Source organism: Nicotiana tabacum, chromosome 8 (assembly GCF_000715075.1).
Source record: "Nicotiana tabacum cultivar K326 chromosome 8, ASM71507v2, whole genome shotgun sequence".
NCBI lineage: Eukaryota > Viridiplantae > Streptophyta > Magnoliopsida > Solanales > Solanaceae > Nicotiana > Nicotiana tabacum.
The window spans coordinates 204,461,564-204,533,652 of NC_134087.1; the positions used below are offsets into that span (position 1 = coordinate 204,461,564).

The 72,089-nt window shown below is 35.7% G+C and overlaps 4 protein-coding genes and 1 non-coding gene across 5 annotated transcripts; 4 read left to right on the forward strand and 1 right to left on the reverse strand.

Annotated features, from left to right (window-relative positions):
- Nucleotides 1-9,606: 9,606 nt before the first annotated feature.
- LOC107801198 (uncharacterized) lies at nucleotides 9,607-13,708 on the forward strand. The gene is made up of 7 exons (XM_016624482.2): nucleotides 9,607-9,945; nucleotides 11,324-11,434; nucleotides 11,559-11,657; nucleotides 11,749-11,859; nucleotides 11,940-12,243; nucleotides 12,538-12,677; nucleotides 12,762-13,708. The coding sequence occupies exons 1-7, from the start codon at nucleotides 9,808-9,810 to the stop codon at nucleotides 13,311-13,313; spliced, it is 1,455 nt and encodes a 484-aa protein (XP_016479968.1). The 5' UTR covers nucleotides 9,607-9,807; the 3' UTR covers nucleotides 13,314-13,708.
- A 942-nt stretch (nucleotides 13,709-14,650) lies between these two features.
- On the forward strand, nucleotides 14,651-22,313 carry LOC107801197 (uncharacterized). Its single transcript, XM_016624481.2, has 5 exons — nucleotides 14,651-15,112; nucleotides 15,733-15,770; nucleotides 20,387-20,663; nucleotides 20,984-21,267; nucleotides 21,794-22,313. The coding sequence occupies exons 1-5, from the start codon at nucleotides 14,783-14,785 to the stop codon at nucleotides 22,227-22,229; spliced, it is 1,365 nt and encodes a 454-aa protein (XP_016479967.1). The 5' UTR covers nucleotides 14,651-14,782; the 3' UTR covers nucleotides 22,230-22,313.
- A 3,897-nt stretch (nucleotides 22,314-26,210) lies between these two features.
- Nucleotides 26,211-26,292, forward strand: TRNAS-GCU (transfer RNA serine (anticodon GCU)). The gene has a single exon. It is a non-coding gene; the product is annotated as a tRNA-Ser (tRNA).
- Nucleotides 26,293-33,799: 7,507 nt separating this feature from the next.
- On the forward strand, nucleotides 33,800-35,103 carry LOC107801196 (uncharacterized). The gene is made up of 2 exons (XM_016624479.2): nucleotides 33,800-34,168; nucleotides 34,483-35,103. The coding sequence occupies exons 1-2, from the start codon at nucleotides 33,868-33,870 to the stop codon at nucleotides 35,037-35,039; spliced, it is 858 nt and encodes a 285-aa protein (XP_016479965.1). The 5' UTR covers nucleotides 33,800-33,867; the 3' UTR covers nucleotides 35,040-35,103.
- A 26,068-nt stretch (nucleotides 35,104-61,171) lies between these two features.
- On the reverse strand, nucleotides 61,172-63,535 carry LOC107801199 (heat stress transcription factor C-1-like). Its single transcript, XM_016624483.2, has 2 exons — nucleotides 63,043-63,535; nucleotides 61,172-62,219 (listed from the first exon to the last, which is right to left on the reverse strand). The coding sequence occupies exons 1-2, from the start codon at nucleotides 63,250-63,252 to the stop codon at nucleotides 61,464-61,466; spliced, it is 966 nt and encodes a 321-aa protein (XP_016479969.1). The 5' UTR covers nucleotides 63,253-63,535; the 3' UTR covers nucleotides 61,172-61,463.
- Between the last annotated feature and the right edge of the window lie 8,554 nt (nucleotides 63,536-72,089).

The window sequence follows — 72,089 nt, forward strand, 5'->3', positions numbered from 1 at the left end:
TGACTGAGTTCAAGTATAAAGTCAAAGCAGTGAGAAAATAGTAATAAAATCCCTGAAGGGTTCAAATAGTTGGCACTAGGCCCAAATATGGCATTCAGCCCAAGTAATGATGATAGCAAATAGTTTCCAATCAAATACGCGGTAAAATCATCAATCAGGATGGACGAAGTCACAATCCCCAATAGTGCACGACCCCACGCTCGTCATCAAGAGTGTGCCTCACCTCAATATAGCACTACGATGTGCAATCCGGGGTTTCAGACCCTCAGAACATCATTTACAATCATTACTCACCTCGAATTGGCTAAATCTCTAGCTCGCGACGTCTTTGCCCCTCGAATCGGCCTCCACGCACGTCGAATCTATCCAAAATCAGAACGAGTACGTCAACATATGCTAAGGGAACAAAATCCAAGCGAAAACAATCAACAAAGGGCACAAATCCTGAAATTACCAAAACCCGACCCCCGGGCCCACGTCTCGAAATTCAGAAATTTTTACATCAATAGATTCCTTATCTCCCCACGAGTTCATACATATCAAAAGTTCTCAAATCCGACCCCAAATGGTCCTTCAAATCCACAATTAAAAGCCTAAGTTCTCAAGCCCTAGTTTCCCCAATTTTAACCTTTGATTTCCATAATTTCTAGCTCTAAATCCATGAAATAATAGCATAGGAACGAGTTTTAGGTCCAAATTCCTTACCTCAATGAAGTTCTCTTGAAATCCCCCTCTCAAATCGCCCAAAAAGCTCCAAAGCTGAAGTCAAAAATGGTGAAATATCCCAAAATTCGCGAAGAACCCATTTTTATACTTTCTGCCTAGTTGTTCCGCATCTGCGAAACCATTGCTGCTTCTGCGATACTGCATATGCGGTCTCTCTTCCGCTTCTGCGGAAATCACTTAACGGGCCCTTCCGCATCTGTGATCCAATCTCCGTACCTGCGACTCCGCAGGTGCGGTCCAACTACCGCATCTGCGGCTCATGGCTCTTTCTCTCAAATCCGCTTCTTTGGCTTCCCTTCCGCACGTGCGGCGCCGCACCTGCGGTCCCCAAACCGTAGGTGTGAAAACACCAGAAGCAGAAAAATCTCAGCAACTGCCATAACCTTTCAACTTCTTCGACGACCACCCGAAATCATCCCGAGGCCCGGGACCTCAACCAAAAGCACAAACATAACCAAATACCTTATTCAAACTTGTTCCAATCATCAAAACGCCTCAAACAACATCAAATATACCAAATCACATCGCATTCAAGCCTAAGTTTCTAAAATATTCCGAAATACGCTTTTGATCAAAAACCCAACCAAACCACGTCCGAATGACCTGAAATTTTAGACGCACATCCCAAATGACACAACGAAGCTACTGCAACTCTCGGAATTCTATTCCGACCCCTATATCAAAATCTCGCCTATCAACCGGAAATCGCCACAACATCAACTTCGCCAATTCAAGCCTAATTCTACTCCGAACCTCCAAAACCCGTTCCGATCACACTCCTAAGTCATGAATCACCTCCCGAAGCTAACCGAACCATCGGAACTCACATCTGAGTCCTCTAACACATAAGTCAACATCTGGTTGATTTTTCCAACTCAAACTCCCTTAAAAGAGACTAAGTGTCTCAAACCTTACCAAAATCGTTCCTGACTTGATCCGACTAACCCGATACCATAAAATACGGATAACGAAGCATAAAGAAGCAGAAATGGGGAAAACGGAGCGGTACCTCATGAGACGACTGGCCGGGTCGTCACAGGTTTGGTTTGGTTTTTCGGTTTGGTGCGGTTTTCCGGTTCGGTTTGAACACCCCTAGCGCTAGGTAAACCATCAGCTTAATTAGACAACATATTTAAGGCTTATTTTCAACCTTTCCCACCCCCACCTACCCACTCCACCCCACCCCAACCCCCGCCTCGCCCCAATCCTACCCTCGCCCTCCAGCCCCACCCTAAATAAAAATATTATTAATAGTACTTTTTTTTCATGTTATAGATAAAAAAAATTTTCATTTCAACAAATGATTATATTCTTTTCATGATATAAGAAGTATTTTTTTTCATATTTTAACAAAAAGTACTTTCTTTTCATGATGTGGAAAATGTATTTTTTTTCATTTCAACAAAATGAGTGTTTCCTTTTCATGATGTAGAAAAAGTATTTTCTTTCATTTCAACAACAAAAAAGTATTTTCTTTTTATGTTGTAGGATAAATATTTTTTTTCATTTCAACAAAATGAATATTTTCTTTTCATGATGTAGAAAAAGTATTTTCTTTTATTTCAATAAAATAATTACTTTACTTTTATGTTATAGAAAGAGTGCTTTCTTTTTCAACCAAAAAAAGAGTATTTTCTTTATAGTTATGAAGCATAAATTTCAATCTTTTTTTGCGTAAAAAAATAAAGTAGCACATTAGTTCCTTTGGTTTTGTGTGAATTTTTAGAAAAATAATTAAATTGTTGGAGAAAATAGAGTCCTGAAAACGTTGGGTATTTGGGGGGGGGGGGGGGGGGAAGGAAACATGGAGACTTGGGGGAAGAGGTGAGGAGAGTAGTATAAAAAAAATATTTTCTACTCTCTAACCAAACACTAAAAAATATTTTTCGTAAAAAGTTTTTCACTCACCAACCAACAAGGGAAAAAAAGTGATAAAACCGCTCATTTTCCATGAAAATATTTTCTAGATTTTCGTTCATACCAAACACACCCTTATATATATGAAATTTTTGCCGAACTTTTTGGGTGCCGGTGACTCTGATTATAAAGTCCACCTCTAGTGGTGGTGGACCGTGTCGGAAGCTTTTACACTATCTAAGTTATTTAAAATCAACTATACATACTTAACTCTATGTATGTTATGTCAATTAATAATCCAAAAAATCATGATAATTCACTATAACGAGCTAAAGCATATTGATAACATAATATACGCTGTCTATGCATAAAATTTAAATCAATTTCTCCTTTCCCCATAATATATCAGTCTCGTACTCTCTATCTCTCTCTCTTATCCATATTTAATCCAAAAAAATGTTTGATAGCGTTGAATGTGATAAAAAATGAACCGATATCGTTTGAACTATCATATCAATGATTATTATGTAATAAAGAATGAAATTACATAAATGTATTCCCGAAAACGACAAGAAAAGTCATTGATTAAATAATTATATCACAAAAATTAAATTAACTTCGTAATATAATACTAATAAGGTCGATAAGGTAGGCTGAAGTCACATGAAAAATTGGGGTTAGTTGTTAATCATAATACGTGCCATGAAATTCGCTTGCTAAAATGCAACATTGATACAACATGACAACCTCTCAACAACGGCCAACAAAAAAATAAAAATAAATTCATCTTATCCACCTTTAAAAATCTTTTACGCAATGAATTTCTTTGCCAATCATGAAAATTAATAATAAATTACACTCGCTCGAATTATAAGAGACTTTTTTTTTGGGAGCGTTTCACCGGTGTCTGCCGTCTAGTATTCATATTAGTGCCTGGACTAATTCGAATTCACACAGCATAAGGTTTATTGAAGAGGGAAACGCTCCCTACTAAATTTTTTTTCTATTTTCAGAACACAAATCAGGGACCTTTGATTAATGATGAAAAATATCATATTTATCCAATCATATTCTGGTGGTATAAAAGACTAACAAATTAGTGATGCTGCTACCAAATAAAAACTACTTATAAAAAATCGTAACTTTCATTAGGAAATTTAAGTAAAATTAAACAAAAAAATAAATGAACAAATCATTTTTGAGCTGAAATACTACAAGACAAATGAAAAACTTTGGTCTTTCTTGTCGGATGACTCCGTTTTGCACCTCACCTTACGTTTGACCTCCATTCTTTACATATTTTTATATTTTTCTTGGTGAGTGCACCTAATAATTAGAGAGTGGAAGTTAATTCCTAAATATAAATTAAGTGTGATTTTATTTTGAGTTTTTCATTCCTTATATATGTAATAGTATAAGTGTATATTGTCGAAACCGAGTTCGTATATTGTATGATAAGTCAAGACTGAAACGTGACATGTTAAAACTCGATCTCGAGTTATATCGAACCAAAGCGCGAAGTTAAATCGTTGAACTCGTGACTTCGGGACTGAATAAGATAGAGGGAACTTTGTTGAGCCAAATAACGGGAGGCCGAAATATCCGCGATCGGTTGGAGATCACGGCGTAAATCTCGGCACGTATCAAGAAGAGACCGATTAATTAACAAATCATGAGATTTTTTATCTTTTATAAAATTTTATCAAGAGTAGGACGCGCCTTACTGTATAAAAGGAGGCTTGATTATTTGTGAACGACATTGGAATACGCACCAAAAAGCAATACATTATTATTTTTTGTTCTCATCTTGTTATTTTGTTCTAATATCAGTTGAGGCATTTCTTGGCTCGAGGGTGATCAAATTCCAAGGCTAAGGCTGTCTAATTTATGTGATTTGCATTTGTTTTCTTATCATTAATTTCAATATTAATTTATTTTCTTAATTTGTATCAAGTTATATTACATATCCTTAAAATCGCGTATAACTTCAATTGTTATCAGATTTTGAGGGTAAACAATAAGAGGCCAGAATAATAGGCTATGTACTCAACTCAAAGCGTAAAATTCACGCACAAAAACAAAGCTAAAAGAAAATGTTTTCAACTCGAGAATATTTTCTCAGGAATCGTCACGTTATCGTGATTAAAATAATAATTTTCTATTTAGTTATTAATTATTAACTAATACTGATATACATTTTATGCAAAAATCTATCCCATATAAGATGTGCAACTATAATTTTGGGATAACGTACCTTGAATATTAATTTTTTTTCATATTTAATTTTTCTGTTTCCTCCTCATCTAACCAATTTGTTTTTTTCTAGTAACCTATAGCTACGAAATTGGCCATAAAAGATTAATCTATTTATTTATCATTGTAAAGAAATAGTAAGATTATTAAAGTGGAGCAATCATAGTTTGGTCAAAATCTTGTCATTATGTATTGTCCACACCTATTAGCGTGATTGCAGGAACTATGATAAGAAAGAATCTAAGAGCCCGTTTTGGACATAAAGAAATTTTTTCTTTTTTTTTTTTCCAAATGTTTTTAACTTTTTCCGAAATCAGCTTTGGTTCATAAATTTTTTACCTGAAGACGTATTTTGAAAATTTTCGAAAATTTGAAAAACTCAAAAAAACTGTTTTTCAAAATTTTCACTCAAATCACTCACAAAACTTCAAAAATAACCCAAAATTTTATTCATGTCCAAACACAACTCTAAATTTCAAATACCATTTTCCCTTCCTACATGATACCTATTGACCTATTAATCTTTCTTTAATTAACGACTTAATCTACCTTAAAAAGGAGATTTCATAAGTTAAATATGTAAATTATTATTGTAATTTAACTAGCTATCACATGTTATTACTGTATTTTATAGGTTGTTGTATCAGCTTAAATATGCATAATTATCTATTATTGTAAGTCAACTTAATCTAATAGCGTAAGAAAATAGGTTGCCATATCGGCTTAATATGCAAAGCTAATGTTGTAAACACTAAAATTATTCGTCTCAAACTTTAATTCCTAAAAGATATCTCTCTGTTAAATTTTTTCGTGACACTATTACTGTTTGAGGAGACAAAGCGAGTATTCTTAATTTTTTATTTTGAAAATATAAATTTTATTTTAATTTGTTTTAAAATCTATATTCACATTCACACCAAAAATTAATTATTTCGAGCATTGTACCTTAGACCATACTATGGGCGGATGCAACCCGTAACAACAGTTTGTTTGGATGGTTGTTACCCATTTTATTGTATTGTATTGTTACGTTAAATACGATGTTTATTTTGATTGTTACTTAAATTTTATTGTATCGTATTGTTACGTTAAATACGATGCTTATTTTGATTGTTACTTAAATTTTATTGTATCGTATTGTTAAATTCGTCGTTGCGTAACGACGAAATGTGTCACTTTATATAACGACCGATTTGGTGTGGTCGCGTCGTTACCTTGTCTTTATCTCTCAATCTCACCCTTTATTATTAAATAATTTTATTTTATCATTTACCATACCTTTTTATATAATAATTTTACCCTGTATCATAATTTTTTTTATAATATTGCAAGTTTATTCTTCATATTGATGGTGCATGTTATCATGAAACGATGACAAACAACACAATCTATCCAAACATTTTATTTATCAAACGATACATTACAATATAATACAGTACGATACAATACATTATGAAATGATACGTAAAAACCATCCAAACAAGTTGTAAGTACCTATATATATATGTGTGTGTGTGAAAATTCACCAAAGTTTTAGTAAATATCATATTTGAATTCATAATTTTGAAAGTACAAATATGTATAATTTTAAAATATTTAAAGATCGGACCTATTAAATTTAATTTTGGAAAAATACCAACTATGTCCATTTATAAGTAGCTTATTACAAAAATTGATCAATTCATAAAATATTATGAATATTAACCATTTAGCTATTTGTAGCCAAAAAAAGCTCAAATTGCTTTCTTTTGGGTGAGTGTTACCAGAATAGATTGGGTACATCTTAAGGAGCTTGAATCTAAGTTTTAGGATGATTTGGTGGAGTTTGATGTGGTTTGAATTGAAAATTCGAAGTAGAAGATGAACATGAAAAAAATGATAGGTGTATTACACTGTGTATCATATTTGTATCAAATGTGTATCATATGTATATCCATGTATACCTGTGCGGGAGATACATGCGTGATACATGTGTGGCAGAAGAATTTTTTGAACTCGATTTTAACTACGAATTTTTATACCAAATCAATTAAAACCACCTCCAATCTTTCTCAAATTTTGTATATTGACCCATATATATGTTTTCAATGAATCTCAACTATACCCATTGGTAGACGACCCTTTTTTTGCTTAGATTTTTGGAATCTTGTATATATGTATTTTTTGTATTTTATCACTTTATTTGCTACCTCATCCATGAGATTTTCTTTCCGTCTTGTATCTAATATTGCTAATCATGCTTGAAAATATGGAAGGAGATCCTTGTGTGTGATTCTTAGAGGAAAAAAAAAAACTTATTTCTTTAGGTTTTCAATTTATATATATATTTAGTTAGTTTTGGTAAGTCTATGATTAATGGTTAGATGTTGATAAGTTGAGACTTTTTGGGGATATTTCTATAAGATTCCCTTATAATTTTTAGGAATTTTTACTTTCTATAGCAAAGGTTAATACCTTATTTATTTTAAATAAATACCATTTAAAAAAAATTATATTCTATAGATACCTTTTAATGTTTATAGCAAAATATCTACTTTTGGTTACCTCCTACCTCTAAGCCACTAAATACGCTATTCAATTACGCCATTTTTTTTCTCTCTCTAATTTGATACATGTCATTCTCTTTCCCCATTCCCTGAAAATTTGTCTGGAATACCTATATCGAAGACTTCTCCGATTCTACAAAATACAACATCACCTCTGAATTCTGACCATGACGACATAATTGCGGGCAACATCGACCACTTCAGGAAGACCCATGCCTAGAATAATTTAGGCGTCTGTTGCCGCTGGAAGCTTAAAGAATCGAAGTTTTATTATGGCAATAATTTGCTGAATCCAAACATGGTTGCCGGGAAGCTAAGGGCTAACCACGACAGTTGGATTGTTGTTCACCACTTTCGAGGCAAGCAAAACTATCAGTTTTTTTACTGTACAGAGTGCGTGGAACATTGAGATTCAGGGTTTATGCTTAACGGCGGACTCGCCGAAAATTAGGGTTTATTCTTGAACAAAGACGACGGAGTTTGGGGGTGAGCAACTTGATTTTCTGTTAATATATTTCAACGTATTTTAACATATCACACAGTATTTTTATGTATTTCATTGTATTCATTTTCTTTTTCTTTTCATTGTAATTCAATGTATCTCGTTGTATTCCATCTATTTCATTGTATTCACTGTCTTTTATTTCATCGTATTTCAATGTATCACGCTGTATTTTATGTATTTCATTGTATTCACTGTTTCGCTATATGCCATGAATGTATTCATATATTTTTTTTAATTAATATAATTTATGTATTCAGATATATTATATAATTTCTCTGAAGACTGCTATGTTTATGGGGTATTTTTCGGTTGAGAATCTTTTTTATACAAGGAAATACAAATTTTGTGTGTTATAATTGAGTTTATTGAGTTATATTAGGAGTCTATTATATTAATTGATTCACTTTCCGTTTAAGAATAGTGTAATCTCCTGTTTCACGCCGTGGATACAGTTGAATACAATAGTCTGTCCAGCTGTAATCCCATGTTTCACGCCATGAATACAGTCGAATACAACAACTGATTAGCTGGACTTCCCCGATTCACACCTATTTTTGCTATTGTATTCATGAATACAATAGCTTAAATACGTCTAATACATATTATAAAAATAAAAAACGTATCTACAATCCGTAATATAACAATTGATATCTATAAATAGCTAATTACCACTAAAAAATAGTGCTTTATGAAATTTTTTAAATCCGCACCTAATCCTTACCACATTAGATGGAGCTGAGGGAATTCCATATCCATTGGGCCTTGAGAAATTGGCTTCTTAATCGAAGCCCAGGGAAGTTTGTGATGGACCTAGTGGTTTGTCGTTGAAAAGCTTTGTTTTTTCCCCCACTTTTAGCCTGTGCCAGAAATTATTTATATTCGGTAACCAAAAATATGTATAAAATTTGCATAATTTTTGCATATAATATACATATTATATATATATATATATATATATATATTCATTCAAAAAACATACAAAAAAATATATTTTTCGGCTATTATTTTGACAATAGCTACGCAATGTCATTTTTCCAAAAGCTTTTGGATAAGCAACAGCTCAACCCAAGCCACAATAAAAGGAAGTAGATAATTTTTTCACATATCTTTTAAATATTAGTTAATCATAAAGTGTGGTCTATAGTACTTCTATGCAATTTTGAGATATAAATTTTACCTTTTATAGATTAAAGAAGTGTTATACAATCCAAATGATATATTAGATTAGGTTTTAACTTATATACTTCAAAATTGCTCATTATTTTTGACTTAGTTAGTATGCAAAATTAAAATATACTTCCTCTAATTCTATGCACTTGCTATTTTATTCTTCTCCACATTCTTTAAGAAATATTAACTATAACAAGCGATATTTGACTAAACTGTCATTGTTCTTTGATCTTTCAATTTTTGTATTTTTTTCTAAAACATGTTTAACACTATTAGGAAAAATTATTTTTCTTATATTTTAAACAAATAAATATTTTTAAGCAATTATATTTAGTTGAGTAGATTTTTGATAGAGAGAAATTTATTGTTTAAAGTGAAATTTTATTGTGTGAATTTGGATTAGTCGGGACGCCATAAAAAGGGAGAAAAGAATTGTATAATAGTTAATGAAATAGAAAAAGACCATAAAATTGGAAGGTGCAGTGCTATTGGTCTGCAGCTGTAAAGCCATCAAATTAGGATAAAAAAATCCAGCGGCCAATGCTACGCGCCCCGAGTCCGTGTACGAAATGCGGACACTTCCACTCCATTTCATTTTCCGCGCAGCATGACTCACACATGACTTGTTTGACGAAATTCCCCTGAGACTGAAAGGCTGATATCCCTTTTCTATTCCACCGACGTCTTGCTTCCTTTGTTTTTCTTTCGCCAGAGGGAGGAAAATTACGACAGGAAATAATTAAAGAAAAGATGCAGCGGCCGCGGGATCAACGGTCAAGATCCTCAAGGCCCACAACCATTCATGGCTTAGCACAATCTGGAAATGTTGTTGCCTTTCGAAAGATGCTCAATGACAACCCTTCTCTTCTCAATGAACGCAACCCTATTGTACGATCTCTCTCTCGTTCTCTGTCTTTATATATTATTAACATTTGTAGTTTTTATACTCGTGCAAGAAGTGCTATAAAGGGGTACCGTAACATTTGTAGGTTTTTTATTATTATCTATGTAAACACGTTTGGATTAAAAAAATGTGTGTAAGGAACCGCTTAAATATATGATAATGCAGTCCTGAATACTGTGTTTTCTGAGGAATTCCAATGCATAACGAGCAGGGGACGATGTAGGCTTTAAGACCGAACCCAGTAGCTTTAGCAAAAAATGTATGTGTTAAGAAATCCACTAAATATATACAATCATTGAATTCAGGAATTCACAAAATTCAAATTCTTAATTCGCCTATGATAGCGAGAGTATGTTTTAGGAACCCACTGAGGTATGCTTTATATATGTAATTGGAGCTCCAACTCTGAGCTTTTTGGGGCAAGATTAATAGTGACAAACATGAACAAAAAGAGGTTAAATATAATACTTAAGCCAAAAAACATTTGAATAATAAGAATATTCTTATGCATCTTCCACTTTTATTGGTTATTAAGAAAAGAGGAAGATGCTTAAAGATATCCTTATCATTCTAATATTGTTCTGGTAAAATCTGTTTGTTAAGATATGACTCTTGGGCCTAACTCAATCGTAAAAGTTAGCTCATGAGGGGAGGATTGCCCAATATCATATAAGGAGACCACAAACCATTTCCTCAACCAATGTGGGACTTGACATTTTTTAAGTTTTTAAGTTCGATTATGGCTTATGATTGCCCCAAACCTGATTATGTCTATTCATTTATACAGCCATAGTCAAACTCAGTTGCCTTGTTATACATCTAGAGTATTGGTCATTGGATTTAAAAAAGTTCTTTTCTTTTTCTTTTATGTTCTGTTGAATTCAAATCGTGCATGCTAACACATAATAGTACAGTTGCTTTGGTGAATGGGTGGGGTGAAGGTTCACTAAATGGTTTTTTGGTTGCCAGTTTAATAGAGTTAATTGTACTATGCTAGTGTAGTTTGTGACCTCAGGTACGCGATATCATGTTCAAAAGCTGATGTATAGCTTTTTGTTTGGAGTTATTTCGTGCACTTTGTTGTTTCATGATGTTAATGTTTTACTTAGATATGGAGTTAAATTTGAGGCTAATATAAGTAGTTGCTGGGGTTACAATGTCTTTGATCTTTCTTGCTTTTATGTTTCCTTAGGAATTTTCTAGAGGGAGGGAATTAAACGGGGTACTGATGGTTTTATAAAAGTTTCAAAGTGAGTTGGCTACTAATCATGTTTTCCTGGTCACAGCCTTGTGGAAGCTAGATTAGAAGATTGCTTGTGAAAAGTATAGTCTTTATATGGTTTGTTACTTATATGGATGCAGATGGTGCATACACCTCTTCATGTCGCTGCTGGTTACAACAATGTTGAAATACTTAAGTTTTTGCTTGGTTGGTCGGGCCTAGAAAAGGTCGAGCTAGAAGCCAGGAACATGGTACGTGAAGGAATCTATCAATTACATACAGTTGCATTTTTTTTTTGGAGCTGACTGGACTTTGTCTCTTGTAACTTCTTGCTTTCTTTTCTGCCTTCTGGTGTTAATATTTTGTGCATTGCAGTATGGAGAGACGCCATTGCACATGGCAGCCAAGAATGGGTGTAACGAAGCAACGAAAGTGCTTCTTGCTCATGGTGCTATTGTTGAAGCCAGAGCCAATGTATGTATATTTACTGCTACAATTGTGATTGGACCTGGGACATGTGCTTCTCAATTTGTTTTGATTTTCATTTTCATATGGCTTTTTGCAGAATGGGATGACTCCTTTGCACCTTGCTGTTTGGCACTCACTGCGAGCCGAAGACTATTCAACAGTAAAGACATTGTTGGAGTATGACGCGGATTGTAGTGCTGAAGACAATGTACTGTAGACTCCATTTATTCAAATTAAGTTCATGTTCCTTTTCTTGTCATTGCTTATTGAATAATATGTGAAGTGCAGGAGGGCATGGCTCCTATAAATCATCTCTCTCATGGCCCTGGAAATGAAAAATTGCGCGAGCTTCTCCACCATTATCTTGAAGAACAAAGAAAACGTAAAGCCATTGAAGCATGCAGCCAGACCAAAGCTAAAATGGATGAACTTGAACATGAATTATCTACAATAGTGGGATTGGACGAACTTAAACTGCAGCTCCGCAAATGGGCAAAGGGGATGCTCTTGGATGAGAGGCGTAAGGCCCTAGGGCTTAAAGTTGGTGCAAGAAGACCGCCCCATATGGCTTTCCTTGGAAACCCTGGAACAGGTAATCAAGTCTATATAATTTACAAAGAAAAATATGTTCCAATACGCACAGCACAATGTTTTACCCATTCTACTTAAAGGAAATGGTGTCAAACTGTTAAAAGGAAGTAAAAAAAAAACTCATCGAAAGAAAGCACATACCTTGTAGCTCGTGGTTATGTTAGTGATGCTGTTGAATGCAGGATGTGTTTTAGTTTCTCTTTACCCATTGATAGTTGCCTAGCCAACTTATGTGTTTGATATATATTTCTTCTAGATTGATTTCATATATTTTCGTGATGGTATACTATTACAGGAAAAACTATGGTTGCTCGCATTCTTGGAAAATTACTTCATATGGTGGGGATTCTTCCCACTGACAAGGTGACAGAGGTGCAGAGAACAGATCTGGTTGGTGAATTTGTTGGTCATACAGGACCAAAGACAAGGAGAAAGGTAAGATTTTTGTGAGTGAAGTTTTTCCATATCTTCCCATAAATATTTGGCTTCGAGGTGACCAAGTCTAGGGAAACTCTGCAGATCCAAGAAGCTGAAGGGGGGATTCTTTTCGTTGATGAAGCCTATCGATTAATACCTATGCAGAAATCAGATGATAAGGACTATGGTTTGGAAGCACTAGAGGAGATAATGTCAGTCATGGATAGTGGAAAAATTGTAGTAATCTTTGCAGGTTACAGTGAACCAATGAAGCGTGTGATCACTTCTAACGAAGGTTTCTGTAGACGAGTGACAAAATTTTTCCATTTTGACAACTTTAGCTCTGAAGACCTTGCCAAGATTCTTCATCTTAAGATGACCAATCAAGCTGATAGTAGCTTGCTATACGGATTTAAGTTGCATCCTTCATGTACTGTTGATGCTGTTGCATCACTTATCAAGGAAGAGATCACTGAAAAGCAGCGCAAGGAGATGAATGGAGGTCTAGTGGATCCAATGCTAGTTAATGCAAGAGAAAATTTGGATCTCAGACTCAGTTTTGACTGTATAGACTCAGGCCAACTATTAACAATTACTTTGGAGGACTTAAAAGCTGGTCTTCAATTGTTGTCGCAAACAGGAGTTGCAGCTTAGTTCTGACTTCTTTCCGAGCCAAATAGAGCGAAGAACCAACGAGTTGCCATAGAAGTTAATCAAGTTATATGTTACTTTGTGGGAAAAAAGTTATAGAGATTGCCATATATTGGTGACGTCGACCTTGGAATGGATTATAGCTAGAGGTAGATTAGCTCAGGCCTGCAGGTCTGTTCTCCGTGGATTACTTCCTCATGAATTTTGTTTTCGCATATTGCAACCTTGTATTAGTTAGTTCATTAAATTTGTTAAATATCCATTGAAATTCTTCAGTGTACTTAGGAAATTCTTTATGTACTGTTGTTATAAGTTGCTAGGCTGTTGCAGCCTTACAGGTTGACAAAAAATGTTGTACTGAACTACTAAATAATCATCCTTATATTGTTCAGTGACTATATGTATTATTGTATTATCAGGGTTCCATCTTGTCTGATACTGCTAGTGATACACACTGATACGTTTTATTTACTTTTAAGAATTGTCCATAAAATTCGACCAAAAAAAAAAAGAATTGTCGCTAAAATAACATCTCAAATAAAAAAATATAGTATGAGCTTAATAAATCTTAGCTTGTGAAAATGAAATAACAAAGAGATTGAAACACTTAATAATATATTTGATAAGAAAGTGACCATACATATAATAATCAAGTATTTAAATGTAAAAAATGTATTCTCTATAATTGTTAAATATTATGTTTCAAGCAAGGATATAATGCTCTTAGCCGAGAGGGTCTATCAGAAACACTTTCTCTGCCCTTCCAGGGTAGGGGTAAGACTGCGTACATCCTATCGTCCTCAGACAGTGGCGAAGCCAGGAAATTCAATAAGGGTGTTCAAATTTTGAACAATCTTTGCCAGTGGGCTATGCAAGGGTGTTCAAAGTCTGTTTTTCATCAATAACAAGTAATATTTTACCTTATATGCAGTATAATTTTTTGGCGAATGATGGTTAGTTGACCACCCTTGCCCCTGTCCCCAGATCCCACTTGTGGGATTACACTGGGCTGTTATTGTTGTAAGCAAGGATATAACGGATAATATCGATGCTAATTTTTAAGAAAAAATTATAAAATTTTAAATTATTTGTAAAATAAATATGTTTATATGTTGATTCTCACGATTCGATCTCGAAATTACTGGTCAATGATAGAAGGATATTATCCACCCCATCATAATTTTGGTATTAAATTGTTGAATTTAGATGCATAAAGATTGATAAGGATGCCATGTTAATGCTTCAAAGCAAAGAAGTGTGAGAAAAAAGAAATACACCGAGTTACATTATAATTTCGAAATTCCTTATATATATGGAATAATAAACCAATAATGAATATATTAATTAATAAGCTCCGACTTCCCGTGCAACGTAGCCACAACCCGAACCAGAGCAACCGATTTTTTTTTCTCCAACTATTTCTTCACCATATCCTCGTTCTTCTCTCTTTCTCTCTCTAGAAGAAGAGAGCTATGGTTCAAACTTCTCTCTCTATACTCTCTTCAACATCTCCATCTCCATTTCCTTCAAATTTCAGCTCCGATTCCCCTTCCACCTCGTTTAATTCCTTCCGACGAATTCCTCGTTTTCCGAATCTCAAGGTTTTCTTATCGAAGCAGCAGCTATTGGTCGATAATAATGACTCGGCAGAGCAGTTTTTCGGGAATAATTCGATTGCTGATTTCATGAGGTTTAAAAAAAGTACTAGTGCCGATGATGGAGTTAGCACCGCTGAGCTGCAAACCGCTGTCGTTACTTACCGTAAGAAGTTCCCTTGGTCTCTTTTTCAACCTTTTCTCCAGGTAAAATAAAATGTTTCGAACTGAACCTTCTGGAACTTTCAGAAATAGTGTGTGTGTGTGTGTGTGTGTGTGTGTGTGTGTGTGTGTATTTCGGCATGGGACGCATTTTATTTGGCAGTGTATGTGTGCGCGTACGCGAGTGTGTATATTGTGTGAGGTTAAAAAAACTATTTACACAGTCAGGTCACCGAAAAGTCAATTGTAGGTAATTCAATTTAATAAGCATTCATTCATAACCAACAATAAATGGCAAGTAACCGGATAGTATAAAAATCATTACACTGTCAGTCAGTGCATATAACTTAAATCCGTGATGTATTTAGTTTAAGTTATATACACCATTGGTATAAGGATTTTTCACAATATTAGATCAGCTTTACCCGCTATAGCAGGTAACCTGTCTTAATTTCAAGTCTACAAATCCCACTTTTTACATTTTAAGGTAAGCGGCTTACCTGTAGATTTACTTTGGGTGGCCTGAAAGTGTAAAAACTGATGTACATTGACTGTGTACTTAGGACTTTGATATGAGTCATATTTGCAAAATGAATTGAATATTTGGCTATGTTTGACTTTAATTTTTGAAGTTTGACTTTGATTTTGAAATTTTAATTCTGTAGGTCGATTTGGTGTCTACGATACACATTGCTGATAAAGAGTAAGTTCATGTCTCTCAGAATCCAGAAAATATTTTATGGAGCTTGATGTTATGTTGATATGAAGTGAGATTATTTCTATTACTAGTCACTGGCTTCTGTGTAGAACTCTAGATTGGGTAATATGAATTCACCATCAATAAGTTGAAGAAGTTAAGATTATGTTGATTTATGATGGTTACTTTTGAACATGGTAGCATCTATGTGGTATGTGAAACACCAAAATGTGAGGAACTAGATTGATCAATATTTCATTTATTTATAAATTTTAACCTAAAATCTGATTATTAGACTAGTCATTTAAATTTATAGAATTAGGCTAAAAGCAATTTGAATTGAACTAACAGGATGAATCTTTGCTAGTACAGGTAAGAGAGCAATGGAAACTATATAAACAAAAGTAGTGAAATATATAAAATTTCTTATTGAGCAATCCTTAGTTGAAGAAAGCTGTTGAACGACGCTTGTAATTGAGAGAAAGGTGTTGCAGTGATTTCAGCATGTTAACAGTATGAGTAGTAGAATGAGAATGGGGTACAATCGTGGGAAAGGGAGGATATTTATAGTACAAGCTAATCGTAACTGCCCCTAGAATCTAAGTAAAGGTAGGGGCACAAGACATATGTGAGGAATTAGAAATGCATATGATAAACAGCTAGTTATTAGTCTGCACAACTCAGTTCGTATGAATGAAGAGTAAGAGATTGGATAATGTTGCTCATTTCTGTGGTTTCTCTCAAATGGTGATGAATAATGTCAAAGTGGTAATTGTGTTACCCTATATTAACAGATTTTTTGCTATGCATTTAACGACTGTAATATAGAGGTGAAATTCTGTTGCTAAAACTACTTGTCTTTTTGTTTGCTGATGTGGTAAAGTAAGTGCCAAAAGGAATCCATATTTCCCTCTTATGTAGTGTGGATAACAAAGAAGCTTAGTAGCCATGGCTTGAGCTAGACAACAACTACAACAACAACAACAAAGCCTCAATTCCAAGTTAGTTAGGGTTGGCTATGTGAATCCTCACTATATGTGTCACTTAATTTGAAGATTCTCAAACACTAGAAGTTCTATACATTTTCTACTAACATACGGATCTCTAATAGATTAAAAGACTCTTAGCAAACATTGAATCTAACGTAAACTTACCAACAATGAACTTTTCCTTTTTTTTGGATAAGGTAAATTGTATTAATCAAAAGGGAGAAAACTCCAGTATACAAGAAGTATACCAAGAAGTAGAGAATTTACAGAACATGATTCTCTACAAATGACGCCCAATCTTCTATACAAGCAGGGGTTATACGAGTGCACCAAAAAGCGATCAAAGATAAAAGACTATTCTTAAGATGTGAAAAAGGAGACTCAATCCCCTTAAAAGCTCTCCAATTTCTCTCCCCTCAGACTATCCACATGAGAGCTAACGATGTGAACTTCCACGCCTTTTGCTTTCTTCTTCTACGAAAACCGGCCCAGCTATATAACATTTCCTTTACAGTGCTTGGCATCACCCATTGAACACCAAAAAGATTCAGGATTGCCCTCCACAAACCCGAGGACACAGGACAATGCAACAAAAGATGATCAACTTCTTCCCCTGAGCTTTTACACATGTAGCACTAACTAACAAGTGTAATTCCTCTCTTTCGCAGATTTTCCGTAGTCAAGATCACTCCCCTTGCCGCTAGCCATGCAAAAAAGCACACCTTCGTGGGCGCCTTAGGAATCCAGATTGAGGAGTATGGAAAAGTGGTCTCCTCTCTCACTAACATACTCTGGTAAAAGGACTTTACGGTGAACAAACCATCACCACGCAACCCCCATCTCCAAGAATCACAAGAAGGCTGGGGCCTGTCTTGCCCATATAACAGTGCCAACAAATCTTGGAGCTCCGCAATCTTTCAATCTCGCATGTTCCTTCTAAATGAGAGGTCCCATACTACCCCCTTCATGATCCTTGCGAATATGTTGAACCATCAATTCCTTCTGGTTTGAAACTCTGAAGACATGGGGAAAGAGACCCTCAGAGTATCCTCTCCACACCACCTATGATTCCAAAAGCTGATTCTCCTTCCATCTCCCACCTGTACGTGATGAACTTTTCCTTCAATTGTGTTCTATTTCTCGCTAAGCCTGCATGGATTTTAATAGATAGGGGAACTTCCTTCCATGTGATTTTAGGTCTATCTTATTCCGTTTTAATACCTTATCATGGTTTTACACCAATAAACCAGTGCTTTTGGAGGGCTACTTATAATATGACCAAACCACCTCATATGACATTCTTTGATTCAAAAAGGGCTCTGGTCTATGTCCTATTGGATGTTTTCCAAAAGGAGCCTATTAGCTTCCTCTTTGTACATTAGATCCTTGAATGTAGGAAATCAGATGTTGCATTTGTTGGGGCCTAAAGAAGGATGACTATTTGGTAATTACAACTACAACTATTCACATAAGGAATTTTGTACAACTTGTCTTTTTCCTTCTATTCGGATGTTTTTTGCTAATATATATGCTATACCTTTTATTTGAATGGGGTCATCTCTAATTTTGTCTAGTTTTGTGACACTGTGACCATCTCATAGATCCTTGAATGCTATAGATCCTTCAAGTTGTAGACTCTTTAGTTGATACCCAAGTAATAATTGGAAAACATATTGAAGTCGCACTTCTGGACGACAGCTATTCAATTGATTCTCTTCTTGCAACAGAGATCAGATCCGGGGGGTTGGGGGGGGGGGGGCTATGTTCTTTGACTTCTCTGACATCTTCTTTGTCCTATTTATATCCTTGAATCCTATTTATATTTCTTATCATTATTTTCCTATTTCTCACAATTTATTTTTGAATCATAAATATTCGAACATATCAGACATAATCTTCATTTGGTTTCCCACACGGTGTCTGGTATCCGCATTAAGGTTCGGATTAATCCAGATTCGCGTGTCAGGCTCGCTAAATGGGGAAGCGAGAAGCGCTCCCTACTGGGTTCTTTTTCTTTTCTCAGGGCTCGAACTCGAGACCTCTGATTAAAGGTGGAGGGATCATATCCATCTCACCACAATCCTTGGTGGTCATATCAGACATTATACCTTTGTGTTTAATACATTTAACTTGGTTTAAGTCTTTGATCTTTTTTTCTTTAATGAAGATAGAATAAAGTCTTTGATCTTCTTCTCTTTCCGGGGTTCTAGTTTTGTACATTTTTCCTCCACTTCATGCAGCTCTAACTTTTGCCACAAGCCATCCAGGGCTTTACCTCGAGCTTCGCTAACAACCTTTTTAGCTTCTCGTTTAGCTCTCTTATACTCTTCAAGTCTCCTCGGTCTTCTGTTTTTATAACCTTTTGATGGTACTCTCTTTTTGCTTTAATAATGCTTTACACCTTCTCCTTCCACCACCATGATTCATGTGGTCGAGGTCTTAGGCGTTTAGACACACCTATCACTTCACTTGCTACTTTCTTAATTGTTCTTGCACTTCCTTTTATTGGGTATATACCTAAGCTTCTAGGTCCAATGTTTTCTCCTTCTGTAGCTTTTCCGGAAGGGCTAGTTAGTTAGTGCTTGGAACTCTTCTCTTCTTTTAGCTTCACATCAGGGACTACCAATCTATGTCAGGTGGTCAAGGCTTCTTTGGTATAACATTGAAGTCCTAACATGTCGCCCATTGTGTGTTCTGGTTAGGAAAAAGTCTATTTAACTGCGATTACCGCCACTCTTAAATGTGAAGTGCTGTGATTTCCTCTTCTTAAAATATATTTTAGCTAAAATTCGATTATAAGCTAACTTGAGCTAGACAAAAGGACTGAATTGGTTTCGGCAATGCATCAGGTAGCATCTTTTTCATCTTCCTTGTTGAGTTGATACTGAAGTTTCCTTTCTAGATTTCTGCATATTCCACCTTGTGTTTTATGCTCACCTTTTTACCTACGATCACTGATGACGTATTATTATCTTTTCTGAATAGTTTGATATTCAGTTGATTACCTGCATCATTAGTGGAGTACAACTATCCAATTTAATCCAGGTCGTCTTCTGGCAGAGCCTTTTCATGAATGCTCTCGTCAAATTGAAAATCATCCTTTCCATGTTATGCAATTCATGAATTGCTAACTGCTTCAACTGAAATTCCTAATTCGTGTGGAATTCCCAAAGTGGGAACAAATGTGTTCCTGTCTTACTGAAGAGTTTTTTTCCCACTTCCTGTGTTTCATTGGCATCATGCTTCTAACTTCTAAAGCTAATAGATTCTCATTTCATTGCCTCCATAGAAAACTGCGGTTAGCAGTTGGGTAATTATTGTCAATTGAAGAACCATCCTAAGGTTCGTTGCTTAACCACATCAAAAGATAGCAGTCATCAACTTTGGCCGAATAAGATAGAATTAATCATCTTTCGGTAATAGTTAATAGTTCCATATATTCGTGAATCAGTTTTCGTACAGACTCTGGTTGCTTGTATGGCACTTGTTTCCGTCTTGATTCTGTCTCATGGTCATGGTTATTTATTTATTTTTCTTAAAGTTTTCATCTGATATCTTGATCTATTTCTGCATCATGCTTTTCTGATGTTGTCTGACAGAACGGTTTGACTTGGATTAATGTTGTATTTGCAGGTACTTTACCGCCCTACAAAAGGAACTTGAACCATATGATTGCGTTCTTTATGAGATGGTAGCCAGCAGAGAAAGTTTGGAGAGTAGAAGAGGTTCTAGTTCTATTTCTAGAAAGAAATTAAAAAGCTCAAGATCACGGGGATTTAATATTATTGGATTCATCCAAAGGCAGATGGCAAGATTTCTCACGCTTGATTTCCAGCTAGATTGTCTTGACTACGAGGGTGAGAATTGGTACCATGCAGATCTTGATTTTGAGACCTTCAAGTTACTCCAGGTAGTCTATGTGATAACTTTGCTGTTGAGGCCATTACTTGTTAAACGAATTGCTGTTTATTCAAAATGTTCATACACTTGAAGCCTCTCCCTCACTTCCCTTTGCTTATTTTGTTAAGTAAACGACAGTTGCTTTATCTGTATTATGTATTATTTATTGGTTGACGTATGTTTGGTGTGTATATGTATATATTATTTATAAGGTTGTACCTCAGACCAACATTTCTAGTTTTCTCTTTTTTAACTCTGCCAAATTTTCTTCCTTTTGTCTTCTCTGCTCACATGACCCGAAGATCTCACCAAGTTGTATGTACTTTTCAGCTTGAAAGAGGCGAGAGCTTCTTCACATTTGCCAGAGATATGACCCTTAGATCAACAAAAGCACTTGTGCAACCTACAATTCCAGAAGATCTTGGCCCTTGGAGATCCAAACTTCTATGGGCTTCTCGGGTGCTGCCGATGCCTCTTGTTGGACTTCTTATCATTGGAGGTGTTTGTGCGGATGTGAAAAGCCCGGCGTCTGAATATCCTGAACTAGAAGCCTTGTCCAGACTTGATTTTGGTGCTGCAATGAAGGTCTTCCTGGCAAAGCGGCTAACATCCGAGTAAGTTTTTTGGCAGTCAAAAGTTAGTTTTGGTTTGCAGCAGGCTGGAATATTTTATTGTTTTCTGCTTTATAGATTGAGAATCAGAAGTGGTGGCTAAGGAACACCTCCACTCTAAAATATTCTAGTATTCTACTCATATGAACTTTAGATAGGTAGTAATAACTATTAATGGTCAAATAATTTAGAGAGAAAAAAGAACAGAAGTTATCTGAAAACATCGAGTATAAGAGTATGAATAGTGAAGTAAAACCAGCCTAAAGAAAAGAAAAAAAGAAGCTGCATTGGACCGTTTAAAGAAATCCTCTCTCCAAAGCAGATGTTATCCATGAATGCAAAGCTCATATGGTACAGTCTATAAGTTGGTGCATCAACAGAGATGATAATCTAATCTTTTCAGAGTATCGTTTTTGCTCCGTGCTGTTATTGTTTACCTTTTCCTCCATCTGATCTTCTGTGTAGTGTGCGTTTGCAACTGCCTCTTTTCATTTACTAAAGAAATTACCCCTTCCCATTATACATGTAGATTCACACAGATCACAGCTGATGTAGAGGCGGAATCTGTCATCATCGGAGAGAGAAACAAAGCTGCATTAGAAGCACTTCAAAGAGCAATGAACGAGGGTCATAACAAGATTGCTATCCTGTATGGTGGCGGGCACATGCCAGATTTGGGACGGAGGCTGCGAGAAGAGTTTGACCTTGTCCCTTCTCAGGTACAGTGGGTAACTGCCTGGTCCATAAGGAACCGCGACCTAACAACCAGTTCACTTCCTTTCTTGAAACAGATGGCAGAAGTCTCAGGTTGGCCTCTAAATCGATATCAGACTTTAGCCCTGCTAATTTTTTCTTCTGTTCTTGCATTGGATCTTTGGTTTTGGGAACTCTTTTTTGGCACCACAGCTAATTGGATTTCCCATGTTGCATCAGACATTTCTCAATATGTTCATCTGCACAATTAATGTAATTAAATTGATTGAAACAATCGGATCAATAAAACCTTGTGTACATATTTTACGATTCAATTATTAATTTTTATTTACAAATTGTACTTTTTCTCTTGAATTCTTACTTTGATTGTTATTTGTTCATTTGCTATTATAAGGCCATACCCTTTGTTGTTGTTTGGCACCCATAGTATAGATTTGTACTGCGATTGTCCGATCACGGGACCAGGTGTGTAGAGTTCTGTATTTCCAATTGTCTCAAATTTACATTGTTCATGTATGTACCTAAACTGTTCTCTGTGCATTGTTGATTATATTTACATTAGACATCTGCAATAATGAGATTCTGGTGATCATTTCAATGCCTCTCTTGCCCTCCACCAAAAAGAACAAGAAAAGGTTAAAGAAAGAAAAGAACCCCATCTTGCTTAGGTTCTTACTAACCTTCAGGGTAGATGAAGATTGAAAACGACCAAAACAACATTAAGCTCTCATCTAATTGTAAGAAAGATAACAAAAATGTTTTTGGGACCTACTTAAATATCTACCCCTAGATTCAAAAAACACATGAAAAATAATTGCATAGACAATAGGACAAGGATATTGTTGGGAGTAAAATGTGAATGGAGAAACCCAATTGCTCCGTGTTTACAGAAATATGGGTATGAAATAATCAGGTTTTAATAGTACACTGTCCTTTAGGAGTTTAATGCCTCATTTTATTTGCACTTAATGGAGGCCTGAATCTTAATCATTCAGACATTAAGTGTGTTTGTTTTTAAAGTTTGCATCTTAATTATTCAGATCTTAATCATTAAGTTTTTTTTTTTTTACTTCATAACCATTTAATGGGTCTGAATAGGTCTGTATGATTAAGATCTATAACAGAGGGTTAATTTCATTAAGATGCTATCACATACTCATTATTAACTGTCGCCACTGCCTACCATTGTCAACTACCACCATACCACCACCACCACCATCACCATCACCACGCCACCACCATCCTCAATCATAGCCGCCGCCATTACCGACCATCACCATCTACCATTCCCACCACTCCAACCACCATCATTCTCACCCACAGTCAACACTTATTCACCTCAATTACCACAACCAACCACCCCAACACCATTAACAACCACAACCGGTACCGCCCATCATTATAACCTACCACCACCTTCCTCAATCACAAACCGCCACCCGCCATTATTAACTATCATTACCCATCACCACCATCCTCAATCATAATCGCCACCACTACCAATCACTACTACCTGCTAGCATGAACCACTATCATCAACCAAAACTACCACCAACCACTGCCTCTAGTCGCCATTCACCTGTTAGCCATCACCACCAACAACTATCATAATTTAAAAAATTATATATTTTATTGATAGAATATTAGATTAGTTAGTATTTCATTTGAATTTTATGTTTATTAGTTTTCAAATAAAAATAACTTTTATGTATTCAGATGTTAAAAATCAAACAGTCTTAATTTTTAGTATTCAGATCTTAATACACATCTTAATATATTCAGATGTGTATTCAGATTCAGATGCCTTAATCTTAATACACATCTTGATATTTATATGTGCATTCAGATTCAGACGTCTTAATCTTAAAAAAAAAAAAAAAAATGAGGCCTAAGCCTCACACTATTGTTGCTGCAGGATTATGGCAGAATTCTTCCAGGATTTTACAAAGCCTATGAAATTCGAGTAGCGGCAATTAACTCGAATTTTCACTAGAATGAACTCTGTGAATTGTAAATAGCAGTAAGAGAGAAGATGGAAAATTGTTGCTTCCTGTGTTTTGTTTCGTTTTGGAGAGGCAAGGGGTACTTATAAACCCTTTAGGTGTATGTTAGAATTAACAAATTTAATCCTTGATAATAGACACCTTTTAAAAATTAATAGTCACATTTTCAATTTTAAATAAAGCTGTTAAAAACATTTTAATAATTAAACATGTTTTATAATTAAATAACAAACATAATAGGCGATTGAAACAAAACACAGAAAGCAATGTTAGTCGCGGCGAAACGATGATCACTAGCTATTTCCAATGGACCTACAAAATTTTATGTCAATCATAGTCCGTCAATGAATTCTAGAAAATCAACATGTCTAACACATAAAAAAGTGAATATATTCATAAATTTGTATTGTATGATCCCGAAAAATAAAAAAATGAATCCAAAAGTCGTAGTGAAGCAACGAGTATTGGTCGCTATGTCATTTTCTATGGACCTATAAAATGTCAAGCTAGTTAGAGTCCGTTAAAAGAATTCTATAAAATCAGCATGTACTAATATACACGAAAAAATAGATATAATCACAAATAAAAATTGTATGACCTCGTAAGTCGTAACACATAAAATGATTTCGAAACTCATGGTGAATCAATGGTATTGGTCACTAGACCGTTTCTTATGGTCCTACGAAATTTCAGGCCAATCAGAGTTCGTCAAAAACTTTCTACAAAATCAATATTTACTACACACGAAAAAAGTAGATATAATCACAAATTCGTGTTGCAATAAGTCGAAATGCCAGCTAATGAACTCGAAAGTCATTGCGAAGCAATGAGTATTACTAAGCCTTTCAATGGACCTACAAAATTTCAGGTCAATCAAATTCCGTAAAAAAAAATTCTATAAAAGCAACATGTAAAATTACACATGCAAAATTAGATATAGTCATAAATTCTTGTTGCATGATCCCGAAACACCAAAAAATAAACTCGAAAGTCATGGCGAAGTAATGAGTAATGGTCACTAGACCGTTTCCTATGGACCTAAAAAATTTCAAACAATCAGATTCCGTCAAAAAAATTCTACAAAATCATCATGTATTAATACACACGAAAAAGTTGATATAATAAAATATTCGTATTGCATGACCTTGAAACGCCAGAAAATAAACTCAAAAGTCATGATGAAACAATGTGTATTGGTCATTAGGTCGTTTTTCTATGGACCTACAAAATTTCAGGCCAATCAGAGTCCGTAAAAAAAATTCTACAAAAATAACATGTGTTAATACACACGATAAAGTGGACGTAATCATAAATTTGTGTTACATGATCTCGAAAAGCCATAAAATGAACTTGAAAGTCATGGCGAAGCAATGCGTATTGGTCAATAGGCCATTCGAATGGACCTACAAAATGTGAGGCCAATTAGAGCCCTTTAATTTTTTTTACAAAATCAACATGTACTAATACCCATGACAAAGTAGATATAGTCATAAATTCATGTTGCATGACCCTGAAACACCAAAAAATAAATCCGAAAGTCATGGCAAAACAATGAGTATTCTACAAAATTAGCATGTGCTAAGACACATAAAAAAAATGGATATAATCACAAATTCGTGTTGCATGGCGTCAACACGCCATAAAATGAACTCGAAAGTCATGGCGAAAGCAATAAGTATCGGTCACTAGACCGTTTTCAATGGTTCAACAAAATTCCAGGCGTTTTTTAAACAAGTGCCCAATCTTGACTATTAATAACTCAAGATTTCCTCCAAAACATCCCTTAAAATATTCAAACCATATAACTTTTTTTCTTCTTCTAATGAGGGACATGTTTCTTCCTCTTAAAACTAAGCCATCAATAACTAATCTAATACTCCGAACAAAATGTATGCAATAAGTTGGTTTAAAGAAGGTTCGAATCGTGGGTACGAAGTCGCCTTTAATAGCGACCGCCTTATCCTCCAAAGTGGGACTTCTCGATGTGAATCTTGATTAATCGAATTTCAAAGCAAGTATCGAGTATGATCGCTTTAACTCCCAAAGTAAGACCTCTTGGTGTGTATCTTGATTAGTATGATTGTAAAGCGAGTACCGATCACCGCGCGTGAAACAAAAAGAGGTTACTCACAATTCATTGAAGGCAGCTCTAGTTTTTAACCTCAACTTCGAGAATCATTTTGTATATTACACAATGAAATAAATTGACGTTTAAGTGTGAAAACATATGTCGCTTTGGCCGAGTGGTTAAGGCGTGTGCCTGCTAAGTACATGGGGTTTCCCCGCGAGAGTTCGAATCTCTCAGGCGACGTATTTTTTGTTTAATTTAACAAACTCAACTTTTAGTGACATTATTATAACAAAGTGAGAAAAGACCAATTTCCATTTGGTGCACGTATTAATCAACAACAACAACAACATACGTATTAATATTTTGGAAAAATGTTTTTTTTTTCCTAGCTGAAATCATAATTACATTATTTATGAACTATTTCTTTTTTACTTCTTTTTGGGGTTAATAGCTTAAATGGTCATCTAAGTAAAGGCAATTTATTTGATAGGAGTGTATCTATTTTTTGTTTAATTTAACAAACTCAACTTTTAGTGACATTATTATAACAAAGTGAGAAAAGACCAATTTCCATTTGGTGCACGTATTAATCAACAACAACAACAACATACGTATTAATATTTTGGAAAAATGTTTTTTTTTTCCTAGCTGAAATCATAATTACATTATTTATGAACTATTTCTTTTTTACTTCTTTTTGGGGTTAATAGCTTAAATGGTCATCTAAGTAAAGGCAATTTATTTGATAGGAGTGTATCTATTTTTTATGGTTACTCCCTCCGATCCACAATAGTAACTTTTTGATATTTGGCACACCCTTAAGAAAGTATTAACTCCTAGTGAAAAAAGATATATTGACTAAATTACTCTTAATTAAAATTTGCATATTATTATCTTAACACATTGGGATAAGTAAATAACGGCAAATTTTGGCAAAATAAATTTAATTTCTTCTTGATTATGTAAAATGACACTTATTTTGAATTAAAATAACAAGGCCAAAATGTCACTTATTATGGACCGGAAGAAATATCTTGTAAAGGTTTGGTAAGCAAGGGCAGGTCGACAATTGCAATACCGTGTTTATATGAACCCTGTACTTTCAACGTAAAATATAAATTTGTGTAAAATTTCACGAAATTTACAACAATAGTAGATACCTATAATTTTAAAAGTATAATAAATTTAATGTCAAGAACCTTAAAAATTGGACCCGTATAATTTAAATCATAAATCCGCCTATGCCGGTAAGGTCAAATTTGAATGGAAGGTAATACCTACAGTTTACTTTTTGTGAGTTTTCAAAAAGTACTACGAGCACAAGCATGGGGCTTTAATGTTTTCACAGTAAAAAAATTAAGTGGGCGTTTGGACGTAAGAATTGTAAAATTCCAAAAAAGTGAAAAAAAAATCAAATGAAAATAATTTTTGAAAATTAGAGTTGTGTTTGGACATAAATATAATTTTGGGTTGTTTTTGAAGTTTTGTGAGTGATCTAAGTGAATATTTTCAAAAACCGCTTTTTGGAGTTTTTCAAATTTTCAAAAAATTTCAAAATTCATCTTCAAGTAAAAATTAAAACTTTTATGGCCAAACATTAATTTCGAAAAAAAAGTGAAAATTTTTCGAAAAAAAATGAAACGGGCTCTAAGTTTATCTAAAAATTTAGAGGCAAATTTCACAATGATGTGTACTACAGAGTAATAGTGAAAACAAATGAACGTACTGTAACTGGCTAATTGCAGATTCACATATAAACGTACCTTTGCTATTGTGTCGTTTTTCCTAAAGTTTGTCCGAATGTATGTCAACTCATAAATTGTTTTCTTCCCACAGTGTGAAAGTACCTACTCAAAAGTTGTCAAAGATTTTTTTTATTTTTTTTTTTATAAAAAAAATCTGTCAATTCCTTTTAGAAAGTTGATATGAAAATATGTATTAATTAAATATGATTAAGTAATAATAATTTATGTGAAGACACTCATGATGTGATAATTGGATTAATATAAACATCGAGCATATATAAGTTTTTTATTTGTTTTCTCCCTTGCCTCCTTGTGTCCTTCGCTTGTGCTCTGTCAATATTCAATTGAGAGACCATCAAAGGATGTGATAGGATGTATATGAACTCTTCATTATTAATTAGAGGTTTCGGGTTAGAATTCGGATAATGTAACATGATAGAGAGTTCCTCGTACGGTACAAATCCGATTGGGCAAAATACAAAAATGATCGATCGACTGAAACTAATTATAGTCGCCAATCGAAACGTGTATAAAATATGTGTATTTCTATATATAATAAGTATATATACAAAAAATATACTTTGTCAATATTATTATTGGGAACGACTAAAACTATATATTTCTCAATCTGATTTAGCCGGGCACCAACATGAGCATCGTGCGAGAAATAAAAGAGAAAACATTCAATGGAGAGAATCTAGTTTCATATCTTATATATGTTGGTTTGCCATTAATACTTTGCTATGTATATACCAAACGACATACTTATCACCAATTCAATAATTCATCAGTAGTATCTTCTTACAGGCAAATTCCAAATTAATAGTACTTGTTTTTTGGTCACATGGTTGAGGAGAAAAAGCAAACGTTGCTTCACTATATATTCGCTATTTTACTCGAGAGAAATATATATATGTATGTATATATTGCTTTATTATTTGTCAAATAAATAGAAAAGAAAAAAAGGAGTTTTTACCTCCTTCAGCAAAGGTTGATACCTTATTTATTTTAAATAAATACCTTTTAAAAAATTATATTCCATAGCTACTTTTTGATTTTTATAGCCAAATATCTATTTATGATCACCTCTTACTCTTAAGCCATAAAATACACTTTGTATTATTTTTCTCTCTCTTTCTTTCAGATTTTTCTCCACACTTTCTCTCTCAACGCCAGTTTTTCTCCATGAATACAACCTCAATTTCCTCTTTCGTAACAGCCCAATTTCACAAATTCTTCCTCTTTATTCCAAGATTGCTCAAGTTCAATTGTTTATCCCTTCAAATACAGGACCCATCAAAGCATTCGTAAGAAGCGACGCCGCGGAGGTGGTGGGAGAAAGTTTGGGAAATTGCTGAAAAATCTTCTTTTATTCTAGAGGTTTGAAATTTGCTATCGACGGGACGACATTAGAGTTATTCTTGAACAAAGAAGGCGGAGTTTGGGGCTGAGCAACTTGAAGATTCTGTTACTATATTTTCAATGTATCTCGTTGTATTTTATGTATTTCATTATATTCATTGTCTTCTTTTTTATTGTATTTCAATGTATCTCGCTGTATTCCATGTATTTCATTGTATTCGCTGTCTTGCTATATTTCATCAATGTATTCATATATTTTTTTAATTAATACAATTTATGTATTCAGATTTATAATTGTGTTTGTTGAGTTATATTAGAAGTCTATTGTGTTAATTAATTCACTTTTCGTTTAAAAACAACTGAATAGACCATGAATTGTGCTATTTATGTTACTGTATTTACAAATACATATCGTGAATACAGTCGAATACAATAATCTGTCTAGCTGTAATCTCCTGTTTCACGCCGAGAAATGCTACTGTATTCATGAAATACAATAGCTTAAATACATCGAATACACTCTAAAAAACTAAAATTATAGCTATAAGAAGTAATATAGTAAATGATAGCTACAATTAGCTAATAACCACTAAAACATCGTGGTTTCTCAAGAAAAAATAGCATCTTTCTTATGGATGGTGTAAAGCTTAATCAATTTGACTTACTTTTCCTCTTGTATTAAATATTTTCTGCTACAACGTGACAATTTTATCAACATAATAATAACAGTGAAGTTCAGATTATTTTTTCTACACATTTTTACGAGGTACTCTTTTTTTTTATTCCATAACTTATCCATCAAAACATTAATTTTATTACTGAGGAAAATATATTAACATATATGTTTACCCTAAAATCGGATAACAATTAAATTTGTATGCGGATTTAAAAATATGTGGATCGATTCAACACAAATAATCAAGAATATTAGATAAACGAATTAAAGACAGAATAAACGACCAAACCAGTTGTAACGTTATAGCCTAATCCGAACCCGGGTTGAACAATGGTTTTGCCTTTGGCAGGGCCTTCGGTTCGAACAGAGAACAGAGTTAAATAAGAACTTATGTAGTAGCTAATATCAGGACTCTCTATCCGTCGTATGTAACAGTTTACCGTGGTTCTAGGACTCATCCTGAGTTCGGGGTGTGTCGCTTTATTAGGCCCGATGGTGAGCACATCGTTCACTTCTAACGGATCTCGATACAAAAGACTCCCAGCCTCGATTTCAACCTCGTGTATTCGTGCCCTTATTCCGTTCTCTTCACCGAAAAATCGGGGGATGCGTTATCCCCATTTTACCCATATACAATATATTCTTTTAAATTTGAAGCCCGTTAATTATGACCTCGTGCGTCATATCAAGTATAAAAGGAGGAACAATATGACAAAGTAGGTGATAAGTAACATGCAAAATCCACATAAAGGTTGGGTTAATTCCCTTGTTTTGTTGTCAAAAATTGTTTTAATAGTTTATTTGAGTCCCAATATTGCCATATTAAAAGGAGTTGATTATACAAAAATATATATATATCAACTTAAAGTGATAAAATCCAAAATTTCAATTCTAGATTTTGAAATGACAATGAGTACTAATAATTGCGTTCTAAATTTAATATCTAATATATTTAATAAATTTTATAAAACACAAATATACTATTTGCGCAAAAATTGAGTTTCGCTGAATATGTATTCGGGTTTCTAGCTCCGTTTCAATTGTCCATACTTTATTAGAGTACTCGGACGCAAATTGATTATTTAAATTTTATAATTTCAAATTTTATTTTCTCATAACTGAATTTAATGTGCTATTGCAATTATGGATTCATGTACAGTCAAATCTTTCTATAACATCTCTATGTAACAACCATTCACTATAAACCCGTTTGGATTAGCTTATTTTAAGTGCTTTTTAGCCATATTGTAGTATTTGAATAAAGTAAAAAGTACTTTTAAGCACTTATTTTTAAGCTAAAATGACAAAAATAAGCCAAAAATCAAAAGCTAGAATTCCTAACTTGTGGCTTTTGGCTAAAAAGTCACTTACAACAAGCTCATCCAAACGGGCTTTATAAAAGCCAATTTTTTTCGGAACCGATTTTTATGTTATGTTATAATATATGTTCTTTATATTATCACCACAACAGTAAAAAAATATCGAAACAAACGAGATCGTTATAAAGAGGTTTGATTGTATATAAATATATATACTTTGTATAAAAAATATTAAATTCAGTTGTATTCGACTGTATATTGTATATCTGCCTTGATGGTACATACTAATGGTAAGACAAGTAGATAAGATTTTTTAACTTTAAATTTTTCAGAGCCCATTTTGCTAACATACAAAAGCAAAGCATCAAATCAAAGTTAAAAAAATCAAGAACCAATGTCAAAGGCCATATGTTTATTTTTGTCATTAAGCTGAATTCAACTTCAGAAAGCTGAACCCATCACTTGAGAAAAGTGTTTCCTAGCTTTTGTACTACTACTACTACTAATAATAATCAATAGGAATTGTGTCTGTTTGTTTTTGGAAGCTTCTATGATTTCAAGATACTCTTGAGAGTTGAGAGAGTAGAAGAGCACTTGTACATTTAGATAAGGATTTAAATAGGAAATTTATACAAATAGTCAGCTGAATTTACTAATTATAGATGGAGGGGAATCTTGAAGCAATGATCAAGTGTCTCCGTATGATTTATAGGTCACGTGTTTGAACTGTAGAATTAACTATTGATGCTTGTATTAGGGTAGGTTGTCTGCACACACTTTCTTGGGGTGAGGCTCTTATTAACCCCTGTGTGAATGCAGAATGCTTTATACATTAGGCTGTCCTTTTTTTAACATAGACAATTATAGACGAAGGGGAACCTTGGAGCGACGATCAAGTTGTCTCCGTGTGACCTATAAGTCATAAGTTCGAGCCGTTGAATCAGTTATTGATGCTTACATCAATGTAGGTTGCCTACGTTACAGTTCCTTAGGACAAGACTCTTCCATGAGCTTTGCGCGCGTAGACACGGGACACTTTGTACGATATACATAGATTATAGACATTGATTATATACAATGATACACATATAATATACAGATTATACATATATATTATACACCTATCAACTATTTTTTAGTTTAAACAGTTGGATGAACAACTATTTAGTTCTTTAATTTGCACCAAATATAATTAATGATTTTCTTTAATTTTATACACTGAAAATGTACAGTTTTTACACCAACACTGTAGATGGTGCAGTTTAAGTATATTATATCAAGTTAGTTAACATGTTTTTTCAGATTACTAATTAAGATTACCATAGAAATTTATCTATAATTACTTATTAAATAACTTAGTTGTGTAATACATAAATAAAATTTTAGTTCATAAATAAAATATATCTAATGCTATTTATGAAATTAATTAATAAATACCCTAAGGCTTTCCTCCTAATTTGATGTTTTCCAACAAAAAGCAGACGAGTCTTTTCAACTTCAGTTTTTTCTAAGTACAGCCACTAGAGATGAAATGTGTAGACTATATTATATATTTATTGAGAAATTTTTACTTGTAAATAGCTATAAATATTTTTACTTGTAAATTCAATTTTTTTGTATATTAACTTGAAATTGCTATAGAAATTCGTACACTGCATATTCTAGATTTGCCTATGTAAATAAAAAAAATAACATTCTAAGTAATAATTTGAAGAACTAGGGTTCAAGACATCGAGCATTGTAATCCACCCTAACCATGTTAAATTCTATTTTAACAATGTTAAATTCTATTTTATTCATAGTAACGGAGTTGTAACCTTGTTTTTCGGCGGAATGTCTTTATTGACTGGATATGGTCCTTTTCTTACTTACTATATTTATTACTTTATTGTTTTTTTTGGAACGTTAATTAGTTGGATCATAAATTATTCGAGCTAATACACTTAGAAATCTCCTTTGCAATTTGAATTCAAAAATAAACAAGTACTTGTCATTGAATTTGAATAATTCCTTCATTTGGTCCCCTACATTATAGACTTTTAGTAGTATATAGTAGCTTTTTTGGTGTTTTAAGTTTAATTAATTAAACTTATTGTAACTTGTCTTATTTTCAAAGTTATCCTATTTTTTTGTGGACATCTACATACATTTTTTAGGCAATTTGTCACTCCATAAGAGTTACATTCTGTTTAATATTATTGTATTTCGAGTTTTTTCTGACTTTTATATATTAATTGTTTTTTTTCCTTACGTTATTAGTTCATCTAAAAGATAATTATCGATTATATAACAGTATATAAGTGGGAGAAGCCACTAGAAAAAAAAAAGACAAATTACCTACTCCATAATGTGATATCATATAATTCATTTAAATTCATTTGAATTTATAAGCTCCGATAATTTTGTTATATTATATTTGATCATATCAATTATTTATTTATTTCAACGTCTATTAAGGGAGCCCATGCATGAACTGTTTTCAGATTTCAGGGAAAAAGTGAAGGTGGACTAACTTAGTGAGGTTGAAATTAGGTTATAAAAAGGACAATAAAAAGGACAAAAAACAGCAAAAAAAGTTGCATTATCAGCTCCTTTTTAAATTTTTCTCATTTTCAAAACTGCTCTTCTTCAGTTACTTTATATATAAACTCACATTGATATACTCATAATTGTATAATAATTCTCTCTTCAAACTCTTCTTCTTTCTTCTCAAATGGAGAATAAATTCAAAACGAGAATTTCTCGTATGTTTAAATCTTCATTTGGTTCATGCAAATCCAAGAATATTTCTGATGCCATTGATAATAAACCAGTTTTTCAACCTCAAAATTGTCAACAACATTATCAATTAGTTGAACTTTTCTCTCCAAAACCTCGTCCATTTCCTTCCATTTGTGCACCAAAATACCCTCAAAATTTCCAAACACAACAACAAAGATGTTCACCTACCAACAGTGGCGTACGCAAGAATTTCATGCAAACAGCAGTATCGGTCTATTGTCACAATTCAACTTGTAAGTAAACGGTTAATGTCCGGTACTATATTTTCTTAAGATTTTACCTCTTGTCTCAAATAATGGCATAATGTCAAAGGTGGTTAATTGAACACTTTTTGCCTCGCCGAAAAATTATACGTTGCATATATAGGTCAATATTTGTTTTTTTGACATATATATTAAATTGTTAATTAAAGTCTTTCAAGAATTTTTTTATTTTGCCACTACACTCATATTAATATTTATTTTGTATTATTTACAAGCTACGTATAAATTTTTGCGAAGCAGTATCAGATGACATCTTTTTGATGAAAGTTTTTTATTTTTTACAGCTGAGACAAATGGAAGAAAATGCCCTCCAACATCACCAATTTATCCCTTGAGTTATGATTCTCAAGAGAAATGTAACTTCAAAAATATGAACAAATATTATGAAAAGAAAACCAAGAAGAAGAAGAGCAAGAAGAAAAAGATGACAAATTCCAAAATAAAAAGATTTGAGTTTGAAGAATTTCCTAATATTAATTATAAGGGTCTATTCAGCAGTGATGAAGAAAGTGAAGAAGATGACAATAATACCCTTTTTTCTTCAAGGTCATTTACTAATTCTGATTCTTCAGAATATTCTTTCCGGCGAAAGACACGGCGGAGAAGGGCGGCGAAAAGTGGCGTAAAAGGTAGTCTTGCGGTGGTGAAGAAATCAAGTGATCCTTATAGTGATTTTAGGGTTTCAATGTTGGAAATGATAATGGAAAATCAAATATTTGCAGCTAAAGATCTTGAGAAATTATTGGAATGTTTTTTGAGTTTAAATTCACAAAATCATCATGAGGTTATTATTGAAGTTTTTACTGAGATTTGTGAAGCTTTGTTCTCTAGCTTGTCTTAGGAAAAAAAAATCAAGAAAATTAATGTAATATGTTTTTTTATGTAGCTTTTATTTTTATGTCATTAATGAAAAGTAGTAGCTAGTACTCTTAATTGATGTTGATAGTATTTTATGTTAATGTAGTTATAATTTATTATCCATATTGTTCTTGTAGTATTACTTCTTCTTTCATCCTAATGATCTCATGCCAAAAGTGGTTATTTTTCAAAATAAGAAATTAACTTACATATATTAATAATATAAAAAGTTCTTTTAGGTTACAGGTTATAAGGGTTGTTTGATACGCGAACTAAATTATCTAGTAATTATAACCTTGATTTATCACACTTGGAATCTCAAGTTTGATGGGATAAGGTCGGATATCCGGTATTAAGTTTGAGATAAAAAAATTTCCCATGTTTGGTTTTAAATAAATATATACCGTCAACCAAATATGATATAAATTTAATCACACATCATATCCCACACCTTATCCGACGTACCAAACGATCCTTAAATTCTTACATTATCATGTTGACTTGACCTACAACAGTGAATATGTCTTGCTAATAGAATAACAATCGGCTAGAAATTATAATTGTTTACATTGTATTAATATTGTAAATAAAATTTATATTGTCTGCATATAAAGCTTAATTTATGAACGATTACCTTTAATTATTTTTATATTGTCTAAATATAGAGGTAGTCCGTGAGAAGATTGTGAAAAGATAAATCAAAAGCATAAGAAGAAAAGAGAGGGCAACGATTTGATAGTAGACTGACAATAAGAAGAGAGATAAAAATGACAAAAAGTCTATGGATTGTTCTAAAAGGTGATTCACTTTATAAACATTTGATTGATGTAAATAATGCATTTGTCTCATTTTCTTTCAAATATTTTGACTTATGAAAATTTTCCTTTTGCACAAAATTCAAGTTGATGAATTGGATAAAAAAAAGTGTAGCAATGTTCGGGAAAAGATCGCAGTCAAAGGATATAATGTAGGCAACCTACATTTAAATTAAAGGGTCGTTTGGTTGGAAACAAGTTATCTCACGATTAATTATTTCAGTCGCGATGCCATATGGTCATAAGGGTGGTCAACTAGCCACGCTTCGTCAAAAAATTACAGTGTGTATATAGGTAATTAAAATATTATGTTTTAGAAGTATATAACACATATTAAACAACCTTTATCGGAATTTTTTTTTCACTTGTTTCAAATTTAATACCCTTGGGAAAATTTCTAGCTTCGCTAGTGAGTCATTTCGAGATTAGTTATCTCGGAATTATCCTTTAGTGTACCAAACGAGCCCTAAGTACTCATATTTTACCACTCAAACTTGTGACTTAGGTCATACGAAAATCATTTTACCATTACTTAAAACTCCCTTCGAATTAGACACAAAATAATAAGAATAAAAAAGAGAGGCAGAGGAAGAGTCAATACATTTCAAATGACTCAATTATTAGAGGAGCGTTTTATGTATTGATTTTGACTAGTAACCGCCTTGCTTTTAATTTTATAATAATGTGTCATTTTGCCCCTTCATAATTGAAAGTTTAATGATTCAAATCAGAGAATTGAATGCATTTATTTATCAATTCAAATTTGGAATTTGGGGTTAGGTATTTATTTTCAACTTGAATAGTTAAAAAGTCTGGCTATTAATTAAATAAATAAATTTATCAATATTGATGAAAGAATCTATAAAAGAATCTTCAAACATCACTATATACGGTCTACAGTTAAGTAATCAGATGATAAGCTACTCTATATCTGGCCAAGTCAGAAAATAACTTTTTCCTTTCTTTTTCTTGTTTAGAAATTCTTATCCAGTTTGCCAATTTTATCAATTTTAACAATTATAGGAATTGACAGCTATAGATTCAGGGTTTAAACTTTATATATTGAACTTTAAGATTCTTAGAATTGAATTTATAATATTTTTAAAGTTATGAGTTCATATTTACTATTTATTGTAATTTTACTGTATATTTATATATATACTTATACATTGCATTAAAAGTAGTAAGTTCAGATGAACCCGGTATTCGGTATCCCAAAGCTACAACTCACCCCCCCCCCCCCCCCCCAAAAAAAATGAGAGGAGTTCGTAATAAATTTTTGGTTACAAGGTTTAACATAGCAACATGGGGCAGAACTAGGTGGGCAAAAGGGGGTTCATCCGAATCTTGTTTCCCTGAAAATTCTATATTGTGGTATAATGTCAATTTTTTTATGTACATATATCAACAACAACAATAACCCTGTAATAATCTCACAAGTTGTGTCTGGGGATGGTAGAGTGTATGCTGACCTTACTCCTACCCCTAAGGGTAGAGAGACTGTTTTCGGGAGACTCTCGGCTCAAAGACAATCTGTAACATATATCATATATTGAATCCGCTTAACTTCTTTGCATGTTAACATTTTTACTTTTTAAATTCCCTTAGTAAAAATTCTGCTTCCGCCGATACATAGCAATATGCTCATTTATGATTCTATCCCCAACAAAATCACCAAATCAATATATGGAATATTATCCAAGATTTGAATTCCTTGGAAAAACAATGGGTTTCTTTTTCTTTCTTTTTTCCCAAATAAAAAGAAATCGTCGGCAAGGAGGAGAAAATCAATAAAATTTGTTCCCCACATGATTGGTTTGATAGAATTTAAAATAAATTAAGAGACATATTCATGATTGAATGAAGCAGAAGGACAACATTTATAACATTGAATTAATTTTTTATTCGAATGTTGTTACTATATGTTTATTGGTATATAAAAGAGACAAAATACAATACTGTAAATTAGGTGAATCTATTATTGTATCCTATGAACCAAATTTCTATTGACCAGTACATATTCCATTTGTTTCCAATATGTAGAAGAACAAGGAGGCAAAGAGGTACAGAAATTCTGTACGTTATGTTCAACTCCTAACGTAAACTGACATAATTAAGCACTAATTAGCTGGTTTCTTGATTCCATAAACTAAAATGCTAAGAGAGGCAGAAAAGTGGGAAAATAAGAAAGAAGTGTACACTTAATACTTCGTATGGTCCACTTTAATTAATTTTTTGGTTTTTTTTGTCGTCCATAATATTTGATTTTTTCAGATATCAAGAAAGAATAAACTCCTTCTTTTCAAAGTTATCCTTGGAGTAAAGAACTTAGGTGTCAAAGAACAACCCGGTGCACTAAACACCTGATAACTAGAACTCTAGCTCCGCCAGTGGCGGAGCCACTCATTGGCAAGGAGAGTCAATTGACACCCCTTCGCTGGAAAATTACACGGTATAAATATGTTAAATTCTTGATTTTATGTGTATATACTATACGTTGACTCCTCTTGATTTTTTTGTGTGCTTACTTATTTATATTTTGACTCCCTTTAGTTAAAATCCTGGCTCCGTCACTGGTCACATGACAACAACTTTACCAGTTATGCTAAAAGTACAGAGTCTAGGAGTATTTGTTATATTTCCAATAAACAAATTAAGGTTAATATAATCATTTTTATTGTTAATTAATGTTAAAAGGTGAATTCCTTAATATGTGTGAAAATAACCAAAAATTAATTAAAGTGGACCGGAGTGATTATAAATCATTACTCCAATTTAACATGTTATAATAAGTTATTATTTTATTTTTTAAGTTACCATATCATATTGTCTTGTTATTGCTTCTTTTTAATTATATTGTGATTATGCTTTTTCTAAGTTGAGAGTCTCTCGAAAACAGTCTCTCTATCTTCATAAGATAGGAATAAGATTTGCATCCGCAACTATCCTCTCTAAACTCCACTTATAGAATTACATTAGGATTATTGTTGTTGTTATTGTCGTTAAGTTAGCATATCATATTGGATACGGAAAAGGCCTAAAAATGCCACTCAACTTTCAGAAATGGTCTATCCATACCATCCGTTAAAAAATACTCATTTCATGTCACTGCTGTTACACATTTGGCTCATTCATGCCATTATTGACTAACGGCAGTGGCATAGATGGGCCAAATAAAAATTGAGCCGTTAGTCAATAATGGCATAGGTGAGTCATATGTGTAACGGCAGTGACATGGAATGAGCATTTTTTTAACGGATAACATGGATAATCCTTTTCTGAAAGTTGAGTGACATTTTTAGGTCTTTTCCGTATTGGATATGCATAATGTGACTAATAGTTAGTTTAACATGAAAGTAGAAATATTTTCGTACTATTAGGGATCATTGGGTTACCGAGATTATATTAAATTTGGGATTGCATCTATCTATATTTAATTTAGAGACAACAAATTCAAGATTTAGACTCTAAGAATTCAGACTTTAAAGTTCTTGAGCCGATATCTACTATTTATTACAATTTAATAAATTCTTACACATAAATTTATGTCCGCATCAAAAGTTATTCAGAAGGCTGGATCCGCTTCTAATTTAGTTATTGATAATAGCTAATACCAGCATAAATTTTATATCAAAATCTTAATATTATCTATTTCATATAGGAGGTGCGATTATAATCTCGTGATAATCTTGTTTTGAAATAAACGACCCCTTAGTGCATAGGACACAAGTACACTTGTATTCTTTTGTTTCATTTTTATGTAACAAAGACAAAAATAATTTGAAAAGTTTGAACTAATGAGGCTAAGGTAGTGAGGCTCAGAAATCTAAAATTCCAAAAGTTTCTAGTTTCCACTATCACAAAAGCATTGAAAACGATATGTCATTTTTGACCACTTTACAATAAGAAAATGAAATGTCTATTTCAAGAAATTAATTATAAGGACTGTAATTGGCGCAGTAGGGCATGTTTTTCTATAAAAATACAATGAAAAAGAAGGCACAATAGAATTAGAAATACTGCAAAAAATGCCTCACAGTTACAGAGAGAATGATACCAAAATCATTAACTAAGAAAAAGACTGCAAAAAAATTTAACTGTATAGCTTTGTTTCTGACCTATTGAAAGCAATGCAACATTATACATAGATATAGGTTCTGATTGGCACATTTAGAATATAGATTTTGTAGTCTGATTTTAGGGTTTTTTTTTGTCTGTTGACATTCCTTTTTGAGTAATTACATGCAGGTTATATTCAAAAATTCAAACAGAAAAGAGATATAAATGGAAGAATGACAGATTTGTTGTGTTAGCTTTTAAGCTTTGCATTAATTAATGGGGCATTTTTTTGGGTTATGAGCCCATTCTGGTAGGGTAGGCTTGTATTAAAAAGAGCTTGTCTTTGTAACCTGATGACCAGCCCAAGGTATACTACCTTTTCTTCTTTTTGAAAATGGAAGAGTTTTCAGAAATCAATTTATATAATCACTTAAATTATACTACTCCATTCGGTTTATAATAAGTGATCAATTTATTTTTTTATTTTGATCCAAAATAAGTATTCATTTATATAATCAAGAAAAAATTCAATTTACTTTTACAAAATTTGTCATCACTTGTTTTAAAATGAAACTTCTGTGTTCTGAGGCCTTGAAAACCTCATTTAGAGTCACCTTGATTCGCGTGCACAGTCCGGGCGCGTAGCCGGAAAGCTTAAATATGAAATTTTGTGAAAAATGATAAGTTTTGACTGTAAAATAAATAAATTTGACTTCGGTCAATATTTTGGGTAAACGGACCCGGATATGTGATTTAACGGTCCCGGAGGGTCCGTAGGAAAATATGGGACTTGGGCATATATCAGGAATCGAATTCCAAGGTCCCGAGCCCGAGAAATGAATTTTTAAAGGAAATTATTTTCTGAATTTTTTTAAGGAAATTTGAAATGAAGTTTGATTAGAAAGATATGGTATCGGGCCCGTATTTTGGTTTCGGCGCCCGGTACATGTCTTATATATGGTTTAAGTCATTTCTGTAAAGTTTGGTTGAAAACGGACGTCGTTTGACGTGATTCGGACCTAAATTGCTACATTTGACACTTGATGAAGTTTGAGAAAAGTTCTTGATTTTGAGGTGTGATTCATTGTTATTGAGGTTATTTTGCCGATTTGATCGCACGAATAAGTTCGTATGATGTTGTTGAGTTAGTACGTGTGTTTGGTTAGGATCCCCGAGGGCTCGAGTGTGTTTCGGATGTGTTTCGGATGTGTTTTGAACTTAGGAAAACGTTGTAGATTCAGAGAAGTTGGAGGTCTCTGAAATCGAGTCTCGCGGTGGAAACTTCGCGGCCGCGGTGGGGATCCGCGACCGTGCTCGAATTCTTGTGGTCCGCGGTGGAGTTCCGCGGCCGCAGTCCTTTTTATGCGGTCCGCGGAGAGGGTCTGAGATGAGTATATTTAAATGGACTTTTCAGTTATTTTACACTTTTCAAAACCCCAAAAACATAAGAGACGATTTTTCGAATAACCTTTCTTCTCCAAATCAATTGTAAGTCCTTTTTAACTAGATTTCTTCAATCATTAACATCTTTTAACATGATTTCAACTTCAAATCAATTATTTTCATGGGGAAAATTGGTTGTTTTGGGTAGAACCTAGGTTTTCACAAAAATAGGGATTTGGACCTCGATTTGAGGTTCGATTTAAAAACAAATTACATATTTGAGCTCGTAGGGAGAATGGATAATCGGGTTTTGGTTCGAATTTCGGGTTTGGACCAAGCGGGCCCGGGGTCGATTTTTGACTTTTTGGGGAAATCTTTATAAAACCTATTTTCATGCATTAGAATTGATTCATTTAGCATTTATTGATATCGTTAAGCAAATTGTGGCTAGATACAAGCGAGTTGGTGGTGGAAACAAGAGGTAAAGCGGTAATTGAGGCTTGAATTGTGTTCGTTGCATCGAGGTAAGTGTTTGGTCTAACCTTAGCTTGAGGGATTAGGAGTTGAGCCTTATTTGCTACGTGCTAATTGTCGAGTGCGACGTATAGGCATGGTGACGAGTATCTATACGTTGGTGTCTAGCATGACCGTAAGTCTTTATATTGTGGATATTTTAATTTTTGTTGTATCTTTCATGCCTTAATGATGATTTCTATATGTTGTGAAAAGCTTGTGAAGGAAATTGTGACCTTGAACTTCGAGGAGCATTGACTCAAGTTGTATTACAAAGTGTGAAAGTATATGAAATGATTGAATCCCTTTGGAGCGTTGGCTCAGGTGATAATGTGAGATGAGAAGTAAAAGTGAAGGAAAGAGAAAGAGTTATTAAATTGCTCTATTGCCGGGATATTTGTTGCTTTGTTGATTATCACCCTTGCCGGGATATTTGTTGCTTTGTTGATTATCTCCCTTGCCGGGATGTTGAGATTTATTGATTTTGTTCCCTTACCGAGATTTAACTGTTTAATTGTATTCCCTTGCCGGGATTTCTATCATTGTTTGTCTACTCCCTTGCCCATTTGTTTGTGATTGTTGTTTGGGTAATGAAGAGTGTTAAAGTACGAAGGGTGATGTCGTGCATTATTTGCTATTGTGAGGAAAGAGTGTAAAGCACAAAGGGTGATGTCATGCCGTACGATGTACCATTCCGTACCGATATTTATTGATTATATGGTGAGGAAAGAGAGTAAAAGCACGAAGGGTGATGTTGTGTACATTTTTATTATACGATTGCTTTGGTAAGGACGAGAGTAAAAACACGAAGGGTGATGCTGTGTATCTATTGATTTCTGGTTCTTTGTTGATATCCGAGTTATGCTATTTCTTTCATTACTTGTTGTTATTTGATTTATTTCGAGGTTAAAGGTTCCCTTACCCTATTTGCCTTGTGATTGTTGTTTGGGTGAGGAAGAGCGTAAAGTACGAAGGGTGATGTCGTGTATTGTTTTAGTGAGGACGAGAGTAAAAGCACAGAGGGTGATGCCGTGCAAATTGTTGATTTCTGCTTCCTTGTTGATATTCTAGTTATGTTGTTTCTTTCTTTACTTGATGCCTTTCTATTTGGAATTATTATCTCCCCCCCCCACACCATGCTCCCCCTCCCATATTGACTGATTAATTCTGTATTTCTTTTCCGCTGTATATATATTTGAACTGCACATGTTTATTTAGTAGTCTGGTCCTAGCCTCGTCACTACTTCGCCGAGGTTAGGCTGGACACTTACCAGCACATGTGGTCGGTTGTGCTGATACTACACTCTGTACTCTTTTGCACAGATTCAGGTATTGGACAACAGCAGTAGCACGGGAGCCAACGTTCAGTCCATAGAGACACCGAGGTAGCCTTGCAGGTATCCGCAGGCCTGGCGTCTCCTCTATCTTATATTTCATTCTGTTATCTCATGTATTCGAGACAAACAATTTATATTTCTTTCAAACGGTTGTATTTGGTACTACTAGTAGTTCGTGAGTGATGTGACACCAGTTTTTGGGTAGAGGTATATGTTGACTTTTCGCATTATGGTTCAACTTATTAAATTTAGGTTTTCCGCTTATTTATTTAATTCCGTTGTTTTAATGTATCACTGATAATTGATAAAAGAAGTAATTTGTTAATAAAGTAATCAGTTAAGGATTGGCTTGCCTAGCTCACATTAGTAGGCACCATCACGACTCCCGAGGGTGGAAAATCCGGGTCGTGACAAGTTGGTATCAAAGCTCTAGGTTACATAGGTCTCACAACTCACGGACAAGCTCAGGAGAGTCTGAGGGATCGGTACGGAGACGTCTGTATTTATCCCCAGAGGCTATAGAGTTAGGAAAAACTTCACATTTATTCCTTCCTATCGTGCGGTTTTGTTTCTCAATGCTAATTGAACTTCTACTCTGTTCTTTCGCAAATGGTGAGAACACGCGCTTCCTCATTTACCGCTCAGCAACCCGAGCCCCCAGCAGCAGCTCCCACTAGGGGCAGAGGTCGAGGCCGAGGTAGGGGCAGAGTTTAGCCCCGAGCAGCAGTACCAGTGGCGGAGCCTTAGGTGGATTTTGAGGAGGAGGTTCCGGCCCCAGCAGTTCTAGTGGGCCCAGCTCAGGTCCCAAAGGGGTTTATTGCTACCCTAGTTCTTCAGGATGCTCTGGTCTGATTAGTGGGCCTCATGGAGAGTGTCACTCCAGAGCAGGTAGCTCCCCAAATTCAGACTCCAGCGGTTTAGCCAGTTGGAGCAGTACAGCCGGGTGTGGTAGCTCAGACCGGTGATGGAGCGGCTATGTTCGCCGATGCTTCGTGGAGACTGCATAGGTTCATCAAGCTCTTCACTTCTACATTCAGCGGTGCATCCACTGAGGATCCCCAGGATTATCTGGATAGTTGTCACAAGGTTCTTCGGAATATGGGGATCGTTGAGACCAATGAGGTTAATTTTGCTACATTTCGCTTGTTTGGATCCGCCAAGACTTGGTGGAGGGATTATTGCTTAGCTAGACCAGCCGGTTCGCCATCTTTGATATGGGAGCAGTTCACAGTGTTGTTTCTGGAGAAGTTTCTCCCTATTACTCAGCGAGAGGCCTTTCGGAGGCAGTTTGAGCGCCTTCAGCAAGTTTCCATGACGGTCACCTAGTATGAGACTAGGTTCATCGATCTATCTCGCCATACTCTTGTCATACTTCCCACCGAGAGAGAGAGAGAGAGAGGGTGAGGAGGTTTACTGATGGTCTTATTCAGCCGATTCGTCTTCAGATAGCCAAGGAGGCCGGGAGTGAGATTACTTTTCAGGAGGCGGCCAATGTGGCCTGCAGAGTTGAGATGGTTCTATCACAGGGAGGTGGTCATGGGTCGGATAAGAGGCCCCGTCATTCAGGCCGATTCAGTGGTACATTGTCTGGAGGTAGAAATTCATATGGTAGAGGCCATCCTCCTAGGCCCTTTCAGTTAGCTCTCCAGGTCTCCCATGGTACTCCAGGTGGTCGTGGTTCTCAGACGCATTATTCTGATCAACAACTTTATAGTGCACCACCAGCACCCATCAATGCACCACTACTTCAGAGTTTCCGAGGTGGTCATTCAGGTCGACAAGGCCGGCAATCTCAGCAGCTGAGGGCTTGTTACACTTGTGGTGATATGGGTCACATTGCCAGGTTTTGCCCTCGAGCACTGGGTAACTCTCAGCATCAGGGTTCTCGTGCTATGGTACAGGCACCAGGTGTTCTAAAGCTTGCCCAGCCAGTTAGAGGTGGGGGTAGAGGTGCTAGAGGTAGAGGTATAGGTGCTAGAGGTGGAGCTCCGACCACCAGAGGTGGAGGCCAGCCAGTTGCAGCCATCCCAGAGAGGTAGTTCAGGGTGGTGGGGCCCAGCCCCGATGTTACGCCCTTCCAGCTAGGCCCGAGGCTGAGGCTTCAGATGCAGTCATTACAGGTACTATTCTGGTTTGTGATAGAGATGCTTCACTGTTATTTGATCCAGGGTCTACCTACTCATATGTGTCATCTTATTTTGCACTGTATCCGGTCATGCCTAGTGATTCATTGAGTATTCCTATTTATGTGTCTACACCGGTGGTGATTCTATTGTGGTAGATCGAGTCCATCATTATTGTATTATGGTGATTGGGGGTCTTGAGACTCATGTGGATTTGTTGCTTCTAGACATGGTCGATTTTGATGTTATATTGGGGATGGACTGGTTATCACCCTACCACGCTATCTTGGACTGTCATGCCAAGATGGTGACCTTAGCCTTACCAGATTCACCCCGTTTAGAGTGGATAGGGACTCCTGGTCATTCTACTCGCAGTGTTATCTCGTATGTGAAGGCTCGGCGTATGGTCGAGAAGGGGTGTTTAGCCTATTTGGCATATGTTCGTGATTCTAGTGCTGAGGTCCCTTCTATAGATTCTGTGCCCGTTGTTCGAGAGTTTCCTGATGTTTTCCCTTTATACCTGTCGGGTATGCCACCCGACAAGGATATTGACTTTTGCATTGATTTGGCTTCGGGCACTCAACCCATTTCTATTCCACCGTATTGCATGGCCCCGCCAGAGATGAAGGAGCAGTTGCAGGACTTGCTTGAGAAGGGTTTCATTAGACCTAGCATTTCGCCTTGGGGTGCGCCGGTTTTATTTGTTAAGAAAAAGGATGGTTCGATAAGAATGTGCATTGATTACCGGCAGTTGAACAAGGTCACCATCAAGAATAAGTATCCACTATCGAGGATTGATGATTTGTTCGATCAGCTTCTGGGTGCCAAGGTATTTTCAAAGATTGACTTGAGATCTAGCTACCATCAGTTGAGGATTAGGGCATCCGATGTCCCTAAGATAGCTTTCCGCACTCGTTACGGACATTATGAGTTCTTGGTTATGTCATTCGGGTTGACAAATGCCCCAACATCTTTTATGGATTTGATGAACCGAGTGTTTAGGCCTTATTTGGACTCGTTCGTGATAGTCTTCATTGATGATATTTTGATATATTCCCGCAGCCGGGAGGAGCACGAGCAGCATCTTAGAATGGTTCTTCAGACCTTAAGGGATAGTCAATTATATGCTAAGTTCTCGAAGTGTGAGTTCTGGTTGAGTTCAGTTGCATTTATGGGTCATGTTGTATCAGCAGAGGGTATTCAGGTTGATCTTAAGAAGATTTAGGCAGTTAAGAACTGGCCTAGACCAGCATCAGCTATAGAGATTCGGAGTTTCTTGGGATTGGCAAGCTACTACCGTCAGTTTGTGGAGGGGTTCTCATCTATCGCAGTCCCGATGACCAGGTTGAACCAGAAGGGTGCCTAGTTCAAATGGTCGGACGAGTGTGAGGCGAGCTTTCAGAAGCTCAAGACAGCTCTGACTACGGCACCGTTGTTGGTCTTGCCCACAGTTTCAGGGTCTTATACCATTTATTGTGATGCATCTCGTATTGGGCTTGGTGCAGTGTTGATGTAGGATGACAAAGTCATTGCCTATGCTTTGAGGCAGTTGAAGATTCATGAGAAGAACTATCCGATTCATGATTTATAGTTGGCAGCCATTGTTCACGTATTGAAGATTTTGAGGCACTATCTATATGGCGTGGCGTATGAGGTGTTCACGGATCATAAGAGTCTTCAGTATTTGTTCAAGCAAAAGGAGTTGAATTTGAGGCAAAGAAGGTGGTTGGAGTTATTGAAGGATTATGACATCACCATCTTATATCACCCGGGAAAGGCCAATGTAGTGGTCGATGCTCTGAGTAGAAAGTCAGCCAGCATGGGCAGTCTTGCTTATATTCCGGTCGGTGAGAGGCCGCTTGCATTGGATATTCAGGCTTTGACCAATCGATTTGTGAGATTGTACATCTATGAGCCTAGCCGGGTATTAGCTTGCACGGTTGCTCGTTCTTCTTTATTGGAGCGTATCCGTGATCGGCAGTTTGATGATCCCTATTTGTGTATCCTTAGAGACACGGTGCAGCGCGGAGGTGCCAAGCAGATTACCTTAAATGATGATGGAGTTTTGAGATTTCTGGGTCGAGTGTGTATGCCAAATGTGGATAGGCTCCGAGAGTTGATTTTAGAGGAGGCCCATAGCTCCCGGTACTCTATTCATCCGGGCACCGTGAAGATGTATCAGGATTTGCGATAACATTATTGGTGGAGGAGAATAAAGAAGGATATCGTAGCATATGTGACTCGCTGTTTGAATTGTCAGCAGGTCAAGTACAAGCATTAGAGGCCTGGTGGTTTATTTAAGAGGATTGAGCTTCCCGAGTGGAAGTGGGAGCGGATCACTATGGATTTCGTTGTTGGACTCCTGCAAACTCGGAGGAAGTTCGATGAAGAATGGGACATTGTTGATAGACTGACCAAGTCAGCGCATTTCATTCCTGTGGCGGTATCCTATTGATCCGAGACGTTAGCTGAGATCTATATCCGGGAGATTGTTCGTCTTCATGGTGTGCCTGTATCTATCATTTCGGACCGAGGTACGCAATTTACCTCGCATTTTTAGAGAGCGGTTCAGCGAGAGTTGGGCACTCAGGTTGAGTTGAGTACAACATTCCATCCTCAGACTGACGGGCAGTCCGAGCGGACTATTCAGATTTTGGAGGATATGCTCCGAGCTTATGTCATTGACTTTGGAGGCTCGTGGGATCAGTTTTTGCCCTTAGCAGAGTTTGCCTACAACAACAGTTACCAGTCAAGTATCCCGATGGCTCCTTTTGAGACTTTATATTGTAAGCGATGTCGGTCTCCGATTGGATGGTTTGAGCCGAGAGAGGCTCGATTGTTGGGTACGGATCTGGTTCAGGAAGTTTTGGACAAGGTCAGGATTATTCAGGATAGGCTTCGTGCAGCTTAGTCCAGGCAACAGAGTTATGCAGACCGCAAGGTTCGAGATGTGGCTTTTATGGTAGGAGAGCGGGTATTGCTCCGAGTGTCGCCTATGAAGAACGTGATGAGATTTGGGAAGAAGGGCAAACTTAGCCCTAGGTTCATTGGCCCATTTAAGATTCTTGATCGAGTGGGAGAGGTGGCTTATAGACTTGCGTTGCTGCCGAGCTTATCAGCCGTGCACCCAGTGTTTCATATGTCCATGCTCTGGAAATATCACGACGATCCATCCCACGTGTTAGATTTCAGCACTGTCCAGTTGGACAAGGACTTGTCTTATGAAGAGGAGCCGGTAGCTATTCTAGACCGGCAGGTTCGTCAGTTGAGGTCAAAGAGTTTTCCTTCTGTTCGTGTTCAGTGGAGAGGTCAGCCCGCTGAGGCATTTACCTGGGAGTCCGAGTCCGATATACGGAGCCGTTATCCCCATCTTTTTCCCGACTCAGGTACTTCCTTCTTCTGTCCGTTCGAGGACGAACGATTGTTTTAGAGGTGGAGAATGTGATGACCCAAAAGGTTATCACTTATTTTAAAACGAAACTTCCGTGTTCTGAGGCCTTGAAAACCTCATTTAGAGTCACCTCGATTTGTGTTCGCAGTCCGGACGCGTAGCCGGAAAGCTTAGATATGAAATTTTGTGAAAATGATAAGTTTTGACTGTAAAATGAATAAATTTGACTTCGGTCAACATTTTAGGTAAACGGACCGGGATCCGTGATTTGATGGTCCCGGAGGATCCGTAGGAAAATATAGGATTTGGGCGTATGCCCGGAATCGAATTCCGAGGTCCCGAGCCCGAGAAATAAATTTTTAAAGGAAATTGTTTTCTGAAATTTCTTTAAGGAAATTTGAAATGAAGTTTGATTAGAAAGAGATGGTATCAGGCCCATATTTTGGTTTTGGCGCCCGGTACAGGTCTTATATATGATTTAAGTCATTTCTGTAAAGTTTGGTTTAAAATGGACATCGTTTGACATGATTCGGACCTAAATTGCTACATTTGACACTTGATGAAGTTTGAGAAAAGTTCTTGATTTTGAGGTGTGATTCATTGTTATTGAGGTCATTTTGGTGATTTGATCGCACAAATAAATTCGTATGATGTTGTTGAGTTAGTATGTATGTTTGGTTAGGAGCCCCGAGGGCTCGAGTGTGTTTCAGATGTGTTTTGGCAAGTTTTGAACTTAGGAAAAAGTTGCAGATTCAGAGAAGTTGCAGGTCTCTGAAGCCGGGTATTGCAGTCCGCGGTGGAAACTTCGCGGCCGCGGTGGGGACTCTGCGATCGCGGTGGGATTTGTGCGGTCCGCGGTGAGCAAGGCCATGCCTCCACGACCACGCTCGATTTCTTGCGGTCCGCGGTGGAGCTCCGCGACCGCAGTCTATTTTATACGGTCCGCGAAGCAGCTCCGCGGCCGTAGTCCTTTTTATGCAGTCCGCGGAGATGGTCTGAGAGAAGTATATTTAAACGGACTTTTCAGTTATTTTCACTTTTCAAAACCCCAAAACATAAGAGGCGATTTTTCGAATAACCTTTCTTCTCCAAATCAATTGTAAGTCCTTTTTAACTAGTTTTCTTCAATCATTAACATCTTTTAACATGATTTCAACTTCAAATCAATTATTTTCATGGGGTAAATTGGGTGTTTTGGATAGAACCTAGGTTTTCACAAAAATGGGGATTTGGACCTCGATTTGAGGTCCGATTTAAAAATAAATTGCATATTTGAGCTCGTGGGGGGAATGGGTAATCGGGTTTTAGTCCGAATTTCGGGTTTGGACCAAGCGGGCACGGGGTCGATTTTTTAATTTTTGGGAAAATCTTTATAAAACCTATTTTCATGCATTAGAATTGATTCATTTAGCATTTATTGATATCGTTAAGCAAATTGTGGCTAGATACAAGCGAGTTGGTGGTGGAAACAATAGGTAAAGCGGTAATCGAGGCCTGAATTGTGTTCGTTGCATCGTGGTAAGTGTTTGGTCTAACCTTAGCTTGAGGGATTATGGGCTGAGTCTTATTTGCTACGTGTTAATTGTCGAGTGTGACGTATAGGCATGGTGACGAGTATCTATACGTTGGTGTCTAGCATGACCGCGAGTCTTTATATTGCGGATATTTTGATTTTTGTTGTATCTTTCATGCCTTAATGATGATTTCTATAAGTTGTGAAAAGCTTGTGAAGGTAATTGTGACCTTGAACTTCGAGGAGCATTGGCTCGAGTTATATTACAAAGTGTGAAAGTATATGAAATGATTGAACTCTTTTGGAGCGTTGGCTCAGGTGATAATGTGAGATGAGAAGTAAAAGTGAAGGAAAGAGAAAGAGTTATTAAATTTCTCCCTTGCCGGGATATTTTTTGCTTTGTTGATTATCTCCTTTGCCGGGATATTTGTTGCTTTATTGATTATCTCCCTTGCCAGGATGTTGAGATTTATTGATTTTGTTCCCTTACCGGGATTTAACTGTTTAATTGTATTCCCTTGCCGGGATTTCTATCATTATTTGTCTACTCCCTTGCCCATTTGTTTGTGATTGTTGTTTGGGTGATAAAGAGTGTTAAAGCACGAAGGGTGATGTCGTGAATTGTTTGCTATTATGAGAAAAGAGTGTAAAACACGAAGGGTGATGACGTGCCATACGATGTACCATTATGCACCGATATTTATTGATTATATGGTGAGTAAAGAGTGTAAAAGCACGAAGGGTGATGCCGTGCACATTTTTATTATATGATTGCTTTGGTGAGGACGAGAGTAAAAGCACGAAGGGTGATGCCGTGTAGCTGTTGATTTTTGATTCTTTGTTGATATCCGAGTTATGCTGTTTCTTTCATTACTTGTTGTTATTTGATTTATTTTGAGGTTAAAGGTTCCCTTACCCTATTTGCTTTGTGATTGTTGTTTGGGTGAGGAAGAGCGTAAAGCACGAAAGGTGATGCCGTGTATTGTTTTAGTGAAGACGAGAGTAAAAGCACGAAGGGTAATGCCGTGCAAATTGTTGATTTCTGCTTCCTTGTTGATATTCTAGTTATGTTGTTTCTTTCCTTACTTGATGCCTTTTTATTCGGAATTATTATCTCCCCCACAACATGTTTCCCCCTCCCACATTGACTGGTTATTTTTGTATCTCTTTTCCGCTGTATATATATGTACATGAACTGCACGAGTCTATTTGGGGTATGGTCCTAGCCTCGTCACTACTTCGCCGAGGTTAGGCTGGACACTTACCAGCACATGGGGTCGGTTGTGCTGATACTACACTTTGTGCTCTTTTACACAGATCCAGGTATTGGACAGCAGCAATAGCGCGAGAGCCAGCCTTTAGTCCACTGAGACACCGAGGTAACCTTGTAGGCGTCCGCAGGCCTGACGTCTCCTCTATCTTATATTTCATTCTGTTATCTCATGTATTCGAGATAAACGGTGTTATATTTCTTTCAAACGGTTGTATTTAGTACTCTTAGTAGTTCGTGAGTGATGTGACACCAGTTCTTGGGTAGAGGTATATGTTGACTTTCGCATTATTGTCCAGCTTATTAAATTTAGGTTTTTTGCTTATTTATTTAATTCCGCTGTTTTCATGCTATCACTGATAATTGATAAAAGAAGTAATTTGTTAATAAAGTAAGCAGTTAAGGATTGGCTTGCCTAGCTCACATTAGTAGCCGCCATCACGACTCCCGAGGGTGAAAAGTCCGGATCGTGACAAAATTACCCTTATGTACATATCCCTAAAAAAAATTCTTACTCTTCACATTAAATATTTAATTAAGGGTAGTTTAGTCATACTAGGTATTTTTGTATAGAATTTAGTATTTTCTTAATGGGCGTACCTAAAGCAAATTTGTCACTTATTATTGACCGGAGGGAGTATTATTTAGTTCCTATTAACTTCCTATAGGTATCATATACATAATTACTTACTATAACTACTATTTAGTTGTTACGGTAGTGTATTCGCTGTATTTCGTAGTAAAAACCACCTAAAATCAGGGCAGTCCAGCTGTACGCGCATGTATTCACATGTTCGCACCATGTATTCATGAATACAACACCAAAAAGCGCCTAAAATCAGGGCAGTCCAGCTGTACGCGCATGTATTCACATATATTCGCGCTGTTGTATTCATGAATACAATAGTTAAAAGTGCTTAAAATCAGGACAGTCCAGCTGTATGCACGTGAATTCACATGTATTAGCGACATGTATTCATGAATATAGTAACGATAATCACCTTAAAAATAGGTATGTCTAGCTGTCTAAGAGGGAGGAAAAACATAAATAGCGTATTTCATGCCTCAATGGTAGTATATACCATAGATACTTATTTTGCTATAAAATATAAAAGGTAGTTATATAAAATAATATTTTAAAATGATATTGATTTATAATAAATAGGGTAAAATATTACAACGAATAACATACTTAGTGTGATCCCATGTGATCAAGAGGTCAGGGGTTCAATACGTGGAAACAACCTCTTGCAAAATACAGGGTAAGGCTGCGACATGTGGTCTGGCTCTTCCCCGGATGTCGCATAGCGAAGGTTTAGTGTACCAAACTGGTCTTAGTGTGATCCCGCAAATGGCGTCTGAAAAGTGTATGCAAACCTTATTCCTATTTTAAGTGAGATAGAGAGGTTGTTTTCGATAAAAAATAGATATTCATGGAGCCTTAAAGATGAGTTTAGTTTCTTTTGGTTAATGAAGATGACAAAAGATTTTGGTGGCGTAGTTAGAATTCTTTTACTCTTAATTAGAAATTCGAATTTGAGCTATGGTAGTGAGACTTTTTATTGGGGAACACCCTGCCCTCCTTTTTGAATCTATTTGTCACGAATTTAGATTAATCAAATTAATAAATTTTAAATATTAGATGATTAAATTGGAACAAGAATATAGATATGCCTCTATTAAAAATCTGGACATCCAACCTTTTGATAGAGTTATATATGTCCATACTTTTTCCAAGAGTTTAACTTTTACATACTAATAACGCCAAAAGAATTTTCACATTGTTATCTGATCTAAAAAAATTAGTACAAGTAACTAAATTGAATTTTTAACCTGTTGTAAGATAACTCGTGAAATTCAGAAATAGCCAAATTTATAATTGGTCGTTCAAAAATAGCTCAGTTTGAAAAGTAATTAAAATTTAATCATTTTTTATGTAAAGATAAATTTGAGCGAAAATACTGTTTAAAACCCGGAGAATACGTCAGTATATTATGCTGGAGTTCCAGCATAAATATTCTTGAACTCCAGCATATTATACTGGAGTTCCGGGATAAGTATGTTGGAACTCCAGCATAATATGATGGAGTTCCAGCATAAGTACACTAGAACTCCAGTATAATATATTGGAGTTCCAACAAGTATCCCGGTCCAGCATAATATACTGGAGTTTGGAGCACCGGTGCTCCAGTCTCCAGTATATTATACTGGAGCTAGCAAAATATACCGGTCCAGCATAATATGCTGGAGTTCATACTAGAGGTGTATCGAACTCTAGTATATTATGCTGGACCGATCTCTGTTGCAGCAAAATAGTGGCTATTTTTTATTGACTTGATAAACGCTGACTATTTTTGAATGACCAGTCCGAAAACTGGCTATATCGTGCTATTTTTATCATTCTTAGTGTTGTTTTATGTGTGCGTCATTCTTTTTGGATAGAAAGAAGTAGCTTTTGTTGAATACTTTTTGAATATTGGGCCTGGATCGGTCCTCTCAGAAGTTGGGCTTAACGAGTTGGGCTTACGCCTAATATCAACTTTGGGCCAATAAAGTAAGCCCAAGGCCTTCAAATTATAATGGCTCATGGACCTTATCCTTTTCATGGGCTTGACAACCAATTTTTTCGGGCAAAATACAAAAATAGTTCGGTCCATTTGCTAGCAAAAATATATTTTTTATATATATATATATAAAAGATACACATTCTTTTCTGATATTATTGTCTTTTCTGCTGATCCGAGGGTCTCCCGGAAATAGCCTCTCTTCCCTTCCGGGGTAGGGACAATGTCTATGTATATTCTACTCTCCCCAGACCTCACTAGTGGGATTTTACTAGGTATTTTGTTGTTGTTGTTGTATATGATACACATATATATTATATGTATTATCAGCTACTCCTCCTGTCCACTTTAATTATTTTTTTGACTTTCTTCACACATATTATACGGAATCTAGCTTTTAACATTAATTAACAATAAATTTGACCATATTAATCTTAATTTGTTTATTGAAAATATAACAAATACTTCTATGCTCTTTACTGCAAGTGCAACTTAGGAAAAAAGAAATTAATTTATTTTTGATATTTGAAAAAGTTAAATACTGTAAACTATAAAAAAAAATCAAAAAATTAATTAAAATAGATCAAAGAAAATATTATTTTTAAAAGCCTAAAAATATGCTTTTTCATTTTTTTTTCATTGAATGTACAACTTTAATATTTATTTTAGGAACGGACTAATATGTGTCTTATTTTAACGAAAGAGGGAAAGAAAGTCAAATTTGCTAATAAAGAAAGGTTGCACATCCATAGAACACGTGTCACAAGCAAGCTCATTGAGACAACACATATAGCTTATTCAAGAAGTGCATTGACGTAGTTGTAATTTTTTAAAATAAAAACATAGAAAAAGAGCTAAAGTAAGTAAGTAGGTTTAATTTAATTAAGAGACAGGTTATAAGTGGAGAGTGGAGAGTAGAGAGTGGAGCAAGAGTAATTAATTAGGAGGGAAATCTTTATTAATTAGATATTGTCCATTTGGTGTACGTGGATCATCTCTAATCACTATTGGAAATACTTTTTTAACTTAAGTGAACGGCATTACGTTAAGCCTAAACACATGGTTTCCATTTTCCAACCGATAATAATTTCGTAAAAATTGCACAGGGCGCCTTATTTGGTCGCCCTCATTTAACCTATATCCATTTGTTTAAATTTTTTTAACTTTTACCCACTTTTTAAATAACTTCAGCCACATTTCTCCTCCTCCTTCTCCCCCTTTGTTTTCTTCTTCATGTTACAAAACAAACTAGTATTTATCTCCAGAAGCAACGCTACTTTAGTTATAAGGTCAATTTTTTTAACTGAACAGTTCAGCATTTGTACTTCTACTCCAAATTTACAACAAATTAGTCTTAGAAAAAAGTTTAAGTTTCCAGTAGGATGACCTATAAATTTTTGGAGTTTTTGTATGTTTATTCGTGTTTGAGCTGAGAAGATGTACACTATTTTTCTTACAAAATCACTGCTAATTGTGGTGCTTCAGCTCTAGAGCTGAAGTTCGCCAGTTATAAAACAAAAACTTCAGCTCTAAAGCTAAAGTTCGCCAGTTATAAAACAAAAACTTACAAACAAAAACTTCGCCAACTACAAAACAAAACTTCAGCTCTAGAGCTGAAGTTCGCCAGTTACAAAAACAAAAACTTCAGCTCTAGGGCTGAAGTTCGCTAGTTCAAAAACAAAAACTTCAACTCTAGAGTTGAACTTCAGGCCCGGCTACTAGAATGCTAAAGTTTTGCGTGATTGTTTTTGCTACTTCAACCCCGTATGCTGAAGTTATGCGAAAAAGCGCGTACGCTTGCAATTTTTTTTTTCAAAGCAAGCAAAAGTTAAAACGTAACACAAAAAGCGGGTATATATGTAAATGACTCATTCCATTATAATCATTTAGCGACACGTACCCCTAAACACTTTCAAAGTATTTCTTGTCACGCAATTTTTTTTTCCACTTATATTACTGTCTACACTCTTCTCTATCTCCTTTTTGATTTCGCCTTTAGACACTTTGGGACATCGATTAATTTGGATTGCATCACGTAAGGTCTATTTAAAATAATATGCTTCCTATTAGAGTTTTTTTTTCTTTCTATTTTAGGGTTTAATCCCGAAGTATCTAATTAATGACAAAAGGATCTTATTTATTCCGCCATAACTTTTTGTGATTGTCTATACTAGTACAATCGTATGATACGTTAAATAGTAAATACACGGATGTATATACACATACGCACACATATATGGAGAGAGAAAGTTAAAACGTATATGTGTAAGTAACTTTTCACTTAGATCTATACATACACATGCACAAACACACGCACACATACATATATTAAAAGTTGAAGGTCATCTGGTCAATATGACATGCAATAACTTTTCAAAAATTCTAATAGGGAGTGCTTCCTCTATTAATGAAACTTATGCGGCGAAAACCCGAATTAGTTAGGACTCAAATACGAGTATAGAACATAGTATAAATCAAAACCTTTTTTATATTTAGACCATATCAAAATCCTATACTATTCATTTGGTAGGGTAGGATTCTCCATTCACAACACGTGGCCCTTCCAATTAAAGCCACGGCACGTGGACGCACGAGCATCTGATTGGGCCGCTCCCTCCCCAAAAAGAGAAGGGAAATTTTCGTTCCTATACCATATAGGAAACTATATTACTAAATATGTTCATAATTTGCATATTACCCTTCATGCTAATAGTATTTTTATATAATATAGACAATGCATTAAATAAGGAATCATTGTAGCTGTAGGCTTCCTTATTTAGACGCACTAAAATTGGGGAATTAAATATTCTTCCAGATCTTCCACAACGCAAATCACGCACTTTAATCTTCTTCGTCAGTTTCGTTTCAAATTTAGCGTCTCTGCTTTTTCGATACACTATGTTTAAAACTTTTTTTCTGATTTCACAAATCAAAAACGATTAAATCTTCTACATCAAACGCAATTATGTCCAAATTTCAGTAATACAAAGCAAAGGAAAAGAGAACAACAATTCCATCATTGACAGCCATTAATAAGCTTTGAAGCTTTGAATTCAAATTTGGGTTTTCAAAAATCATTATTTGTTTGGATTGAGTGTTGTTGCAAATAATTGGGAATATAGTTTGGAGTTTATATTTCAATTTTGAGGGGTTTTGGTGAAGATTAGACTTTTGTTTATGGCTGAATTTCAGATTGAAACTCGAAAAAGAAGAAGAAGAAAACATGACATACATTATATTGCAGAAATTGTAGAAAAATTGTATTCTGTTATTTATTTATTTTTCTTTTATTCATTTAGCTATTGTATGAAAGTTGAACAATATTGTATAAAAATTATATTTAAGTGGTATTATACTGTAGTTGTATATAACTTAGTAGAAATAATGTACGAAAATTGTAGATAATTTGTAGATAAGTTGTATAATATATAATTAGTTGTATAAAAATTGTTTTTACTATGTATAAATGAGATACAAAATATACAAAAGACATATTGTATAAAATTTGTATGTAAGGTTTATGTTATTGTAGTTGCATTTCACTGGGCGGAAATAATATATGAAAGTTGTAGAAAATTGTAGATAAGTTGTATTCCTCTATAACGGGAGATGTTGGCATATCAAGTAACTTTAGTGTTGCAGACGAACATGCATAAAAATAAAGATAAATTCTGCTATGAACAGTTTGTAGAAATTTTGCAGATAATTTGTAGAAACATTGAAATTCTGCATTTTCATATTAATTTTTCAAATGATATGCAGTTTTACTGTAGAATAAATGTAGAAAATAAGCCATTGTGAGTCTTATTTGACTCATTCCTCACATTCAACCTATTCTACAAATTCACGCCTCTTTAAATACAATACAACCATACTTTCTTGAATTTACAGGTATAACAATATATATAACTTAAAAAACATCTTCTCATCTGCACAAGTTAGCTCCAAAACAGACAAAGTGGGATAACAAGCTCCCATCAAAACTTTTAACACAAAGCTCAAATTTTATGTTATTGTAGTTATATTTAACTAGGTGAAAATAATGTGTGAAAGTTGGAAATTATAGATAAGTTGCATTCCTCTATAACGGGAGATATTGGCATATCAAGTAACTTTAGTGTTATAGACGAACATGCATGAAAATAAAGATAAATTCTGTTATGAACAGTTTGTAGAAATTTTGTAGAAACATTGAAATTCTGTATTTTCATATTAATTTTTCAAATGATATGTAGTTTTGTTGTATATTAAATGTAGAAAACAAGCCATTGTGAGTATTATTTGATACATTACTCACATTCAACCTATTCTACAAATTCACGCCTCTTTAAATACAATACAACCATACTTTCTTGAATTTAAAGGTATAGCAATATATATAGCTTAAAAACATCTTCTCCTCTGCACAAGTTAGCGCCAAAACGGACGAAGTGGAATAACAAACTCCCATCAAACTTTTAACACAAAAACACAAAAGCTCAAAAATAAATAAACAACAGTTTACAATTTATCTACAATTTATCTACAATTGCAGCAATATAATGTATGTCATGTCTTGTTCTTGTTCTTCTTCTTCTTCTTCTTCTTCTTCTTCTTCTTCTTCTTCTTCTTCTTCTTTTCTTCTTCGAGTTTCAATCCGAAATTAAGCCAAAATCAAGTCTAATCTTCACCAAAACCCCTCAAAATTGAGATATAAACTTCAAACCATATTCCCAATTATTTACAACAACACCCATTCCAAATAAATAATGATTCTTGAAAACCCAAATTTGAATTCAAAGCTTTTTAATGGCTGTCAATGGTGGAATTGCTGTTCTCTTTTCCTTTCCTCTTATATTACTAAAGGAACCCGAAATCATAACCATCAAATCGACCAGGCTTGTGCTCATCTTCCCCGGGCACAAAAACATTGGGACAAGATTCTAGAAGTGCCCATAGTGCCTTGGCTATGGAAGAAATAATGAGATTTTGATACAGAAATTATGGGTGTAAGAGGGAAATTTGGGTGAAGGTGTGGGAATTGGAGAGAGAAACGTGGAGAGAGTGGTATTAGAAGGAATATACTGTACCATTAAATTAGGAGTGTATTAAAACCACTAATGGTATATAAATAATAATTAAGTATACTAAATATAATTATATCAAACCTTAAATATTGATGGTAATATAGTTTCATATATGACATAGGAATGTAAAAATTCCAGGGGAGAAATGGACGAGGCTTTTGTCCATATTTGGGGCCAAACTTACCTTTTGTTTCAAGTGTTGGGACTTTCTTCTTTGGGCCCATCCACGTGCCTCTTGACCCCACTGTTGGGACCACGTGATCCGCCTTCATATTATTAGATAAGATTCCCAATTTTCACTATTTTTTTCTCTCCAATTGTTTAATTTATTTAATTTAACTAGCTAGAATAATACTCTGCTTGACCAAGCTTCTTTTGGCCTATTTTTTCTTCTTAATATGATATTTGGCTAAATTTTTTGAAGGAAAAAATTGCTTTTAAACAGAAGCAGAAACAGTTTTTGAGGAACAAAATAAATATTTTTTCTCCAAAAGTATTTATTTGAAAATTACTTTTGAAAAAATACATTTAGAAGCACTTTTTAAAAGTTTGATCAAATACTAATTGCTGCTCAAAAGTACTTTTTAAATTAATTAAACAAACAGAAATTGCTTCCTACTAAAAGTATTTTTCTTAGAAGCACTTTTGAAAATTTAAAATAAATATTGTTGTGTTTAGACATGAATTTGGAAATAAATTTGTTAAGAGTTGAAATTTCGAGAGAGGAAATAAAAACTTGAAACTTTATGTGAAATAGAGATAAAATCTGAACAATAACCTAAAATACGAACAAAATCTAAATCGTGACCTAAAAGAAGAATATTTGTGCAGATCAGCCACGAAAAGAGTTGCAAAAGATACGTTTGGGCCCAAAAAAGGAAGAAGAGAGTAAAATGCACATAGAACCAATATCGAGTTTTTGTGTCACGTGTTGCTCACGTGAGAAAGAGGCAGTGGTATGCAGGCTAGCTGGCCTGAGGGCGACAACAGAAGATTATGTAGGACATAAAATTTATAATTTAAAAAAAAAAAAATTGAAATTAAGTTGAAGAATGGTATCTAAAATTTAAAATTATGTTTGGATATGCATTTTCATTGAAAAATATTGCAGTTTTGTGAGTGGAGAAAAAGAAATTTTTTTAAATTTTTGAAAAAGTAGTTTTTCTAAAAATTTATTTTCGAAAAATTTCCAAAGAACTTACAAAATTGTATAGATAAATACATTTTTGAAAATAAAAATTCTAAAAAAGGAAATTTTTTTGGTGGGTGGGCCCTATGTCTTTGGGCACCATTTATGTGAGCATGAATGGGGTGTAAGACTGTATAGGGGGGAAGAGATCATGTGCAAAGTGGGGGACTCATTTAATTTGACTACTGGCCAATGGGTGATCATTGTATGGAGCAGAAGTTGGCACTTTTATTGAATGGCTCAGTCTCATTGGATGAGCTGTGTTGACGGAAACAGAATTTTCACCGAGGAGATACAGAAAATAAAAAAGTAAATATGCAAAGAAGTTGAGGGGATTCAATATTTAATATATATACATAAAATAATTAACCTTATATATATAATGTAATTTATCCCTTCTATCATTTTATCTAATTTTTACCATTTTGAAAAGAGTAGCCCTCAAGGTATAATGAAATACTTTTTTATATCATCCGATATTTAGTATATGTATCGTAGGCCGATGAATTTAGATTCATGCCTCGTAACATTCATTAAAAGATAAGTGTTCTTTACCAGAACTTTTCAGTATTCAAAGTTTGAACTCAAAACTTCTAATTAAGGATACAAAAATCATATTTATCCAACTATAACGATTCATGATTTAATACATTATTGAGAGGTGTGGACGATAGAAAAAAAGAAAGGCCCCACCAACCCTTCTTTTATTTTAATTTAGATGTGTCATATAGTTTTATATTTGAAAATAATTTAATTTTATAATTTTATTTAGTTTTATTAACATGATGTTCTCCGTAACAAATATTATGATATGTTAATATCACATGTTTTTTCATATAAAGAAAATCTTAAATTTGATATTCAATATGTTCACATAAAATGAAAGAAGAGATACCTAACAAAACCATACTAATTGATACTATTTATTACAGTTACAACCTTAACCATGACCTTAATCCCAAATAAAACTGGGAATTCTTAATTAGAAAAAGAAGGAAAAAACTTCAGACTTATACTAAATTTATCAAAAATTATCAAGCATAGCTTGAAAAAATGAACCTATATTCCCTAGCCAATTTTTATTAGTTCTATTGTTAAAGGTTAACTAGGAGGTCTCACTTTTCAGATACATTTAGTAACATATTGCATGAATAAAAATAATTACAAAATATAGGTCACACAGGCTAAAAACCACCTCCTAATAAAGAAAATGGATAAGGTGGTGGACTAACTTCCTCCGCCGCCACACTTCCTCCTCCTCCGCCGCCGTAGTCATAGCCGGAAAAAGCCTCGGACGACGGTCCCGTCGTGAATCCGCCACTCTCCGACGAGCCCGACGACAAAGAACTAGACATAGCCGGACAACTCCGATAAGGCTCATAAGTTATCATCGGCCGACCACTTAGCCACGTCATGGCCGGTGTTTCCGATGATGGCGAAGACTGACAAAGCGTATCCTTATCGAAATTCGCATCGGGAGAGCGAAATGACGAAATTGCCCCAATTAATGGACCACCAACTTCCTCTTCACTTTTCACCGAAGAACAACTTGTGGAATTATTAGAAATCATAATTCTCCTTTTCTTTTCAGAATTATTTAAACTTACCCTTTTAGATCTCTCTTTTTCCAATAAAATCCTTGGTAATATCTCAGGGTCATCAACGACTTTACACAAAAAAGCCATCATTTGTTGTGGCCTTTTTTCTGTAGCTTCTAATCTTTTAGTCATATTTTCAACTTCTTGTTCTAAGGCTTTTTGTTCTTGTTTTAATCTTGCAATTTCTGTATAAATCTCTTCATCTTCACTCTCATCTTGTTTCAAAGAATATGAATTTCTACTGTGTTTTCTCCTCACTATATTCTTCAATAAATGTGTTTGTCCTCTTAAAAACCATTCATTTGCAAATTCCCATTTATCTGGATCCACTTTTCTAAAACCCTGCAAATTCATTCAACATCAATAAATAAATTAGAATTAAAATCAACTCTTGGTAGCTAAATACCACAATTATAATTTACATAGACCATAGTTACGTTAGTAGTTTAGACATAATTAAACAGTATAAAACTTTTAAATAAAATTATAAAAAATTCAATATTGATATTGGAGCAAATAAACTTTTGTCGTAAATGATTCAACACGATATCAGAACATGTAGGATTTTGCTATTTAGATTCCACCACATTCACAATGAACTTAAGAAAACTCCCAGCTTTTTCACACGCAAAGGCAAATAGAGTGTATTAGTCTATTGGTTCATATGAACTCAATATTTTCAATATGAAATATAGATATATTTATCAAAAAATTGCTACAAATTTAGCAAATATTACAGTAAAATTACAACCCCTAATTTTAAAAGTATATCGTATTAATTTTAGTGCTGAGAAAAGAGTCAGTTTTTCACATAGGCAGATAGAGTGTACTATCCGTTGGTGCAAGAATTCAATATTTTCAATATGAAACATATATAAATCTATCAAAAACTCACTAAAAATTTAACAAATATTATAGTAAATTTTTAACCCCACAATTTTAAAAGTATATGGCAATAATTTAGTGCCTAAAACCTTAAGATTGAATCAATTAAATTTAAAATCCAAATCTGATTTTGCTAAGTCATATTAGACATGATAAGACAGTGTTGACTTTATAATTTTTTTTTTTACATAACATCATCAGAAAAATTCAAACAACCACAAAACCTAATTGTAAACCATATTTCTATGTTCTGATATATAATTATATTATATATACTTACATAAGTGTTGAGCTGACGAACAAAGCTGGAAAAATTATTGTGCTTGAAATAAATAGGCAAGATTCTTTGAGAGAAATCCAAAGGTTCAACAACTATAAAGCTGTTATTTTCTCTTCCCCAAGCTATGAGTCCATCAATTTTTGGATCATTCACCATTTGATATGTTTTCAACACGAAAGGCGCGACAATATTACTATTATTAGCCTCCATCCCATATAGTAGTTCCTTCCGATGTTTTCACGAAACAGAAATACTCTGCTTCGTGTATATAATGAAATTTTTGAACAAGTCTGTAAAAAGATTGACAAAATACGAAGAGGAATAGCTAGACCGGATAGGTGCTCGAATCTAGCTTCACGCCGGCGGACGGTGGACGGTGGTGGTGGTGGTGGTGGCAGAGGAGGAGTATCAGTGTGCAAATGGCAAAGAATATGGTTTTATAGAGGATTATTTTTTTAGTGTATAGTATTAAATTAGTAATATGTGGTAACGTGGAGGTTATTTGGAGGGGTGTTGATATTTTTATGGTTACGAGAGGTGGGGACCACATAGAGAGACTTTTAAATGTGATTGGTCCACGTCATGACCCTGACGCTAAGATATTTTCCAATGATTTCCCACGCGCGGGGTATAGAGCGTGGCATTTGAATCGAGGTTATTTTGCGGTCCCTTCTGATCAATGCCACGTTTCAAGGCAGGAGAGGATGATTCCAAAAAATGCTAAGCTGGAAATTTTAAAATATAGCCATTGAATTTAGATAAGAGTTAAGACTCGAAATGAGAGCTACATGATAATTCTGTTTAATATATTTTGTGGAAATTTCAATTGCAAAAACGTGGATTTAATATTTTAATTACTCCATCTTTTCAATTTATGTATTTTTACTTTTTTTTTTAATTTGTATAAAAATATTTTGATATAATAAACATAGTAATTTTGCCTTCAAAATAATTGTATTTTGTCCACACTATAATGAATCTAATTTGGAACGAAATGAAATTATTTTCACATAACTACTATGTAAGGAGGGAACCCACTCACGAATAAATTTGTGAGTTGTAATTTCTTTAACAAAAACCTTTCAATGAAGTATATATATATATATATATATATATATATATATATATATATATATATATATATATATATGGAAAAATGGTGTCAAATTCATCACTAAAGATTGCGGTGAATGGTCAGGATTCCTTTACCCGTAAGCAAATATTTCAGATTCGAGCTTTAGGAATGAATTGGTAGCAAGTGTTTACCTCAAGGGGTATGGCAGAATAGTGGGATTCATTCCCTCTTAATTTGAGTTATCGAGTTGAAATTTGAGAATAAAAGATTTTTTTGGTAGTCACTGCTTTGCCCAAAGGGATATGGTTGTAACACCCTAAACTTTAGACAAAGTCTCACATCGGCTAAACACAAGAGGGATGTTGGGTGTATTGGGTCACATTAAATACTCGAATGGTAGAGTGACACATGGGGAGGGGGAGAGGGCAGTCAAAAGATGAAGTGAGTGAAAACTAAGACTGAGGACAACAATTTCGGTTGGCATCGGGTAGACCCCGAAAGGGAACATTATCAACGAGAGCAAACAAATATTTGTTACTAGATAACATTCAAAGGAGAATATTCCTTAGTATTAAATACGCATCCGTTACAGAGAATTTTAGCATTCATTACCTACTGTTACATATTCATCAATGGCCCCCATCCTTGTCATTTAAAAGGGACTTGATCCTAGGACCTTGTTCCCTAGGTATAACTATAAATAGTGATTTCAACAACCATTATGGCACACGAAAAATAAGACAAACTTATATTGCACACTATTTCAAGTTGAATAATACTTTATTTTCTGTCTAACGTTATTCTTATTACTTCCTTTGGAAGTTTTCTCCCGGAACCAAGCTATCTGCTATTTTATCGCAATTTCAATGCTAAGTCTTGTATTTTATTTAATTTATTTATTATTTTGGATCAAATCGATTCACTTATCTATAAACCACACTATAAATTCAACTTTACCGTTTTATAGGTAAACAGTTTGGTGCTCACCGTGGGGCTTAGACAACTGCGTAATTGAGTTGATCCATGCATCTATCTCTAACATGTGTTGATTCTTTGTTTCGTAGCAAAAAATTATAAAAAATTGCAGCTAACAATGCCAACATCGCGCACAATGTTGGGGCACAAGAAAACCTGCCTCATCATGAGGATTCGATCAGTGACACCTGCAATGAGAAGTAGGTAGCAATGCCGACTCATGGTAGGCGATATCCCTCACACGTACAAGAGCCGACTCCTGATGATGCTGAAGACGAGCATCTTGCGAAAATGGTGAGGATCTTGAGAGAACAACAAAAGACCATCATGTGCCATCTCTCACGGCAAGACCGGCCATGATAGAACTAAGGAAGGCGTTGTCGGGTGCTTCCATCAACGCGAATGGAAGAGGCCCAGTTCCTCCAGGTGCTCCCACAAATCAAACAGTGCAAAGGGATGATAACAACACCTTGAGGGATGAGGTCAATTTCGATGGGGTCGGGGGAGAGGGGGGATCGACAACGGATCTGGTAACCACAACAGTAATGATCCCTTCAAAACCGAGCTCATGCGATTTATGAGGGAATTAAATGCTTGAATGAACCAAATTTCGGATGCACCACCGGTGTTGAAGGGCCCGGACTCAAAGAAATAGTCCCAGTTGAATTCAAATCGAGCGTAGCATCTGAGATAAATTTTGAAGAGGTTCAAAATTCCAGATCTACCGAAATATGATGGGACTTCAGACCCTTAGGAGCACACCATCACCTATACAACAGCGGTGAAAGGAAACAACTTGGCTTAACATGAGATTGAGTCGGTCTTGCTGAAGAAGTTCGGAGAAACTCTTACGAAGGGGGCCCTGCCATGGTACTCACTCTTACTCGAGCACTCAATAGATTAATTTGATATGCTCAGAAACTCTTTCATCAAGGCCTATGCCGGGGCCAGGAAGGTCCAGGCCTGAAGGGCGAACATATTCAGAATTTGCAAGGAGAGTTCGAGTTTTTGCGTGAGTTCATGACCAGGTTTCAAAAAGAAAGGTTGTTACTTCCGGTCGTGCTAAATGAATGGGCAGCTGATGCATTTACTAAAGGCTTGAATATGAGGAGCTCCGACGCCTCCCAAAAACTAAAAGAAAGCCAGCTCGAGTTCCAGGAAATAACATGGGAGGATGTCCATAAGCGTTACAAGTCAAAGATAAGAATAGAAGATGATCAGATCGGGTTCCTGGCATCAACTATGGGTCGGGATCGAAAAAAGAATAGGGATAAATTGAAGGATGACTTTGATGTAGATTGGTGATCTTCTAAGGGTGGTTTTTGCCCTGACAGCATAGGGTTCTAGTTAGCGAATAAGTTCGCTCCCGATAGAAGAACTGATCAAGACCGTAATAACAGGTCATTGCAAGATAAAGAGGTATCAGGTTCCCGGGATCCACCTATCCCAGGTTGTCGGAGTATAATTTCAATGTCAGTGTAGTGGAGCCGGTCTCGGTAATGAGAAATATCAAAAAAGTGCGGTTCCCAAGGCTAATAAGGTCCGATTAAATGGGATTTTAATTTATGGTGTGATTATCATGGGACTAATGGCCACCGGACTGGGAACTGCCGAGATTTACACGAGGAGGTAGCAACGTTGTTGGAAAACGACCATCTTAGAGAATTTTTAAGCAACCGGGCTAAGAACTATTACGGTCGCTGCCGGGATAACGTAGAGCCCTCGAAGGCAAGGGAAGACCCTCCCCGACTAACCATCAACATGATTTTTGGGAGAAACGAGATCAACGGTGTAACCTTTTCGGCAACAAAAAAGACAAAGTTATTAGTGACTCATAGCAAAAGACTCCGGGAAGCCGCCGAGGACGACATCACCTTCATGGAAGAGGACACCAATGGACTCTTGTTGCTGCACAATGAGGCCCTGGTAATTTTTTGTCAACGTTCTAGATTTTAATATTAAACGTGTTTTGATGGACCCATGAAGTTCAGCTAACATCATTCAATAGAGAGTGCTGGAACAAGCCAAACTCATCGGAAGCATCATTCTGACAGCAAAACTCCTCGCTGGATTCAACTTAGCAAGTGTAACGACCCGAGGATAGGTCCTGCTGCCCACGAATGTCGAAGGGATCATGAAGACTACCTTGTTTGAAGTAGTAGACGACAACATGGGCTACAACATAATTCTTGCCATACCATGTCTACACGAGATACATGCCGTACCATTAACATATCACCAACTTCTAAAATTCTCAACTCTAGAGGCAATCAAACAAATAAGAGGAGATCAACCGGCAGTGAGAGAGATGAACGCTGTTTCGATTTCCACTAGTAAAGGGAAGGAACATACGACATAACAATTATAGGAACTGACGCCTTCTCCTGAACCCAAGGAAGATAACAAAGAAGAAGAGCCGTGAGAATCCCACCAGGTACCAAGATATTTCTAGGTACCAGAAGAAACGGATGCGGCCAAGTCAACGGTAGAAAAGCTCGAACAAGTGGCATTGTTTAAGAAGTTTCTAGAGAAGAAAGTTCACTTGGGGACATGACGAAATCCCAAGCTCATGTAAGGATCTATTGAATTCCTTAAAACTAATGTTGATTGTTTGGCATGATCGCATGCAGATATGACAGGTATCCCACTAGAGGTGGACGTGCACAAGTTAAGCCTGGACCCAAGCACCCCGTTGGTAAGGCAAAAGAAGTGCCCAATTGGCAAGGTTAAAAACAGGTTTGTTAAAAAGAAGAGGTAACTCGATTGCTCGACATCAGTTCAATGGGAAAGATAAAGTATCCTGTCTGGCAGCTAACACAGTAGTAGTTCCGAAAAAGAACATTAAATTCCTTATGTGCAAAGATTATAAGGATTTGAAAGACTCGTTTCCACTGCCAAACATTAATCAAATAATTGATGCAACGGGCGGCCACGAGTTGATAAGTTTTCTCGATGCATATTCCAGGTACAACCAAATGAATATTGTAACGACCCGATCAGTCATTTTGCTTTTTAGAACCCCGTCTCCCTAAATAAAACTTTCCACGCTTGCTTTAACTAATTTACGACATGCGGGGATGGTTGGTTCGGGATTTGGAAGAGCTTGGGTTGAAATAGGCTCATTTGATTCCTTAAGATTTTCTTAAAAGGCTAAGTTTGACTTTGGTCAATATTTTTAGCAAACAGACCCGGATTTTGGGTTTTGACGATCCTAAAGGGTCCGTAGAAAAATATGGGACCTGGGCGTATGCCCAAAATCAAATTCCGAGGTCATTAGTCCGAGTAATGAATTTTTATTGTAAATTGTTAAACTAAAATTCTAAGGATTTAAAGAAATTAAATAATGATTGATCAGGTTAGTATTGGGATCGTATGTTGGCTTTGGAGCCCGGTATAGGTTCAATATAACATTTAAGACATGCCCGTAAAATTTGGTGTCAATCCGAGTAGTATAAACACGTCGCGTTGGAAGTGAATTGAAGAACTTGAAGTTCATAAGTTTGATTCAATTGGTTTTAGGGGGTGATTCTTAGATTTAGCATTGTTTTGGGCGTTCTAAAGGTTCGAGCGAGTACGTTTCATGATTTCAAACTTGTTGGTATATCTGGGCAGGGCCCAGGAGCCCCGAGCATCAATCGGGCGAGGCTCGAGTGAAGTTGGAAAATTTGGGAAGAGCTGAAGCTTCAGGTTGTTGTCCTAACCGCACCTGCGGTTGGTCAACTGCACGTGGGAGACCACAGAAGCGGCCGTCCTCTCGCAGATGCAGCCAAGGCTGGCCAAGACAAAGTCGCAGAAGCGGTCCCAGGTCGCTTGGCCAATTCCGTAGATGCGGCCTTCCTCTTGCAGAAGCTGGACGGCAGATGCGGTCCCCTGACTACAGATACGGAAATCACTGAATTAGTGAGCTTCATTTAATATGGGCTCTAAGCCATTTTGGCCATTTTTCACTCACTCATTGGGCGATTTTGGAGCTCTTGAGAGAGGATTTCCACCTACCATCTTGAGGTAAGTTTATCATACCTAATTCTAGTTTAATACTTGAGCCTTGGGTAAATTAACACACAAAGATTAAGGTAAAATCATGGGGTTAGAGCAAAACCTAGGGTTTGATAAAAGTTAGATTTAACCACAATTTTTTTTATGAAATTCATTAGAAATTATATATTATTGATCCTTAGGTTATAAAGAACAACTTTATTTGAAAAATTTCGGAATCCGGGCACGTGGGCCCCGGGACGGATTTTAGGAAACTTATGTTTAAGTTGGGAAATTACTTTAGTAATTAAAATGCGAACTTTTGAGCTTGTATTGACTAGTTCCTACCTCGTTTAATTAGTTTCGGATCGTTCGACTCAGAATTGAGGGTTTTGAGCACATTCTTGGTATTGGAAGTACACTTTGGAGCGAGGTGAGTCTCCTATCCTTGTAAGAGGGAATTGTCCCCATAGATGATATAATCAAATAATTTGCCATTGAATGTGGGGGCTACGTACGCACTAGGTGACGAGAGTCCGTGCGTAGCTACTATTATACTAAGTCCGGGTAGTCTAGGACCCAAAAGCATGCTTTATGTGATATTCTTGTAATTTTATGTTTAATTTGGATTGTCTAAAACATGATGATTATGGTAAATGAGACTAATAAGAGGAACATTATCTTCTTGCCCCTTTTAAAGAGAAGTTGATATTTCTGTGAGTAATTGCTCCCCAGATATATATTCTTGCCTACCTGTTGTTGTGTTTAATTACATTTGACCGCGTCGCATGTCTAATTTGCGAGCAGGGTAATAGATGCATCTATGGTTCATGTCGTTCGATCCTCGGTAGTGCACAATTTACTTTTATGTTGGATCGGCCGTACGACCTCGGCACTACTTGCGCATGCTTTTACTCAGTATTTTTCTGTGGATTGAGCTTTGTTATATGCCCTGAAATGTAAATGACCAACTGTGATATTATCTAGGAAAGGACCTGTTATTTCCTGCTATAAGCTGTTAATTATTTGTCTATCCATGCTTAGTGTGACTCATTTCTCATATTATTTGACCCTAGTAAGTGTCAAGTCGACCTCTCGTCTCTACTTCTTCGAGATTAGACATGATACTTATTGGGTACATATTGTTTATGTACTCATACTACACTTCTTTGCTTAATTGTACAGGATCTGAGGCAGGTACATCTGGTTACCAGTCTGGTGTGCATTCTTGATCAGGGTCTGAGACTTTCACGGTGAGCTGCTCCCTTCCTGTGCCGTTCAGCAGCATAATGGAGTCTCTCTTTATTTTGGCTGTCTATTCTATTTCAGACAGTAGAATAGATTTATTCTTTTGTATATTCTACTAGTTGCCCATAAACTTGTGACACCAGGTCTTGGCACACACATTGGTATACTATTCTTTTGGGGACTATATAACTATTTTTGTACGTTACTAATTATCATATGTTTTTAACTTCAAATTTAGAAATTTTTGTACTTGTTTTAGTAAAGTGAAAATGAGAACTTATTAATACTTCCGCGTTGGCTTGTCTAATAAGGGTGTTGGGCGCCATCATGACCTATAATGGAATTGGGTTGTGACAACATGGTATCAGAGCACTAGGTTCACGTATGTCTCACAAGTCATGGGCAAACCTAATAGAGTCTTGCGGATCGGTACAGAGACATCTGTAATTATCTTCGAGAGGCTATAGGGTGTTAGGAAAACTACTCTTTATTCATTTCCTACCGTGCAGTGGTTGGTATACTAAATTTCTCTCTTCTATTCTCTCATAGATGGCGAGGACACGCACGACTGATGTTCCAGACCCGAGAGAGCTGCTCCCCCTATTGCTAGAGGCCGAGGTAGAGGCCGGGGGAGGGCACTGGCCTGAGGTAGGGGACGAGGGCATCCTAGAGCTGTTCTAGTAGCACCACCAACAGATCCTGCGGGAGATCCTATCATTGAGGAGCAGGGTGAGATGCCCGCAACTAAGCCTACCCCGGCGGACTTTATGACAACACCGGTTTTCCAGGAGATCATGTGCCATATGCTGCGGTTCATGGACACCATGACTTAGGCTGGTTTATTTCCAGTGGATCCAGCTACATCATAGGCAGGAGGGGGAGCACAGACCCCTACTGCTCAAGCTCCTGGTCATGCAGCTACAGTGTATCAGACTCTGGTTGCACTACCTGTAGATGGGGCTCAGCCAGTGGCTGCAGTGGTGCCTGAGCCCAGACCAGCTGTGGATAGTGACCCACAGAAGTTATTGGATAGATGGACTAGGCTTCACCCTCCTGTCTTCGGGGGTGAGCATCATGAGGATGCCCAGGACTTCATAGATAGATGCAGAGACAGACTGTACAACATGAGGATATTGGAGCCGCATGTGGTTGACTTCACTACTTTTCAGCTGGAGGGCAGGGCACGTAGATGGTGGCAGTCTTATGTTCTTGGCAGGACAACAGGTTCTCCTCTCATCACTTGGGGTTAGTTCACACAGTTATTCTTGGATAGGTATATTCCACCCTCTGAGAGGGAAGAGTTGCGGTATCAGTTTGAGCATCTTGAGCAGGGTCAAATGTCCGTGACGGATTATGAGGTGAGGTTTTCTGAGTTGTCTCTCCATCCACTTATGATACTTCCCACGGATGTAAAGAGAGTGCGGGGTTGCACCCTGGTATTCGAGCTAGCATGGACGGAGAGGTAGAGATAGGTACTGAGTATCAATTAGTGGTGGAGATTACTCGCAGGATTGAGGGTTATCTCCAGAGTGGTAGAGAGCAGATTCAGCAGGACAAGAGGGCCCAGTTTTCTAGAGAGTTCAGAGATGCCCCGGCTAGGGGTAGAGGGCACTCCGGGAGGGGTCAGCCCAGCAGGCCCCTGTATTCAGCACCACCTCCCCGAGGTGCTCTAGTGAGGCCTTATTTCAGTGCGATGCCGGAGAGTTCTTACCGTCCACCAGCTATTTAGAGTTCCTTTGGCGGGTATTCTCGTCATCAGGGTTCTTCTAGTGCT

What these genes read in the sequence shown, in the direction of transcription:
- LOC107801196 (XM_016624479.2), top strand. Translation starts at nt 33,868, where the DNA reads ATGGAGAATAAATTCAAAACGAGAATTTCTCGTATGTTTAAATCTTCA. An exon ending in CTATTGTCACAATTCAACTT is followed by an intron (nt 34,169 to 34,482) that starts GTAAGTAAACGG and finishes TATTTTTTACAG; the next exon opens with CTGAGACAAATGGAAGAAAA.
- LOC107801198 (XM_016624482.2), top strand. Translation starts at nt 9,808, where the DNA reads ATGCAGCGGCCGCGGGATCAACGGTCAAGATCCTCAAGGCCCACAACC. An exon ending in ATTGTAGTGCTGAAGACAAT is followed by an intron (nt 11,860 to 11,939) that starts GTACTGTAGACT and finishes TGTGAAGTGCAG; the next exon opens with GAGGGCATGGCTCCTATAAA. An exon ending in CCTTGGAAACCCTGGAACAG is followed by an intron (nt 12,244 to 12,537) that starts GTAATCAAGTCT and finishes ATACTATTACAG; the next exon opens with GAAAAACTATGGTTGCTCGC.
- LOC107801199 (XM_016624483.2), bottom strand. Translation starts at nt 63,252, where the DNA reads ATGGAGGCTAATAATAGTAATATTGTCGCGCCTTTCGTGTTGAAAACA. An exon ending in TTCGTCAGCTCAACACTTAT is followed by an intron (nt 62,220 to 63,042) that starts GTAAGTATATAT and finishes ATGAATTTGCAG; the next exon opens with GGTTTTAGAAAAGTGGATCC.
- LOC107801197 (XM_016624481.2), top strand. Translation starts at nt 14,783, where the DNA reads ATGGTTCAAACTTCTCTCTCTATACTCTCTTCAACATCTCCATCTCCA. An exon ending in ATACACATTGCTGATAAAGA is followed by an intron (nt 15,771 to 20,386) that starts GTAAGTTCATGT and finishes TTGTATTTGCAG; the next exon opens with GTACTTTACCGCCCTACAAA. An exon ending in GCAAAGCGGCTAACATCCGA is followed by an intron (nt 21,268 to 21,793) that starts GTAAGTTTTTTG and finishes TTATACATGTAG; the next exon opens with ATTCACACAGATCACAGCTG.